Raw genomic sequence first — 71,625 nt, forward strand, 5'->3', positions numbered from 1 at the left:
CACTTCCTACGAACCCCTCAGGTGTCACCTCCTCCAGAAAGCTCTCCCTGAAGTTCTCCCACTCTTCTCACCAGTTGGTTTAGCTGCTCACCCCCCCATGCTCCACGATGACACTCGGTCTGTCCCTAGCTTAGCTAGAGGTAGCAGCCCCATAGGCCCTGCATGGAAACTCTGACTTTATTTGCCTGGACCCCCCATGAGAATGTCCTCCTCCAAGCGAGGAGCCCGCCTTTCATGTAATTCCTCAGTAGCCAACACAGCGCCTGATATGGAAAAGGCTAGTGTTTGTTGAAAGTGGTAGGGGAAAAAGTAGGGCTCCATCGACTTTGTCACACAGCAGATGTGGATTGGCACTCATGGTCCACAGGCCGCTGTGCCGCTCACAAGCGCATGAAGGCCTGGTATCTGCCACTGAGAATTTGAAGTTTAGTCGGACTATTGTGATGTTATTTCAACATGCAGTATATGCTAGCACCTAATTAGACACGAGCACTGAGCTTCAGGAACTGCGGGGAAGAGACGGGAAGGAGATGGAGGAGTGGGGTTTTCCTGGGACCAGGTCATGAAAGTGTAAAGGAGGCTGGGGACCCCGAAGCAGAAGCTCTCGTCGATGTGACGTGGGATCTTCACAAAAACCTAATGACTTGATCATGATATGAACACGCCCTTCATTCAAGCAGGCCCACGGATGTCAATGTTACGATTTTCCAAGGAGGCATCCCATTTCTAAGGTATATGGAGCATGACAGAAAGATAGGGTCCTGTAGGCTAACAGGAGGCAAGAGAAATCATAGCAAACTCTATTAAATGAGTCACAGTGACTAAGGAAGGGTTTTCATCATTAGGCATTCAGTTCCTAATAATTTTATGTAAGTCAAATCCAAAAGCCGGTTGTTATCATGACTAATAATATAAGACACATGCTATTTCTTTTCAAGGTCAACTTTGTTCAGGAAAACAAAATGAGGAATTCTCTTCCTTGACCCTATCTAATAAAGCAGAAGCCAAAGCAGATTTATACGAATGAAAATAAAGGTGAGTCAGAGCACTTTATCTCATAAATGGCAAAAAGGACTTGTCTCCAAGTAATCTATATACATATGGTCACCTAACCCTGATTTCAGCATATAAATACAGGATCAAGAGATTCACTTAAAATTATTCACAGCTGTCTCTTCACTGTTTTAATAGATTTTAAAAGCTGCTTCCTTGCCAGCGATCCCATTGGAAACCTCCCCCCACGAATACTGTGGGCTGCCAGGAGCCATGGTTTATCATTGGATCTCTCAAAGTAGATTTAGTTAGAAGAATTTCACGTGTACCCAAAATTGTGAACATATAATGATTAAAAGATTTTCTTTTAAATTTAAATGTATATAAATATTTGGATGTATTAGTATGAATGCTATGATGATAAATGAAGGTATAGTACAAATTAAAATCTAAAAACTAAACCAAAAGTACCTGTAAACATGAATAATAGATACCAGATAAAATAATAGATAAATGATTAGAGATATTATCCACAAATCAAGAGCTAGAATGAATGAGTTAGATATCCTTCAAATTACATAGAACATTAATTTGGGATGAAAAAATAAGAAAGACGCCTAATTCCAAGTTTTAATTTTTAAATATCTTTAATAAATGCACAAGCCAAGAAATAAAGCTCACCTGAGAAAATATTAAAATGTTTTCTTTTTTATATAACTAGAAAAAAGGCAGCAAAAAGATTGCATACTGTATATCCTGGATTTTTTTTCACATGACCTAACAGTTAAACAATTAGCTTTTAAATAACATTTTTAAGATTGATGGCATGGCCTTCAAGGCCATGTTCCACCACGGAGAGGGCCATCCTTCCTCCAGAGCCTGGATTCATATCCCAGCTTCACCATTTCCCAGCTGTGTGCAGTGCTTTGCCTCTCTGTGCCTGCATAATCCACTGCTTTTTCCTCAAAATGGGGACACTAATAGTGTCATCTTACAAGACTGTGATGGTTAAATGAGATAATCCAGTAAAGTCTTGGCATAGTGATAGGCATCTAGTAAGCACTTAATAAATACCAGTTATTGTTATATTACTAAAATCTGCCACTTTTTAAAATCATGCTGATTGAGACTGGCTTTGCTGCCTTACTAAAAGAATTTTTTAAAATATTAGTACTAGTGTCAGAAGACATGAGTTCTGGTCCTGTCATCACCACTTACCCAATGGGTGGCCATGGACAGAGCTCTCAATTTCATCAACTGTAAAATGAGAATAATAATTTGCGCTCTACCTTGTCTACCACCAGTGCTCGGGCCAGATCACAAGTGGGGCTTTTTCTGTTTACTTTGCTTTTTAGATGTAAAGTGTTATGCACGTGTAAAACCTGACGGTGGTGGTGATAATGATGGCTTTTGGATTCAGAGTACCCATTAAATGTAAAGGAATGCAGAATTCAGGCCTGGCGAGGCCAGCTTGCAGGTCACCACTTCTGACTGTCACATCACCACCTTCAACTTCACAATGACACTGCTCTCCATAACACAAGGAAAGAGAGGCATGGCAGAAAGACAGAAATTAATACACACACCCAATCAGGCTTCCTTAATCCACTATCATTACCATTATATTATTGTTATTATTACTTCACCATTCTTGATCTAAAGGGCCCTTAAAAAATCTTTTCTTAAACAGGAAAATGAAAATCAAGCAGTTGGCTACAACCCAGGTCTGATGGCATACAATAGCGCGTTCCTTCCTCTAACATAGCAAGCTGCATACTCAGATATATTTACTTTACGAAGCAGGGTATGGAATTATATAAGAAGAAAGATCCATCTATATTTAAATTACAGAGAAAAAAACAGAAGAAAATACTTAGTTTCTCTGCATTTTGTAAATTTCCACACTAAGCATATGTTAGTTTTAACCAAAAAATAAGTGAGCAAAAGGATTCTAAATTATATGATGTTTGTGGCAATCTAAGTAAAAAGAGAATGTTCTGACAGCGAGCCCATTTTCAGAGGATTCTGAAGAACACTGCTTTTCCGAATTGCTGAGATCAGAAGAAAGAACCAGTCCTGGGACGCTGAGACTTCATCATTAGGTGGGGCTTTTATTCTGACTTTATGTCCTTGGGTTTAGCTTTCTTCAAAAATGTGGTCCAAAGATACTAGATCATTGATCTGCTCCAGTTTTACAAAGCTCATTTTAATTAAGAGTTTCTAATAAAATCATTGTGTCCCTTGCTAAGCCAGGCCTTGGTCAGCTTGGGGTAAAATATGCTGTAAATATCCTAGGGCTGCACTGGTGCAGTTATGAGCAACGCAGGGTTTTAGGAATCCAGGCATTTATCATCCAGATCTGCCCCTTTACAGATAAAGCCAACGCGTCCCATTAAAATCATGCTGAAAACTAATACAGCAGAACTGTTTTGTTACGCACCTACTGAATTTTATTTATAGAATCACTTTTAGAAAGGCTATCTTAAATACTTTTTTAAAAAACTAAGTGTCCTCTCCCTCTGGCTTTTACAGAACTGATTCGAGGTGGTGGGGTGAAGGCATTACACAGCAAAAAAACCCAAAAAAATCGTCAAGCTATGTTAAAGCTAAAAACTAAAACTTTCCTCCTTAAAACACAAAACTTCCAGATATAGGATTTCAAAGCTGACTAAGCTTATGTTTGGAACAGTATAAAGATATGAAATGTTTTTAATTTTTTAAATACTTCAATTAACTTTTCATAAAAACAGTCACGGACAGCAATAAAGGGCAATATTTAATGAACAAAAATGTTGGCAAGGGAAACAAACACCATTTCATTGGTTAATATTAGAAAAAGAACACTGAGGTTCAGACGGACTTGGTTTAATTAAAGACAAGGACGCGTACATCCCAATTTGCCTGACAAAAACCAGCCTTTCCTCCCTGAGGATATTGCTATTTTGCTTTCAACATCTCAAATCCAAAAGAACAAAAGTCAAAGCTGCTTTCAAAGTTTGACATCCCTCAGCTTAGGTAGAAATAAGTATTTTAGTTTCCATTTCCCTCATGTTCCCACTCCAGGGGGCAAAGTCCCTAGCTCCCTGCATCAACAGCCCCTTAACTAATTAGCAAAGGGCGGTTTCTAAATAATTGTTTATCATGCGTTCTAACTTCAGATCCCAGGCAGAGGGATCAGGTTTAAGACATCAGAGTAAGTTGAGAGAAAGTAATATCATCTACTCTTAGATTCAACCTACCAGAGCTTCTTGCTTGCTGCCTGGTTCCCACATCCCATTTTTGCATTTTTGTGTATCAAACACGCATTCTTTAAAATGTAAGGAAATATTGAAGAAGGAAGAAAATGCCCAACTCTTTATTTTTCTAACCTTACTTTTTGGCCAAATAAACCCCTATAAGATAAATATGAATAAGTCCCTTATACAAAAGATATTATCCTTAGATAAGAGCTGGGAAAAGCTATCTCTTCACTACAAAGTTAACCTTCTCACTTTACTGAAGGAACACATAGTATGCTCTGGGTTTCCCTATAAAGTGATTCAAAACACACTGCAACTTGGGGTACAACAATCGAGAGATAATTTTCATTATAAATGTACAATTCTAAATTGACATCTAAATCGTATGTGTAACTTAGCTATTTAAAATAAATTATAAAAGTATCAGAGTCAAACTCAACAGTGCTGTAAATTCAGATAAATCCTTAGGCTTGTTTCCTTTCCTAATCCTTTCAGAAGATCCCATAGCCTTATTGCCATCAAGGTAAAAAAATGCAAAGCTTTGTATTCCTTTCTATGGAAAATATTAGCATGATAAATGTTCTTCAAAATTATGAGACAAAGAGGGAAAGATGTTATAGATTTTTTTAAAAGTTTTCACACTACATTCACTGATGAGCATAACCTTCAAGTCACCTTCCAAAATCATGATTAAAGTGCAAAGTCTAATACAAAAGAAAACATTTTGATAAATGTGGAACTGGATCAATCATTTTTTAAGCCATGAGAACTTTTGTTTCTTTAATAAGGTGCCTGTCATAACTCTGCATTACCCTGTTGTGGTCAGACTGAACAATACACTGCATGTGACATTGAAGCTACGATTTCAAGCTATAGAGTCTAGACACTCACTGAATTTAGTTTGAGCAATTGGCTGTTATTTTGTTTGTACACAATGCTTTCCTCCTTCTGTAACCAGATGGAAGCTTAACAATTTCTGAGCTAGTTGAGATACAAGGCAAAGCAGGCTCATTGTGAAGTTAGACATGTGTTTCCTTGTAAATGTCTCTCTGCAGAGTCATTTCATTTTCAAAGACCTGAAGAAGACTAACTGCAGCAGCCTGCCTGTTAACCATTTGCTCTTTTTACCGAAAGTACTGTAAGTGTGTATGCAACATGAAATTGCCAAAAGGTTTTTATGTTTTTTAAATAAAAGTAGAAAGTAATAAGTGACTTAAGCATAATTGCTGCATAATTAGCATGTTGGCCTTGTCTGATCACATCTTTCTCAGAGTCCAACCTGGAGACTGGCAGTACTTAACAAAAGGGCAGGGCAATTCCCTCCGCCCCCCCTTTTCTTTTATTTTTCCATCTGAAACCAGAAAATCCTGTTTGCACGATATTCACAGGTCAGTCCCCTCACTCTGTCATCTGTCTCTCCCAACAGCTTGAGACATGGGTTCTCTTTGCTTGAAAGATAACCAACCCGTCACTCAGCAAACTAGAACAGCCTTCCCCCACACAACCTGCAATACTGCAGTTTGACATTAACAAACCAAAAGTAACTCCCTAAATTAACCCCTGCTATTTTAAAATACAAGTGGGCCAAGAGACCTTATAAAAATAAAATCTAAAAATAAAAATCTCTAGAAACCCAGGCTTTTTCTGATCACTTACTGCTTGACATGATCTCATCACTTAATAAAACAGGGACTAGAGAAAGCATGCTGTGAAAAGAAAACATGAAGTCTGGGGTCTCTGCTTCTCAGAAGCAGTGGTTCCTTCTCAGCCACAGTAAGCATTTTGCCATCACCGTGCCTGTGGCCCCAGCAAACATGGTCATGAGTCCTGCATGCTGCTCCTCACTTGGTCTTACAGTATCCTGAACTTTTTTACCCTGAATTCCCCCAAAAGACATTTTAACAGTTAACATTGCACCATATAGCAGGATGTCTGATGTAGATTCCTCGTTTAAATAAACATGCTGAAAGATATGGAAAGTCTATTCCAGATTAGTCATTAAAATCTAAATAGGGAAATATGTTACACTTTAAATGGAGAAAAAATATTTGGTTTTACTCAAGGTTGTGGTGAATCTGTTTGACAACTTTTAAATTAATTTTAAATTAATTCAGATGCTTTTCAATCATTGCAGTCGCCCCCAGGGAGCACTGAACAGAAAGATGACAAGGCAATGGGTTGTGTTCAAACTTATCAACTCTATTTCCCTGGACTTTTCATCTCAGCAGATTTCAAATTCCCCTTCCCAAGGAACATTTGACCTTCAAATGTCAGGCCCTGTATCTCTTGATTCCGTGCATCCGTCATGCTAGAAAACTCAAACTGGGCTACAAGTTGAATGAATTTTAGGTGTTTTCAAAATCTGCAATCTAATCATGGTGCCAGCCCTGCATTGCAGAGAAATCTTAGTGTGCGATTCCAGCTTGACTCCTGCAAACAAAGTCACTACCAATCGGCTTTCGTTGTCTCCGCCCGGGGACGGGAGGAAGGAAGCCCCCAGGGCGGTCCCCGGGCAGCCCGGGGGGGGGGGGGGGGGGGGGGGGGCCGGCGCCCGGGCGCTGTCCGCGGTGCTGCCGGCGCCATAGCGAGCCCGAGCCCGGGCGCCTTACCTTCTGCCCCCGCGGAAGCTGCGGACGTCCCCCGAGCGTTAAGCCACACAGAGCGTCCGACCCCACTTTTCACAGAACCCCCGCCCCGGCCCACCCGTCCTCTTTGTTCCCTGCCCGAAGCCTTCAGGCCGCTCCTTTCTCAGCGTCTTTTTGTCTTTTTCTTCTAGTCCCAACTCGCTCCCGGAGGTCTGCTTTAAGGCGAAGATGGGGGAAGGGAAGGGAGGCGCGGGGAGGGGGGAGGGGAGGCCGTTGGGGGAGGGGAGAAGGGGAGCCCGGCAAGGAAAAGGTCCAGGAGGAAAGGGCTCGGAGGAGGGCAGGGAGAGTGGGGCTAAGGGAGGCTAGAAGTGGGAGGGCGAGGAGATGCCCAGGAGCAGGAAAAGTGATGACGCATGGAAAATGGGTAACGGGAAAAGTAGCGGAGAAAAGGCAACAGAAGAGAAGGCCGTGGGGTTCGGCGCGCAGAGAGCTAGGGGAGAAGCAAGGTGGCCAGGGGGTGGGGAGAAAAGCTGCCCGACCCGCGGGGAACGAAAAGACAAAGGAAGGGCGTGGGCGGATCCTGGCGCCCGGGGTGAGAAATGCAACCCGAAAGTGGAGAGAGACGGAGAGAGGGGCTTGGGGGGGGCAAGTGGTCTAGGAGTAAAGGAGAACCGGGGCAGGGGCCAGGGCCGAGGCTGCAAAGTCGGGGTGCGGGGTGGCGGGGGCCCACGTGGGGCCGGGCGCTGAATCACCGCTGGGCCGGCCGTACCCCCTTCCTCCCCACCCCCCTCGGCCCGGCACCCGCAGTCCCCGCCCCCTCGGCCGCCGCCTCCGCGGGGCGGGGCCCCAGCCCGGGACCCGCCGCCGGGGCTATAAATGGGCTGCGCCGAGGCCGGCAGCCGCTGTGACAGCCACACACCCCGAGGCCTCCGCCATGAGCTACACGCTGGACTCGCTGGGCAACCCGTCCGTCTACCGGCGGGTCACCGAGACCCGCTCGGGCTTCAGCCGCCTGAGCGGCTCCCCGTCGAGCGGCTTCCGCTCGCAGTCGTGGTCGCGGAGCTCGCCCAGCACCGTGTCGTCCTCGTACAAGCGCAGCGCGCTCGGGCCGCGCCTCGCCTACAGCGCCGCCGTGCTCAGCTCGGCCGAGAGCAGCCTCGACTTCAGCCAATCGTCGTCCCTGCTCAACGGCGTCTCGGCGGCGGGCGGCGACTACAAGCTGTCCCGCTCCAACGAGAAGGAGCAGCTGCAGGGCCTCAACGACCGCTTCGCCGGCTACATCGAGAAGGTGCACTACCTGGAGCAGCAGAACAAGGAGATCGAGGCGGAGATCCAGGCGCTGCGGCAGAAGCAAGCCTCGCACGCCCAGCTGGGCGACGCGTACGACCAGGAGATCCGCGAGCTGCGCGCCACCCTCGAGATGGTGAACCACGAGAAGGCTCAGGTACAGCTGGACTCGGACCACCTGGAGGAGGACATCCACCGGCTCAAGGAGCGCTTCGAGGAGGAAGCGCGGCTGCGCGACGACACCGAGGCGGCCATCCGAGCGCTGCGCAAAGACATCGAGGAGGCGTCGCTGGTGAAGGTGGAGCTGGACAAGAAGGTGCAGTCCCTGCAGGACGAGGTGGCCTTCCTACGGAGCAATCACGAGGAAGAGGTGGCCGACCTGCTGGCCCAGATCCAGGCGTCGCACATCACCGTGGAGCGCAAAGACTACCTGAAGACGGACATCTCGTCGGCGCTGAAGGAAATCCGCTCCCAGCTCGAGTGCCACTCCGACCAGAACATGCACCAGGCAGAAGAGTGGTTTAAGTGCCGCTACGCCAAGCTCACCGAGGCGGCCGAGCAGAACAAGGAGGCCATCCGCTCCGCCAAGGAAGAGATTGCCGAGTACCGGCGCCAGCTGCAGTCCAAGAGCATCGAGCTCGAGTCGGTGCGCGGCACCAAGGAGTCCCTGGAGCGGCAGCTCAGCGACATCGAGGAGCGCCACAACCACGACCTCAGCAGCTACCAGGTAGAAACCGAGGCTGCGCCGCCCGCCTGCGCCAGCGCCAGCGCCGCGCGCCCCCGACCCTCAGGCGCGCGCCCCGGCGCCTGCTCCGCAGCGCTCCCTGGTGACTGCGGGCCAGGGCTCGGGAGCGCGACGCACGCCCGAGTTAGACGCGCAAAGCGCCCTCGCCCCTACCCAGCACCCCCACCCTCCTCCCCGGCTCGCCCTCTCCAGCTTCTAAGGGCCCTGACCTTTTTTCCAAACGCGCTTCTTGTCCCCGGGAGTTCTAGTGTTTGCATGCTTGCGCATTTCAAGTAGGAAGTTTGCCTTCGGGTAGACAGAGCAGCAACTTTCAGACGGCTCCTGCGGAAACGCGTGTATTCTCCGCTTTTCCAGCCGCAAGCGGAGGAACTCTCAAAATTAGCTTCAGCCCAAAGGGCTCAGATGGGCAGGGCCAGGTCAGGCGTGCGGTTTCCCCACGCACTTTTGTTTCCTGCCGAGATGCGTTCTAGATCCCCTGGGCTCAGCGAATGGTGTGCTCAGGAAATGCCTTATTGACCCTAGTTTGTATATTTAAGAATCCCTTACATTTTGTTAACAGGGGGAAGGGGGCTGGGTGCAATATTCGAGGGGTAGCGAGTGGTTTGCGAAAGAAATTGCCGTTTGGGCGGGGGAGTCGATGAAGACCCTCTGTCTGTTTCAGGACACCATCCAGCAGTTGGAGAATGAGCTTCGGGGCACCAAGTGGGAGATGGCTCGTCATTTGCGAGAGTACCAGGATCTCCTCAACGTGAAGATGGCCCTGGATATCGAGATCGCCGCGTACAGGTACGGGGCTGCTGCGGACGTGACCGAAATGCCGCACTGCGGAGGCTGTTCCCACAGCGCCTCCTCACTCCCGCGTAGCCAGCAGGTTTCAGAGGCTTCAGTCAGCGCCTGTTTTCCTTTCTCATTAGGAAGAAATTATTCGAAAGAATGGCAAATGTGCTTCTACCGCTTTTTATGCAGCTTTCAAAGAGGAAGCATTAGTTGAAATTGTTATGAATTACGCGAGGGGGTTGGGGAGGAGCTCAGGTAAATTTAAATGCTTAGGCTTAAACTTTTTACTTTCGTGAAAAAGTGTTTTCCGAATGTCTGAAGGAAAAACGGAGTTTGAGGATTTAATATTTCATCTGTGGCTTCGGCTTCTCAATTTGACAATGTCAAGGACAAACACCCAGACATTCAATTTCTCTGTTTCTCTGTTACAGCTTACTATTGCCATCGTCTGGCTGAGAATAGACATAGATTGAGATATTAGAATATATATGTGCATATATAGCTATATAGATAATTTAGATGTATTATGTTTTACCTTAGACTGTATAATATAGATTATATGTCTATATATAGGTCATGTATGATATGTATCCACATATATTTAGATCTAGAGATATAAATCTCTAGATCTAAATCTTAATGTAAGTAGATTTACATCTATAGATGTCGATATACAGCCAGAGAGAGAGAGGAGATTATAGGTCTACTAACTGATGTCACCTTGCTGTTGACTAAGTTCACAGGACAAAATAATTGACTAAACAGTTTTTCTACCACCCATAAGGTCATTATAATTTTATAAGAATAAAGTGAACTCACAGAGTTATCCTACTTTTCACGAAAGCTGAATAATTGAAAAGCCCTTTATGATTAACATTGCAGATCAATTTATAACTTGATACACCCATATTAGCACCTAGCTGTTTATAGGTAGAGATAGAGATAGGTTTGGATATGGGTGTATAAAGAGCCTGAGTTCTGATATATGCTCAATACATTTTTTAACATTTTATTTGCTGAAGGAAATTTAGTGTATATACATCCCGAAAGTTCCAATTCTCAGGAAGATCACTCAGGTTTTTTTGGCCACTACAGAGCTTTTCAATATACTCATGTGGCACCAAAGGGACTGACGCAGCAAGGGGGACTTGCTGACTGGCGCAGCGAGGGGGACTTGCTGGCTGGGCCTGATGAATGGGCCATTGGCAGTGGTTAGTTACTGCAGCAGGGGCTAGGCTAAGTGTCCCCAGAGTTATCTGTCACGGAATATGACACAATATACCAGTGAAATGATAATAAGATATGACGCCACCTTGATGGAATCCTTGATGGGATTCTGCTTATTCAAAGGTACCTACTGCATCCCCCGTTATGTGATGAAGCCCAGGAGGCCCCATGAGGTTTTAACTCCGTCTTGTCTTCCTTGATGATCTCCTTAGGAAACTCCTGGAAGGCGAAGAGACCAGGTTTAGCACCTTTTCAGGAAGCATCGCAGGGCCGCTGTACACACACCGACAGCCCTCGGTCACCATATCCAGTAAGATTCAGAAAACCAAGGTAGAGGCTCCCAAGCTGAAGGTGCAGCACAAATTCGTGGAGGAGATCATAGAGGAGACCAAAGTGGAAGACGAGAAGTCGGAGATGGAAGAGGCCCTGACGGCCATTGCCGAGGAGCTGGCAGTTTCCAGGCAGGCAGGGAAGGAGGAAGAGCCCCGGGAAGCCGAGGCGGCGGCGGCCACCACGAAGTCTCCAGAGAAGGGCACGGCGCCTGCCCTGGAAGGGGAGGAAGGCGGAGAGCAGGAGGAAGAAGAGGAGGAGGAGGAGGAGGAGGGGGCCAAGTCAGACCAAGCCGAGGAAGGGGGATCCGAGAAGGAAGGTTCCAGCGAGAAAGAGGAGGGTGAGCATGAAGGGGAGACTGAGGAGGAAGGCGAAGGAGAGGAAGCTGAGACTAAGGAAGAGAAGCCAAGCGAGGGGAAGAGGGAGGGCGTGGTGGCCAAGGTGGACACGCCCGAGAAGGCCAAGTCCCCCGTGCCAAAGTCGCCAGTGGAAGAGGGGAGGCCAAAGGCATCCCCAGGAGCTGGGAAAGGCGAGCAGATAGAGGAGGCAGGGCAGGTGCAGGGGGCAAAGAAAGCAGCAGCCACGGAGGCCGCCAAGGAGACGAAGGCCGAGAGCAAGGACGGCACGCTGCAGGCCGCGCCGGAGAAGAAGGCGGCGTCCCCAGGCAAGGAAGAGGCCACGCGGGAGGTGGTGACCATCACCAAGGCCGTCAAGGTGAGCGTGGAGACGGGCGCCAAGGAGGAGAGGCCTCAGCAGCCCCAGGAGAGAGCCGAAGAGGAGGGGGGGAGCGAGGAGGAAGGCGGGGACGCAGGGGCACAGGCGTCCAGGAAGGAAGACATAGCCATCAACGGGGAGGTGGCAGGGGAGGCGCCGGGGCAGGAGCCCCAGGAGAAGGGCAGCCAGGGAGAAGACATGGGCGTTGTCACCAACGGGCTAGACCTGAGCCCAGCAGATGAGAAGAAGGCGGGTGACAAGAGTGAGGGGAAAGTGGTGGTGACCAAAAAGATAGAAAAAATCACCGAAGGGGGAGACGGTGCTACCAAATACATCACTAAATCTGTCACTGTCACTCAAAAGGTCGAAGAGCATGAGGAGACCTTTGAGGAGAAGCTAGTGTCTACTAAAAAGGTAGAGAAGGTCACTTCACACGCCATAGTGAAGGAAATGGCCCAGAACGACTGATAACTTGAGGCCGTTCAAAAGGTTAAGCCATATGACAATTTCAAAATGCATGTGATTGACAGCTTCAGCGTAGAACGGGTTCTCCCATGGGGGCTCCAGACATTGTATTTTACCTTGTGCAATATGAGGGAACTGCATGCAAGCTCAGGTCGCTCCCTCCTCCGTCTTTTGGGGGGTTCAAATGCATGATATTGTATGTACCCGGGGAATCGGCCAATTTCCTAAGCTGCCGGAAGGGGGGCACTCAGAGGGGGGATGTCTTGAGATGTATTATGCAAAGAACCAACTGAGCCAAAAATAAATGAAACACAGAACTCTCCTAGCCTTAAGAAAGCTATATATGAATAATTATGTTTACCTCACTGGTGCATTTAAAATGGACTTTCTTTCATGGGAGAACCTCGTTGACATGCACAGTCTGCAACCTCTCGTTGATTGATGTTAAACGTCACAGCAGTACTTGCTCAATAAAGGTCATACTGGAAACATAGTCGATGGCTTGGTGTTAAAGTCATTTCAAAGGGAAATCTTCACTACCTGACCCTTTCTTTCCTAGGAGTACATTATTTGGGAGATTATAGGCAACCTGTATTTCTTTTCAGTATTTCCCTGAGAGTGAATTCTGGGAAAACATAATCACTGAAAGCATTTTCAGGTGTCAGAATCTTTACTTAGCCTAACCTTCGTCCCAAAATTTCAAAATCATGTTTTTTGGAATAAAAAAACACATCAGGTCAAAAGGTAAAGATGGTGGGATAGAAGTCTTCAGTCTCCAGGTGTTTCCATCACAAGCCAAAACACGGAGAACTTCAAGGTAAGAGGGACATATAAAGGAGTCGTTACACAAAGGGCCTTGTGGCATTTATAACAATGTCCAGAAGAAGCAAGATTGAAACCATAATATGAGTACTAACAAAAAATATCCAGGCTCAGATGTTTGGTTCTGATACACACACACACGCACACGCACACGCACACCAGCAGCACTGATTCTTTTTTTTATTTTTATTGATTTTAGAGAAAGAGAGGAATGGGGGAGAGAGAGACATGGATTTGCTGTTCCACTTATTTATGCATTCATTGGTTCATTCTTGTATGTGCCCAGACCCAAGACCAAACCCATAGCTTGGTGTATCGGGATGATGCTATAAACAACTGAGCTACCCAACCAGATTCTTGATATGGTTGATGGAGATTTATACTTTAAGTATTTTATCAATTGGGAAAATAATGTCAAAAATAAATAAAATACCTCACTTAGAAAGAAAAAAATAGATTTTCTGATATTAGCACTCTAAGTGCTTTTAAAAAAAATTTTTTTGAAGCCTGATCTTGACCAAGGAAATAATGCAGATCCCTTTTCAACGTATATCTGTTCTAGACCTTGAAAACTACTAATTTATTAATACATTATTTGTTCCAAGTTCATATTTTTTTCCTTATCAATAGGATTACTCTAGTAATATAATCCTGGATATTCTTCTTAATGGCTTTTTAAAAAAACTTTTGTTTCTAAATATACCCAGGAAGCTCGTTGCTAATGTCAATATTTGTAATATTCTCCCAACCTTCAGCCAGTTGCCCACCCTCATCACTTTTGATATCTGCATATCACTTGTACTTACGTTTTATGTTACAATACTAATTTTTATGAAGCAATAATATCCATGACAACCAAGGTGAAACATGATTTTTAATTATCATCAGCAAAAACTTACTCTAGCTATGTAGAATTAAAAAGTTACAAGGAGAATACGTATTGGAAGAATACAGGATAGCTCTCAGGATGGAGGGGTGACTCAAAGAGGCAGATGTTGGGAAAGACCTACCGGGACAGCCCCAGACACTGGGGTAGCAAGAAGCAGCGTGCGGTCGAGGGGCTCACTGAGCTCAACACTTTGAATCACTTCCTTGGAAGTTCTGAAGCAGAGCATACACTTGCTCGACACCTGGGCCAGCAAAGGAAGAAGCCCTCTGACTGCCAGTCCCGCTCAGACTAACACCAAGGATGCAGCAGTATCTCCCCACAGAAAAAACTGGGAACTGTTATCTGAAGTGGAAGCAGGAGCTGGATCTATATGATAAGTTAGTTGAATTTTTAAATACCTACTAATAATATGTAGCCATTACTATAAAAATACTCATCTGTCTACTACTAAAATCATCTCATTTACCAGTGCCAGCTGCTGAGTTTTCAGAGTTTAGAAACCCCTTCGAGTAGTATATATTATTTAAAAATGACAGGATCAATCAGCAGCAGCCCCCCCCCCCAAGGTCAGCACTAGAGACTTGTTCCTTTAGCTCCTAACTCTGTTTTCAACCATCTCACCTTTTTTCCATGAAAGAAAGAATCTAATAATACTTCTACTGTTTTTACTTCTTGCAATATAATAGAACAACCTATCTTTGATAGGCCATGCAGGCATTTATAAATGCATCAAATCACTTGGTTGATTCATTAACTTAAATATTTATTGTAGGCTTGGGCCTGGGAATACAATGATCTTTTCTTCTGGAATTCATTAATTGTGTTGTCAATGCAAACTGTTATAATACTGTGTAAAGATGGAGCAATTTGAAATTCATATTTCCAAATATATTCAGTGACAGAGAGAAACTATATTTAAAGCTAAGCACAAACCTGCAAGTGTTTAGGAAACTAGAACACCTTTTCTCTGACTACCATCAGCCCCTGGCTATGATGACATTAAGCCTTTGAAAAATACAATCTACATTTCCAGTAGATTGCCTTAGAGATGTTATTTCATTTTAAATATTGTAAGAAGTACCAAAGCTAATTAGTTCTCAGTTTTTAAACATAAGAAAATTGAAGCACAGAACATTTAAAAGAAAATAAAATAATAAAATAAAGTAAAATAAAATAAAATAAATAAAATAAAATAAAAAAATAAAATAAAATAAAATAAAATAAAATAAAATAAAATAAAATAAAATAAAATAAAATAAAATAAAAAACTTTCTCTGGGTCACACAACTAGTAGATAATACAGTCGGGATTTAACCCAGACTTCCCAGCTCTAAAGCATGTACTTTTAACCCCATATAACTACACTGCCCCTCAAACCCATGCACTGTGGCCCTCTCACTTTATAAGGAGGGTCTGCTGTGTTCCCTTCCTCCTCTCCAGGCTACGAGAAGTAAAACAGAGTTATGCCACGAGTCTCTCATTTAATATGCTTACAACTCTCTTCACATGTTAAAAATTATGCAATGGCACTGTCTGAACCATAGAAAGAATAAAATACCCAGACACAAAATAAGTGATTTCTTCTACTACAATAGCTTGCGATGTACAGAAATGCAGCAAACGCTTTTCTCATGGTAACTTTAATAATCAATGGGAAAGAAAAGTTATTTTGGGCACACTGCCTTCTATTGCCAATCAGTGTAGTAAAACATTGGGATATTCGTTTCCACAACAAATAGGTTGGTTGTTCCAGTTTGGCTCAAGTTATTTTTTCCTGGTGGTTTATGTAACTTGCTTGAAGGGAAACAGAAACTATTTCAAGTGAATTATTTTGATTAAATCTATACAAGATTTGCCCACTTCCAGGGCTCCTCGGAAGTGTAGAGCTTTGGCAAAAGCACTGGATTTGAGTCCAAGTTCCAAGTCTCAGGTCTATAGACAGTAAAAGTGTGTGTCTTAGGTCCATTATATTATTCCTCAAAGCTCCTGCTATAGACTGAATGTTTGTCTTCCTCAGATTCATATATTAAATCTTAATGCCAAATGTGATGGTATTTGGACTTTGGGTCTTTAAGAGGTGCTTAGGTTTTGAGGGTGGGGCCCTCATGAATGAGGTTACTGCCCTCAAAAAGGAGACCCCAGAGAGCTCCCTTGCCCCTTCCACCAGGTAAAGACACTGAGAAGATAGCCACCTATGAACCAGAAAGTGGGCTCTCACCAGACACTGAATCGTGGTACCTTGATCTTGGACTTCCACCCTTCAGAACTGTGATAAATAAATGTGTGTTGTTAATAAGCCACCCAGTCTATGGTATTTTGTTACAGCAGCCCAAACTCTCTAAGAAAGCTTCCACTTTCTTATCTGTAAAATAGGAGTGTTAACACACTCTTCAAAGGGCAATTAGACACGTTTGGGCAGTTCTAATAAAGCATGCCTTGAACATAACACGTTAGATGTTTGGAGAAATTTGGATATGTCTCTTCCACATCCCACACACTGTAATCTGTTACTATCATAGCTTGAGGTGCAGTTTCCTTCGCTGGGCGTTATTGTCCAGCTTAATGGCCATGCGCCTGTGAACGCAGTTACCCATGTCTACCCATTGAGTTCGCTCCTGTGGCATTTAGAATGAGCATTATAAATGGAATCAAATCATGTGTCATGACACTTGGAGAGCAGATATCCAGCTCCACTCTTCATCAGCTGCCCATGAAATAGCCACCAATGTTTATAAAGTTTATCACTTTCTCACTGACAATTAGAAGACTGCTTCGCCCTAGATTCTTTGTGAGAAATTGCTTTTCATTCTCAGGAAGACACATGGATCTCAATACCCTCATTAAGGGATGCAAAAAATAAGGCCGAGAAAGAAGCGAAAGAGATCTTCCAAAGTACCTACCTCCTCCTTGAACTGGTGGACAGAAGGGAACTCTTACTGGAGAGAGAAGAAAAACTTGTCAAAGAACAGGAATAGTTAATAATGCTAAAGATTTGTGCCTCACCCACATTGACATTCTCTGAAAACTTGAAATTTCTTTCCATTTCCATCCTTTTGCATGGCACTGGTCAGGCAGAGCCTTGGTTTCATATTATCTACTTGGTTCTTCTACCAGCTCTTCGCAGACAACCACAACAACCTAGGAAGCACAATGTATCTTTTAAGAATGCACATTTTGGTGTGTGATCAGTCTCTGTTTTTAATCTTAGTTCCAAACTTTTTAGCTGAGTTACTAAGTCAGGAGCCAGTCAGGAGAAAGAAAACATAAAAACATTCTAGGGTTTTCAAACAGAATGGAATTTAATGGAGGGAAATGTCATGACAAAGTTAAGGAAAATTGCGAAGCCAAAAGGAAATGCCCAAGAGGCAAATGAGGCATGGCTGAGTGTTTATGCCCCAAAAGCCAGAAAGCCAGGAGATATGTTGAAGAAGAACCATATCAAAGATAGCTAGCTGGTCACATCCATCTTTATGGCAATGACAATAATTAAAACACCTAAAATTTGTATATTTCTTTACAGTTTAGAAAGTAGCTTCAGATACATCATCCTGCTTAAGCGTCACAATATGTAGAAGAGATATTGTGATTTCAATTTGCAGAAATGGAAGTTCAGAGAAACAGTTTATCTACATGAGAGGAAAGTCATGCGTTACTGAAACTTTTTAAAAAGAAAAAATATTCTAATTTTTAAATTCTAAGTGTAACATATAGTCATTGTTGAATATTGTTGGCATTGTAGAATATTCACCCATGTCCCCACTATCTTAGATAATAATTATATTGCAGCATATTTCCAACTTTTTCTATGCATGAATTTGATATGGCTGTGACCATTCTGAAAATATCATTTAGCGACTCACTTTTTTGGTAACAACATATTATAAATGTTTTCCCACTTTATTTCAAGGCCATCACCATGATGAGGTATAACATGGGCGCTATGGACACTTGGCATTTTTTATATTGCATCATCTTTCTGCAAACAGCTCCCCCTTGTCTATGATTACCATAATCCATTTACTCTGCTTGATTCAGTAGCTTCAAAACCAGAAAACTACAGCCCCAAGCCATTGACATTATGAAAATAAATATATTGGGTTGACAATAATAATCTTTATTATTATTATTATTATTACCCTTTGCCCTTTCTTGAAGATCAAACTACCAAAGCATAATCAACAGATGCTGTTGAGCACCCAGTTCATGCAGGAGCCATGTCAGCTATAGGACCCAATGAGTTAATATCTGATTCTTCCCACTTAAATCTGAGTCAGTGGAAGCAATCTGTGGGGAGGTTGCTTTTGGTTTAAAAGTTGGCATTAGGCAAAGGTCATGATGTAGGCGAGATAGGCTTGAGAAAAAAATTCAGAACGGAAAACGGTCCAAGAGACCAAGGAAGGATCAGAAGAGGCAGGAATTGTACCATCACTAAAGAAGGAAGCCTGAAGGGAAAGAACCGGCAATGGAATTTGGTGGGAGAAGCAGGATCTTACTGATAGTCAAAAGTACACTCATCCCTGTGTGGCCTCAGGCATGTCCCTTCACAGATTTTCAGAATCCTGAGGCTGGAAGGGATACTATTCTCATCATAGTTACGTTTGCTGCATATTTATTGTCAAGAACCAGGCTAAATGCATTTCATGGGTTATCTTATTAAATTTCATTGTCATATAAATAGAAGGTGAAAAAATCTCTCCTAACATAAGAAAATGGAGGTAAGGGGAAATTATGTCATTTATCCAATGTCTCAGAACCAGTGTCAGAGACAAAAATCATACCAGTTCTCTCTGACACATGCTCTTGACCCTACACATCTAGTTTAGTCCAACTCCTGTGATCCTTAGGTCCATTTAATAACAATCTGCCAATATTGGAAAACCTCCAGTGATGGGGTCTACTGTCTCCCAAGGCAGACCTTTGAACAGCTCTGAATTCATTAACTCGTTCACCCATCCAGCAAGTATTTTTAAGCGCAAATAATTTATGGGACAGTCCCTGGGAATGCAGCAGTGAACAAACTCAGTTCCCATCTTTATGGAGTTTACATTCCTGTTGGAGAAAGAAAGGAAAAAACAAAAGAGAAAATATAAAGGATTCAGAGAGTGATAACCGCTTTGCAGAAAAATAGAGTAAGGAAGGTAGGAAGCGCTGGGTGGGGAGAAAGGAGTTGTTATTTCCTGTAGGGTACTTAAGGATGGCCTCTGTAATAAATATATGAGGTATTTTATATATACGCAGGTATCTATGAGAGATACACAGATACATGAGAGAGAATCCATTCCAGATGGAAAGAACAGCGAGTACAAAGGCTCTAAGGCAAACCCTTCTTCAACATGTTTGTAGAAACACAAGGCGAGCGTGGTGGGAAGAGAATGGACTAGAGGGAGGTAAGGCTCAGAAAGAGGTGGGATCTGATCAAGGAGGCCCTTATAGGCCACAGGAAGTGGAAAGCTTTGGAGGGTTTTGAGTCAAAGAGTAGCACAGATGTATCTAGAAAAAAATCACTCTCACTACTATGTTGAGCATAGGTTGGACCGGAGGAGTTAAAGACAAGAGGCCCAGTTAGGAAGCTATTGTAATAATCGGGGCATGAGATTTGGGTGCCTAGAACCCAAAAGGCAGCACTGTTGATGGTGAGAAGTGCTAGGCCTCTGGCCATAGTCTGAGAGTAAAATCCCTGAGATTTGCTGATGGAGAACTGTAGAGAGTAGGAGGCAAGAGAAATCAAAGATCACTCCAGAGCGCTTGGTCTGAGAATCAGGAGAGATGGAGTTTCCATCTATTAATCTCTGGGCAAGACCTTAGAAGAGGGCAGGTTCAAGGATGGCGTGGGGAAATGGGACATTGGCTTTGCCATGGGAAATTGCCTGCCCATGAGACATTAAGGTGGAGATGGCATCTCAAGGGAAACCAATTGTCATAAACCCTATGCTCTTATTTTACCTGTAAAATATGTGGCTGCATGTTCTCCTAGCTCTCAGCATTGTGGGAAAAGGTAAAACACACCATTGAATTTTTATAATCGTTGCAATGACAAACTCAACTGCGAAGAATGAAAGGAAGGCACAGATGGGGAATTTGTCCCCATATGGATAGTGGGATGGGGACAGAGGAGAAACAAGCCTGATCACATAGATGAAAAGCGAATGTGTGGACTTGAAGGGCGTAATGTGGCCGCGGAGATGATGACACACTTCAGCTGCTTGCGATCTCCATGGGATTACTCAAGTCTTTCAAAGCAATTTTCTTACTCTGATGTTTCACAATCAAGTACTTCCTGGCTGGAAAGATCTGCTTTTATTCCTTAGGAGTAACGATTGATAATTTGCTTGCTCTAGAGCAGTGATTTTCAACATTTTTAATCTTGTGGCAAACAAAAACTAAAATTCTGCAGCACAATGAAAAATAATTTTTTGCCAATCTGATAAAAAAAAGGTATGATTTTGATTGATTTACAAATAATAATAATAATAATTACCTACTCTTTTTGCTCCAAAGTGACTTTTTTAAAAATCAGGTGCCTATACTTGTACATAAAGATTTCTGGTACCAAGACTTAACCAACCAGATGCAGCCTTATTATGCAACATGGCCAATAAGATGCACCTCCGTTATATGACCTATATATTTATGGTTCAAGACAGGGCATTCACATTGGATGGCTATTGTTGTGTTGGCTGTTGTCATTTTTTATTTGACACCGTAAAGGAAAAGAGATCAGTGCCCCTGAGTAAATAGTCAGGTATTGCATGTTTTAAAATTTTTTGTGGCTCACCGGTTGAAAATTGCTGCTCTAGGTGGAAGCATCTGACTCTTATTTCATGGTCCTCTAGCCTTATGCTTCAAATCGATGTCCTACATGGGTGTCTTGGGAGAAGGGGACTATTACAACAGACAGAGCTCTGGACTCCGTGTTGCTGGAGTGACAGCTCATCCCACCAAGATGACAGCAGTGCATGGCTGTCATCAGATTGCTCTCCACGCTGGAATGGCAGCTTCCCCTCTTCTAGGGGAAAGAGCACAATGTGAATTCTCGAGATATAAAGACAGGTTTACTCCATTAGTTCACCAAAACTGAAAGCTAGGCAGTTAAATTCAGCTGGCTTATTTCAAAGGCAAGTATATTAAGAGGAAGAAAATTTCAAGTGGTTTCTCAAGCTGTGCATTTTTTTTTACATGAACAATTTATTGTTGATCTAAAAAGCAAAAGACGACGGATGAGGTTCACAGTGCTTGGAGCTTCCCTGATGCAGTCACTTCCTTCCAAAGCAATGGGGGACCCCTGATAGAACTATTTTATGTGTTAGCTATTAAATCTTCAGTAATAAAGCTGAAAATCCCAGAAAAGGGGGAAGAAAAGGAGAGACGGAAAAAGAATTCCATGGTGAATGATACTGACCTGTCCACAGTTGGACCACTGCTGCTGTAACTGAACACGGGCCATCGAAATCTGGGCCATCGAAGTAGAACAGAAATAATAATATTATTCCTGAGGAGGCAGTACTATGTAACGCAGGTAAAATACCTGGAGTCTTAGAATTTACTTCCAACTCTGCTACAATCAACTACATCACGTCTGGCAAGTTCCTGTACCCTCTGAATCTCAGGGGCCTTGTATATAAAATAAACGATTTCTTAGCTAGCTTCTGGCTTTGGAATTCCATCACCCTACATTTTGCAGTCACAGAGACCTTTCTTATAAGGGCTTAGAGGATTGCAGCGGAGAACTTCAAGGCACTAGCAAGGTTTGTGTGTCAAGCACTGAACTTCAGACACACACATCTGACCACCGCCTCAAGTAGACGACAAAACCTACCCTTGGTGTTGCCCTGGCTCCAAAGCCTGTTGCATCTTCAATCTCCCCCATTTTACTAAAGGAGAACTTCACTCTCCCCATTTCTCAGATTAAAAACTTTGGAGTCATCCTTGACTCCACCCATTCTCCCACATCCAGGCTTTCAGCAAATTCCATCAGCTCTACCTTCAAAATATATGCAAACTCTACTCCCCCCCCCCCCCCAGCGTAATCAGCCAAGAACAAATCCTGGTCACCACCCACACACCTTATGTCAATAACCTCCACACTTGCCACCTTCAGTTATTCTCAACACAACAGCCAGAGTTATTCTTTACAACCCAAGTCCCACGAGCCCGGGCTCTGCTGGGAGCCCATTAACCACCAGGTAAAACTGAAAAGTCCTCCCAGGTCCGCAGGACCCCGTCCTCAGCCACCCACCGCCTCTCTGACCTCCACTTCGCACCCGGTCCTTTTTGTTCCGGCCAAACCAGCCTCTTCATTCGTATTCCAACCTTCCAAGGGTGCCCCCTCCTCACGGCCCCTGGATTGGACCTTACCCATTCATTGTCTGCATGGTTTCCCCCCTCACTTGTTTCAGGTCTCTGCCCAAATGTTACCTTAACGGAGAAATCTTCGCCTCCCAATTAACATCAAATTGCATACTCCTGACCAAGGCGGCCGGGCTGGGCCCCTTGCTGAGGAATCAACGCGAGGCCAGTGCAGGCCGGCCTGGGGCTGCGCTGCCCCCTCCCCCTCCCCTCCCCCTCCCCTCCCCTCCCCCTCCCTCTCTTCTCTCCAGCTACCACCCCCACCAGGGCATCGCCACAGCCTCAGAGTCCGGCTTCTTCGCTTTAAAACCGAACACAGCGCTGCTTGGTCTCCAGGCCAGGCCTCGGGGGGGGGGGGGGGGGGCACTGCTTAGACTGACTGCGGGTGCCCCCTTCCCTTTTCCAGCCTGGTCTCCAGCGCCCACCCCGGCCCTGGCTGAGACGCCTCTAGGCTTGCAGAAAAGCCCTACAGCGACCTTAGTTTCCTGGAGAGGACCGCCCCCCCCCCCCCCCGCCCAGCGCGCGCCCCCTCTTTCCGCGGCCAGGACAGGAGCCCAGAGCCGCGCGCGCTGCGCCCCCGACGAGGGCTCCGCGCGGCGCCTGCCCGGGGACGGCGAGGGCGCAACGCTGCGCGTTCCGGGGCGCGGCGACCCCGAGAAAGATCCCGCGAAGGGAGGATTCCGGGCGCCTGCCCCTTTTCCTTCTGCGCTCGCTCCCCAAATTACTGGGCTTCCGGGGGAAAGTGTGTGTCACCCCACCTGCTCTAGTATTTTAAGTCTTGGAACTTGGCCCTTTGCGGGGCTGGTGTCTTAATCGCCACGGAATTTGCAATCGCCGCGTTCTGGATTTTGCAAAGACCGCTGGGGGGTGAGGGGGCTGGTGCTGGGGGGGGGGGGGGAGGCGCTGTCCGACGCGGGGGGCCCGAGGGCTGAGCGTGAGCAGGGCTTTCCCTTCCCAGGAAGCACCCTCGGGCTCCGCCTACTCCCCGCCGCCCACCCCGCGCTCTCCGCCGCTCCCGGTCGGACGGAGAGGGAAAGACAAGGGCTCGGAGCTGCGGCGCGGCCGGGGCGGGGCGGCGCCGAGCGCGCGGAAACCCGGGGGCGCCTGTCGGTGGAGTCGCTGCTGTGGGGAAAGAAAAGAAACGTGGCAGCAGCCGTTTCTAGAGCGTTTTTGGTATTTCAAAGACTTTCCTCTCAGCTCATTAGATTCGCACAGGTTTGGGGGGCTTGTTGTTTAAATTACACGAAATTAGGACGATCCCTCTCCCCGGCGTCACCCTCCGCACCGCCCAGCGCGCTCGGCCCTTTGGAAACCCCGCAGAGGCGCGCGCGGGCCTGGATCCCGGGGCAAGAAGCGCGGGCCGGGGGTGGCCGCTCTCAGACCTGGAGACAGACGCCTTCATCTACAAACAGAGCTTCGTCTCCTCAGGAAATGCGCTCTGGGGTGGGTGAAAGGAAACACTTTTCTCTACTCGTTTTGCTTAAATTCTTCCCGAGTTTGAGCCACGCGTTGTTTGGTCAGCGGGCCGGGGGCGGGCGCAGGGCTGCCCCTCTCCACCAGCACGGGGCCCGTCCCGCCCCCTCTCCGAGCTACCAAGCTGGGGACAGGGTGTCCAGCGCCCCCCAAGCACGCCCAGGGTGACTGCTCTGCCTGAGGAGCGGCCATGTGTTTGAGGGCGCTGGGTCACCCCAGGAAAAGCGCCCGGGCGCTGCAGAAGCTGGAAGCAGCCTCCGCGCCCTGGTGCCTGGGGGCTGACTGCCGCGCTGGGCCGGGGGGCGGGAAAAAGCGTTTCCAGAAGCGCTGCTTGTTTTCTAACGTCCACTGTTCCGGCGGGGCTGGGAGGAGGCCCGAGCTTGAACAGAGGGCAAATCGGGCACGCTGGGTCCCGGGTCGTTTCTCCATCTCAGGTGCTCCTGGCAAGTCACGAAAGTGTCCCTCCGGAGGCTTGGCTCTCGCCCTCGGGTGGCTCCCCCCTGACACTTTCTTCTCCCACTAAGTGCGTGGGGAAGGGGGCGCTTTCATTCCCACTGAGCCGCCCTCCCATCTCACACTTCTGACACCAGAATTTCCGTTTGAAACTGTGTGAATCATTGGTGGCTTACAGGTGAGGTTTTCTGCCACACATCCTCGTGTGTGTGTGTGTGTGTGTGTGTGTGTGTGTGTGTGTGTGTGTGTGTGTGTGTACCTCTGCAGTAAAAAGCCAGGGTTCTCCTGTAAATAAACTGTTAGAAACAACCAACAGAGTCAGAACGAGCAGGTCGTTCCTTCCTCTCAGAGATGACTAAGTAAAACACACCCAGGTTTTTAACACAAGGTTTCTGTTTTTAACAGTGGGCTAGATACAGAGTCAAAGGGGCGATTAGTTTTGCCGCATCCAAGCAGCCCTGCCAGTTTTTCTTTTAATGGTTACATCAGGAAATGGCCTATACTACACATGAAATTATGAGGACGTGGGGTGGTTATAGATTGAAAGAATGGTATTTATCTACTAACAAAGGGACCGATGGCCACCAATACACAAATGAAAATGTCTTTAATAGCTACAAGAAACTCGATCCTCATGTACAGCCTCTCAGGTATGTTTATAAAGGTGCTACTTGGAATCAGCATAGCTTTTGTTTATGAGAAGTTTCCCACTTAAATTCACGTGTGCACTCTATCAGAACCTAAGGTATTAAAAAAATCTAAGGTGTCAACTGTGATGGGACTGACCACATCACAAAGCAGTAAACACTTTTATTTTTCTCTCACAACTTACTGTAAGTGATATACTAGCTGCTACAATATTTATCCCAATTAATAAAATAATTCATCTTGAATTAATGCAGGAAAACTAAGGTCTTGAAGTATAGCTGTCAAGCTTTATAGGAAAAAAATGGGGATTTATATCAGGAGATATTAAAATGTACATAATACCCTTTGAACATGTAATTCTATTAGAGGAGTTACTAAAGACATACTTCCATAGAAGGACAAACACGAAGCTATCCATGGATAAAGATATTCATTGCCAAACTGTTTATAATTGTCATGAACATTTTAAAACTTACATTGGGACACCTAAAAGCAAGCGTGAGTACACTGGTTAGAACAAGGAATATATTTGAAGCTGGAATTGTTTCAGAATCTCTTCAACAGATAATTGTTGTTCATAAGAAAATAAAATAAAAAAGAATCACATGCTCACTATCTTCTGGTAGTCACCAGTGATCTTCGCCTTTTGATATGTATGTCCTTTTGTAGTTTCCTCTCACACTGAATCAGCCAGGCTGGTCTCTGTGACCAAGAGAATACAGTGGTGATGATGCTGTGTGACTTTCAAGGCTAGGTCATAAATGACATTGCAACTTCTGCTTTGGTTTTTTGGAGGCCTTGCTCTGGGGAAGGCCAGCCGCCATGTTGTAAGGATCCTCAAGCAGCTCCGTGGAAAGGCCCATATGGTGAATAAACTGCCATCCAAGGAGGTGAGCCACCTTGAAAGTAGATTCTGCAGGGCTAGTCAAGCCTTTAGATAACAGTAACTTCAGCCAACATCTGACTGCAACCTCATCACAGACCCAGAGCCAGACCATTCCAACTGAGCCACTCACAAATTTCTGATCTGCAGAAACTAAGAAACAATGAGTGATTGGGTCGTTTTATGTCACTAAGCTTTGGAGTGATTTGTTATGTAACAATCAAAGACTAATACATACTGCATATTAATTTGTTGAAATATTATGTAGTTATCAAAAATAAGATACTGTTTACAACTTTCCCTCTTCACGAATTTACTCTGTTAGTAAAAAAAAAATGACCTCAAAGTCCTGGCCGGTGTGTCTTAGTGTTTAGAGCATCCGCCTATGCACAGAAGGGTCTCAGGTTCGATTCCCAGTCAAGGGCATGTACCTGGGTTGCAGATTCCATCCCTGGTCCCAGTTGGGGTGCATGTGGGAGGCAGCCAATCAATGTGTCTCTCTCACATGGATGTTTCTCTCTCTCCTTCTCCTCCCTCCCTCCCACTCTCCCTAAAAATTGTAACCAGATAGAAGAATAAAACCATGGGAACCAACATCCTGAAACTGGATAATCCTTGAATAGAAACTTTAAATTCAGCTCTGTTTATAAAACTGGCTCCTGCCTTCCAACAGCTTAAAATGAAACAAAGGGATTAAGATATAGACATAAATAATCAAAAGGCTTAAAGAAAAGCTGGGGCATCCCAAGTAACTACAAAGGAACATCGTGAATGTAAATATACCCCTTGAATGATACAAGGACTGTTGTAAAAATTCCAATTGTGTGAAAACTCCCAGGCCAATATCGCAACACATACCTGTGAAAATAAGCTTTGATTTCATGAAGACACCACCCAAGGTGGACTGCAAAGGAGACAGTGGGCTGTTCCAGTGAAGGGCATGGACTGCAACAAACTATCTGTGTGACCTTGGTCAAGTTACCTAGCCTTAATTCCTCATCTATAAAATGGAGGTGATAGTCATACTGGACCGATAGCAGTGTTATAAGAGAGGAATTGATGCGTTAATACACTTAGATCAGTACCTGGGACATAGCAACTATTCTGACAGCACTAGAATTTTCGTGTGGGGGAAAAATGAACCAAGTTAGTTGCTTATCAATGTTCTGCTAGGAATGAAACTTGACACTAAGTTTAATAATTCCCTTTAAGTGATGGATTTTCGTGTGAACGTAATAGTTATATGCGTGTTTCCCATTCAACCATTTACTCTCAGCTTGTAAAAGATTTTTAGATTTTGAATCGTGAATCTAGAAAGGATCTGAGACATCAACTGCTGAACCCTTTATGTAGCCAAGACGGTCAAAGTCAGAGTGGGCGTCCAGGCCAAAGTGGTAGGGGTGGGAGCGGGAATGGCTGTGCTCCATAACACACAATGCTAGAACCCAGGAGAGACACTTGAATCTTTGCTCTCTGCTCCTTCCACAAGGTATTGACTGGACTGCAACTGATTATTGACTACTCTTGGCTTTCTAGTCATCTCAAAGGCATTTTCATCTACCAAGAATTTTTAATTCAATCAATACTTATTGTGCTCTCCTATGGTAGGAACTGTGCTAGACGCTAGCTAGGGGTTAGATTGTGAGCATGAGTCAGACTGCCATACTTCTGAAGATCACACGATAGCAGGGGACGCAGACATTTATCAGCCGATCATAAAAATAGACGCTGATTGCAGGTGTGTAAAAATCTACAAAGTCTACACGATCTTGGGGACATATTTAATAGAAGAATTTGGCCCAGTCAGGAAAGGCTTCCCCAAGAGAATGACAATTAAGCCTAAATATGGGCAAGGTTGAGGGAAGGAAAGAATAACCGAGTGCTCCTGACAGATAAATCAGCACAAACCCTGTGGTTGGTGAGAGAGCAGAGGGCCAGGGTGCAGGAGCTGCGGAGGTGAGGGGAACAAATGCACGTAGGAGGGGGTCAGAGAAGTAGTTCAGGGTCAGGGTATGGCAGGCCTTGAATATCACCTTAAAGAATTTAGTTTTTTATTAAAATAAATGGGAAACTATTGGTGGGGATGGCATGGTCAAAATTTTCTTTTCAAAAGATTATCTTACTGTAGAGTGCTGATTGAAAGAGGCCAAGCCGAGGGAGAAATTTAGATGGATTCAGGATATGTAGGCAGTAGAGTCAATAGAACCCTGCTACACAAAGGAACTGGAGGACAGAGGTCATGATGTCACGCCCAGCCTCTGGTTTGCAGAATTGGATGACTGGGGACTAGTGTCATCAACTGGAAATACTGAAAGAGAACTGGAGCTTAGGAGGGAGCAGAAGGAAGAGGGGTAGTAACCAAGGTACCAAATTTGAGGGGAAAAAATTAAAGACTTCACAGCCATTTAGTTTAGGTTTTTTTTCAGTATTTTATTATGGCACACAGGATAGATTATGGTAGTGTTCTCACTTCACGTAACTCTCAAACCAACCAGCTGTTTCCATTTGGCTCAAGTTACTTTTTTACATGTAATTTGCATATCTCCAAGATTTACCATGTGCAGCATCTCATGTTTAATGAACATAAATGTGAAAAGCTTGGTTTCTGAGGTGACTCCTAGTCTTTACAGAAGCCAATGTACTGAGCATTCTCATAGGTTCAAATCCATAGCATCATGGTAGATAAAGCAATATTTTATTTATTTACGTGGTGAGAGGTATGTAACTAGAAATAGGTAATGTGAAGGGATCAGATAACTTTAAATGGAGGCTTTACTTCCAGGTTAAATTCATTACTTTTAAAAGTTGTCTAAGGAACAAATATTAAACAAAATCAGCTGACAAAGCAATTGTGTAAGAACAGAAGCAGAACAGCAGGTAGTCAATCATTTCATCAACATTCCACATCAAGTACAAGTGCAAGAGCTCTCATGACTGTAAGGTGGACAGAGGGGACCAGTGGGGGTGTATCTGATGCAATACCCAACCAGTTAGAGCTATCGCTGAAATAGTGACTCATAACAATTTCATTATCTGTATCTGTAGTTTCTTAAAGTTTTAAAACGGGTGGCATTCGATGCTATTTACTTGAGGCAACAGAGTTAAGCTAGCAACACACTGAATCATGAGCTCAGGATTGCAGGCAACATGTTTGCAATGACAATATCGAAATAACTTTTGATATCCCTATTCTCTCTGTCCAAAATTATACATTGATAAAAAAAATTATCTTTTTTTTTATTATATCATTTGCTTGGTTTTCAACTTCTGCCCATGATATTTAGACAATATAGTTTAATGTGGCTATAATGCTGGACAGGCAGGACTCATATCTAAATTGCATTTTTTTATTATATAGTATTAAGTCACCTGTTTACCATAGAGTATACTTATCACATAATTTCAGAATTGCCTCCAAGAAAGTCATTCCCAACATTATATAGTACATTTTATGTGGGCAAAGTAGTTATTTATAAAAGAAAAAGAATCCTAGAGATTCCCATTTTACTCAACTTTATTATCAGTAAAATTTTTGAGGGGAGAGATTTCATGAATGATCATGACCTAACTGTATCCCTCAGAATTACCAATTAAGGGGCAAGAAATACATTGTCATTGTTAAATTTTTGACTTAAAAAATTGGACGTCAATAGTCCACTTGTATATGACTTATACTGATGCCTTCTTTAAGGTAGTTTAATTAAGTCAACAACCACAGCAAAAAAAAAAAAGTCATTCGGTATAACTTTATTTACTATTTATTGCACATAACTCGAGGTCTTCCATTTCTAACCACCAAAGGTTCAGAGGACTATTTTTTCCCCATGAAGTTTAACATTAACATCAGTGAATTCCTTTATTCATGTGTTTTTATTGTAAACATCTGAACAATTCACATTGCCACAGATCCTGAACTCATAAGCATGGACCATGCACAGGCCGGCAGCAAGCCAGGAAGCCTCTCTGCAAGCAAACAGGTACTCGGCATAAGGAGCTAAGTCACAGCACAACATTGAATGTCCAACCTGAGTCATCTCAGAATTTTACATATATTGACTTCTTAATTCCTATAGTATCGGGAACTCAACTGCTTGGTTGGTGATGGGGTTGACCTGGTTTCGGGAGGGTTCTTCCTGAAATAATTAAGGAAAGGGGGGGCTCAATCTTTCTTCTTGGTGGCCTGCTCCTCCCCGGCACCTTCATCTTTTTTCTCAGCCTCTGCTTCTTTGGCATCTTCTTCACCTTCACCTTCACCTTCACCTTCTTCACCTTCACCTTCACCCTCCTTTGCGTCCTCATATTCTTCCTTGGCACCTTTAACACAAAAAGCAAGCACAAACTCCAAATCCAGGGTCGGTTCCGTCCCAATACACCCGCTTAGGCTTTGGGGGGAGATCGATCACCAACAGAAGGCTCCCCAATAACCTCTCGGCTCTCCTCTCCCCAAACACGTGCAGCTGAGGGCGCCTCGGCCATTGCTTCTCGGTGCTGGAAGCCCCCTCCAGGACCTCGGGATTTCTTTTTTATTATATGCTTGGTATTTATTTTTGCTCTTTAGGGCACCAGGCCCCTGTGGTCAGTGAATACGTTTCCACACATTTAGTAGGAGTGAGGAGAGTGGAAGGAGGGTGTTTCTAAATGCACGTCTCAAAAAGCCACCAATTGGGGAGAAAAAGGGACACCTGTAATATTTTAAACAAAAATAAAATTCAAAAAAAAAAAGCCACCAAGCTAAGCAGAGATGTGTCCTTCCGGGTGGACAGCCAGTTTGAGAAATTACTAAAGGACACACGGGTCATTTAACATCCTGGACTCACATCTGAATGGAGCTGCCTTGGTGCAAGCAAGGCCTCAGCCACCAAGCGCCCAGGCAGAGCGCAGGCGAGGCTGCGGGCCTCTGCTTTTCCTCCTACCTTCTTCCTCTTCCGTCCCCTCCTCTTCCTCAGCCTCCTCCTTCTCCTTCTCCTCCTCTTCAGCGTCCCCTTCAGAGGGGGGCTCGTCCTTCGCTTCCTCGGCTTTGGAGGCCTCGAGGGTCTCCTCCACCTCGATCTGCTCCTCCTGCACGTGGCTGGTGTAGTAGGAGGGGAAGGAGCGCGCCGACATCAGGTAGGAGCTGCTCTGCAGCCCCCCGTAGGCGGAGCGGCCAAAGACCTGGGAGCTCTGCGAGTAGCCGCTGGCTATGCTCCCCACGCTGGTGAAGCTGAGGCGGGTCTCCTCGCCTTCCAGGAGCTTCCTAGGGAGCCAGGGGCAGGGGGCGGTTAACAAGCACGAGCCCGGGAAGTGTGCTGAGTGACCGGCTCTGAGCCCGCCACTCACCCCCTTCCCCTAATGCCACCCTCAAAGGCGAGCACAAGCAAGAGCAGGGGTGCGGGGTTATCAAAACCTAATGACCGGAGATGTGGCAGAGACCAGAACAAAAACAGCACCACCAATAAATAGTCCTATTAAATTTAAAACGTAATGGGAGGCTGGAAAACAGGACTCATTCTTACAGGGATGCATTCTTATATACTTGTCTAAGCACGTTCTTGGCAAAAGCGAAAAAGCAAATAGGTACCTCAAAGGGCTATTCTTGAAGGTTTCTAATTCAACAGAAGTGGAATCTGATCTTCCTGAGCCGGAATGACCGCGGCCTTTGTCCCTCAGTATTCACCTACCTGTAAGCTGCAATCTCAATGTCCAAGGCCATCTTCACGTTGAGGAGGTCTTGGTACTCTTTCAAATACCGTGCCATTTCGCTCTTTGTAGTCCTCAGTTCATTTTCTAATTTGTTGATTGTGTCCTGTTGGAAGACAGAAAAGAAATCCAAGCATATGCTCCTACTGCTATCATTTTACTTGTAGTATAGCTGCAAAGGCCTGAGCTTAATTAAACTCAGAGTGCACACCCTAAGAAAAATCTCCCCCAAATTAACTGCCTTTTCTCTTTTTTAACCTTTCCTTCCTTGCTTAAAAAAAATAAAAAATAAAAATATATCAGCTTCATGAAACATGAGATGACAAAAAAAATTTTTTAATGATGCAAAAATTATATGAAAAAAATATTTTTGTTTCATTTAATTAAGTCTAATGACCATCATAAAATGCCTTGAAGGAACTAAACTGATTTTTTAAAAAACTCTGTCTCACATTCATTGGTTAACTTTATCCAGGTCACATGCAACAAATGCATTTCTCTATAGGAGAAGGAAGTAGGTTGACAAAAAATATATATATTTTCTTTAAAATATTTTCTATGTAGCTACATAATTTTTTTCTTCCTTCCCAGAAGATGGAGATCCTCAAAAAAATAAAAGTCTTACTGTGACTACCATTACCTACTACGGTTCTGAGTATTCCTGTCTACCTGCTAAGGTAAAGGAGTGGTTGGTAAAACTAATCAGAAAGCACGCTGGTTGGTCACAGGTAGCCGGCAAAACTAATGAGAGCTCTTCGCTGTGTTCATCCATCAAATGGTTCAATCCACGCTGCAGAGCAACTGGTGGCTAACGCAGGACAATAGAGAGCCAGGCCAGAGGCAACGCCCAGCTGCCACCCCACGCCTTCCCCACCCCACCCAACATCCTGCAGGGCTGGGCAGCTCTAATGCGGAACATGGATTTCATTGCACCAAGCACAACTTCCCAGGCTGCAGGCGCGCCTCCAACCCCCCCCCCGCCCCCCCCAAGTGCCCCACCCCTCCCAGGCAGCCCAAGAAACCAAGTCCTACCCCTCTACCAGCTGGGTGCAGAGGCCTCAGCTCTGGTCTCCACTTTCCGGGCGCCCCCTCCCCCGCCCCCCCCCCCGGGCTTTGCCTAGGGCCGCACCTGCATAGCACTAATGTCGGCGTTCTGCTTATCTTCCAGCTCCTGCAGCTGCTTCTCCAGCGCTTCGTTCATGCCCCGGCACGCTTCGATCTCCAGGGTCTTGGCCTTGAGCAGGCGGCGGCTCTCGGACACCTCGTCCTTGGCGGCGCGCACCGCGTCGGTGTTCTTGGCCGCGCTCTCGGTGAGCACGGTGAAGCGGCTCTTGAACCACTCCTCGGCATTCTGCATGTTCTTGGCAGCCAGTTTCTCATACTGGGCGCGGATGTCCTTGAGCGCGGCGGAGAGGTCGGGCTTGGAGGACACGTCCATCTCCACGGAGATCTGCGCGTACTGGATCTGCGCCTGCAGCTCGGCGATCTCCTCTTCGTGCACCTTCTTCAGAAAGGCGATTTCGTCCATCAGGCTGTCGATGCGCTTCTCGAGCTCGGCGCGGGCGAGAGCCGCCTCGTCGGCGCCTTTGCGCGCTTCCATCAGCCGGCCCTCGGCGTCCTCGCGGTTCAGCACCTCTTCCTCGTAGCGCGCCTGCAGGTTGCGCAGAGTCTCCTCCAGCCCCTCTCGCTCGCCCTGCAGCGCCTGCTTCTCGTTGGTGGCGTCTTCCGCCGCCAGGCGCAGGTCGCGGATCTCCTGCTCGTACAGCGCCCGGAAGCGCGACGGCTCCGAGTGCTTCTGCCGCAGCACCAGCAGCTCGGCCTCCAGGACCTTGTTCTGCTGCTCCAGCTCGTGCACGCGCTCGATGAAGCTGGCGAAGCGGTCGTTGAGGTCCTGCAGCTGCGCCTTCTCCTGGGTGCGGATCGACTTGAGGTCGTTGCTGATCGCGGCTACCTGGCTCAGGTCGAGGTTCTCGAGACTGGGCATCAAGGAGCTGGAGCTGGACGAGTAGCTGCGGCGCACGGACAGCGAGGAGGAGACCGGCGCCGAGTAGCTGGAGTACGCGGAGCGCGCGGTGCTGTAGCCGCTGCGCACGCTGGAGATGTGCACCCGGGGCGTCTCCACGTAGCGCCGCTTGTAGGAGGTCGAGTAGTACGGCTCGTAGCTGAAGGAGCTCATGATGGCGGTCGGTGCCCCTCCGGCTGGCAGCAGAGACGGGGGCCTACGGAGAAAGAAGAACGGGGGGTGGAAGGGAGAAGGGAGAATGGATGGCTGTGTGCGGCTCGGCGCGCTCCTGCCGCCCCTATTTATACGCGCGGAGAGTTCTGACGCAGCCGGCGATCGATCACGGCGCGCCGGCCAGTGGGGGCAGCGCTGCTGCAGCCGCGGCGGATTCTGCGCAAAAGGAAGGCGGGGCGAGCGACCGCCGCCGGGGTGCGGCTGCTCTCGGCCACTTTTCTCTGAGAGAGACCCCGCACCCCCTCACTCATTTCCTTTCCCTTCCCCCACCCCAGCCTCCTTGCTCCCTTGACCTCGTATCACCTAGATTCTCATGTGTCCCCAATAACAAGTTCTCACTTCCTGCTGACATTTTAGTTTTCCAGATCCCGGGGCCGGGGAGACATCCTCTCCCCCGTAACGCGCCCCTTCCCCACCGGGGGCCTCTGTCATCACCCCCCTCCCCCCGCCGTGCTTATGGTGACAGTGCAGTGCCTCTCTCGGGCCCTGGAGATACAGATGACCGTCTAAGGCGGCAGGTCTGCGGCAAGTATGGAGGAAAGTTTTCTATGTCTTTGTAGCTGTTTCTGGCACTTTCTTTAATACTCTCCCTTTCTCCCGGTTATTATTATTATTTTTTTACTTTAACGCGCTGCTTACACACACACGAAACTGCGGCACTGCAATTGTTGACCTGAGCATTTCTAAACCTTTAGAGCAGTTAGCAGCCGCCTTTCGGTGCTCCGAGATTTTTCTCATTTATGAAGCCTCCAGTGCGCGCAGCGTGGTGAAGCGAGTAGGCAAAAGGAGAGCCGGCCGAGAATGAGTTGGAAACCTACCCGGGAGGAAACTGACTGCGGAGGCAGCGGGGAGCTCCCCAGCAGGGACTTCGCACTGGAAACACAGCCTGCCTCGGCATGGAGCTGAATCCCTGCCTCACACTCCCAGCCCCGGCGCATGCAAAGCCCCTGTCCTCCTTCTTACACCTGTGCAGCACCCAACCTGATGATTTCACCCAGCCGGGCAGGTGGCTGGCTGCGAGGCGAGCGGCTGCTGCCAGCCGGGGCCCGGGGGACAACTCAGAGCCGAGATATCTCGTTCTGGGGCGGACAGAAAACAGCTGCGTGATTCTTTCCCCGGGTTAGCTCCTATACACAGGGAACAGGTACAGTCAGGAATCCATGGAATTTCTTTAAGAAACACCCAGAGACCTGAAGCGCTGCGCAGGGCGGCAGGCACCATGACACTGCCCTGCAGCTTGCAGAGCACGTTACGCGTTAGGTTAGGGAGTCCCTCGGCCTTCATGAGCTGATCGAAGACGTTTGCACAGGCTACCTAACAATTTTCTAAGCAAGCGGTTAGTGTTTGTTTTATTTGTATAAGAGTGGCATTTGACATGTAACTTACTGTTGTTGTTTTTTAAGAGGCAAGCTAAGGAGAAACATGGTAACAGCTTTCAAATAGAGAAGCCGGAGTTGCTTTCGTGGTGATGCTGGGAAGATGAAGTGCTTGCAGCAGCCAGCACCACAGTTGCACCGGAGGTACTGCACTGCTCCCCGGACAGGACAGGACAGGACAGGACAGGACAGGACAGGAGGGGGGGGGACTTCACCTCTGGGCTTCTCTGCAACTCTAAAAAAACCTGTGATTCGTATACCACACCCTCTTCATGGTAGAGGGAAAGACTGCAGCCCAGAACTTTCGGGAGGTGGGGGTTCTGAACCATCTCTACTGTCTGAATAATGCAACTTTAGAAACAATAACTTGGCTAGCTTATATCTATCAAGAGGTCCATCCACAGTCACTCTGGGGTGTCACGCCTAAGCCATCAGGCGGTCCTGAATTTTGCTCAGCCCTAGCAGATGAGATAGGGCACTTATCCTGATGACTTTTCATAGCCCAGATGTCCTTGGTCTCCCCACTCATCAGTGATTAAACAGTGGGGAAGGCTTCTCTGGAGAGGCTAAGGGAGGTGGGAGAGAACCTAGATAAGCCATATTTTTGTGTCTCCCAATTACTTACATGTGGATGAAAAGTGGCAGAATGTATTTTTTTTTTAACCTGCTCTATGTGAACCACATAGTTTCACACTCACTGCATGTGAGTCTGTCTACACCACACTCTCAGGTATTCATGAATTCCTTTCCTTTGTGCCAGCTCCCTTCCTTCAGAGTTTCAGGTCACCCTCAGGGATCTTAAGTCCATCAGCGATTTTTTTTTTTGGCCAGGGCTCCTGGTTAAAGTCTTTGACTGCAGAGAAGGCTGCCCAGGAAGAGGGAGGGGCTGATGGATGCTGCAGGGGCGGTGAAATGCTGCAGAGGAAGAAACCTGTAGGGCACCTGCTGCCGTCCTTGGGTAGCTGACAAGGGAGGCACACAGGAGTGAGGAAGGGTGGGAATGGGGCTCCGAGCCCTTGGATTTTGGGAACCTGATGAACAGGGAGCAGAGAGAGGGGCAGATGACCCGTATTTAGGAAAGTAGATCTCTGGCTGGCTTTGGCATGGCCACCTCAGCCTAGCTTTCAAAGGGCCCCTGAACCCCTCCCGTGCCTGAGTTTTGGTGACTGTCTTCAGCCTTCTTCTGCTAGGTGTCTGCCTCTTTTAAAAAAATACTCTGTCTATCATTCTCCCTTTTAAATCCTCTTTGCAGAACTTTGCCCTGAATGCCCACGTGGCATTTACTCTGTGTCAAAGCAAAGTTAAAATGAGCAGCTTTTAAAAAATCTTGACTTTTCCTTCCGCCGAACCATCAGTGTTTTTGCATTCGTGTTATCTGCAGTGGCGTCGCTCTTTCTTTGGAAGGGTGTTGGTACACACTTGTGCGTTTATCCTGTTGTGAGCATCCTCTTTACTAACACGAAATAGCTTGAGGGCTGCCAACAAAACATACTCCTAGGAGACAAAGATTATTTAGAACACAAATATGGAAGTATATTGATGAAATTTATTAATAAAATTTCTCCCAACCTGGTTATCCCTGATATCTCTATAATCCCCTGCGGGACTGTGTGAGATAGTTTTGTTTAAAAGTTACATATTACCCCAAAGCTCATGAAATGTAACTCTTAAAACCACTGAAAAAGTTTTCCATCTTCTCCAGTGCCAAGAGTCAGAAAGCTTCATTCAGAGGGATGGGGCCCGGTGACTTCTCATTATTCTAAAATGCTCTGGCACCGCAGGGAGCTCTGCATTGGCATTTGCTGTCGAAAGCTCAACTTCAGGGTGAAATTCTTACGAGGCAGGCCTCATGGAAAGCACTTGTCCAAAGAACAGGAGAGCAAAGTCCCCCTCAACCAGTGAGCTGTGGGAACAGTCCTGGTCCAGAACAGCAGGTGGGTCTCCATTCAACTCACCATCAGGATACATCAGCGTGAGCAAGGCTGCCATCAGTGTGTGGATGCAAGGAGGGATGAAGGGTATAAATACATGCAGGACACCTACCCTGTGATGGGTGTTTATATTTATTATTTAATAATTACAAAATCCCCATGATGATTGTTATTCAGAGCAAATAGCTGAGGCCCAGAGAGGTCAAGTAACTTGCCAACTCACACAGGTCCTTCAAACCTAAGCTGTATCTGCTTCCAGTCTGGGTAGTGCCCCCTGATTACACATATGGCAGCCACTTGCGTTTGCCGCTTCTGTAGGCCTCTGTGGAATTTGATAACTGCGCGCCACAGTCTGCAGAGTCTGGTGTGTGAGTGGTAATCCTCTCACATTTGGGGGACACTGATATGAACCGATTTATGCCGCGAGAAAATTATTGGTGACCATGTTCAATTTGCACAGCCAGTGGTGGCAATAAACTGTATATTTGTAGGTGTCTGAAATGTCCCAAAGTAAAATTAAAAGGAGCCTACCAGTGGACGTGTCATGTTTTCAACATTGCTCTAAACATTGGTTTGCAAAACACCTTTTCTAGAATTAGTGACCTAAAGTGCAACTTAGCTGATCTAAACTCTTTCAAATAACTGTATCATGACGTCCACCTTTTTTTCCTAAGTAAAATACCTTCATTTACCACTCTTATAAATAGACTTTTTTTTGAAAAAAGTGACCTATAAATTGCCATAAAGAATAAAAGATAAAATGCTGGCACTCACCATCTCGTTATTAGAGTTTATCATGCTTTGTACAAATCTTTAACTTTTTAAAAAGAAACATGAGTAACAGCAACAGAAAATGTATAGTATATGGAAGCCGGAAATATACTTCCTCTCTGTTTCATGTAACCGGTTTATTATTTCTTTGTGTATTATCTTCACCATAGGAATCCTCATCAGGCATGAATCTCCCATCCCTTGGTGATATGTCTGAAAGAAAACTTTCCCCATCGTAATGTAAAATATGGCCGATCTTACAGGTTCACGTTGTGAAATAATGCACCACAAAGTATGCTGTGCGGCTATATGAAATTTAGATTGCAGCAGGAAGGAGGATGTCATCTGAATAGATTAAAATTGAAAAGCATATTTATATTCAGAGCACGTGTACAGTATTAGAAATGACGGAGACCTGCTGCTGTCCAAGCAGAATGATGTTGGCAGGTTCCGACCCCTAAATGCCTGCTCCACGGCACTAGCCAAGGTGATGCATTTCCCCCAGAGGCCTGCTCCACAGTGCCTTGCCCTTAATCACAGCCATGAGTCGCAGAGGTAAGAGATGCTGGGGATATTAAAGGGCCCAGTTCGAAGTCATTTCAGGCAGGTCACCGCCAACCAGTCAGAACCAACAGTACTAATCCTGTTTACTGAACTGTGCTTTCCTGACTGCAAGGCGACACAGGCTGCTTCTGCAATTTGGGGACTAACTGGCCTCAAAAGCATCCCACGCGGCACCTGGGTTTCTCTGCTGACCTTTACAGTGGTTTAATACATCAGTCGGAGGAATGCGAGGTTGACCGTTTGCGAAAAGAGAGGAAAAGCATTTCCGTCTGCAAGAGACAGTCTCGCAGCCTTGGGGAGCCCTCCGGGCCGCAGTGCGCTGTCTCGCCAGTGCTTCGCTGCTGCACGCATGCAGCAGACGCCGCTGCAGAATTGCAAATGGGCGGATCCCTGGATTCCGGCAGTAAACCAGGCAGGCTTCTGGCAACAGCGTATAGAACACTGGCTTTGGTAAGTTGAACACGTAAGAGACTGCGGGGATTAGAAAAGTGAAACCTGATTGTGTGTGTCTAAACGGCTCGTTGATTGATTAAATAACTCATACGTTCATTCATCCGTGGAGTCACCACCTGCCAGCGGAACCCTTCTGATGTGTGCAATTGCTGTGCAAGCGCCATGGGGTGGGGGTGGGGCGGGGAGGGTGCAGTGCAGGGAGCCCTAGCACAGTCCTTGTCTCCAGAGGGCTTGCAAAATACCTGAGCACTATAGAAAGACCAGCTACTGATGCACACAGCAACATGGACGACTCTCAGCAACAGCATGCTGATAGTGAAAGACGTATTAGGTAAAGGTTTCCTACTGTATAATTCCATTTATATGAAATTCTAGAACAAGTGGACTAATCTGTGATGGAAAAAAATCAGAACAGTGGTTGCTTCAGGAAGTGTGAGGTGGGGGAGGACTGGGAGGAGGCACAAGACAAGGGAACTTAGTGTGGCGAGGGTGTTGCTCTAGCTCTCGAGAAGCTGGGATTGGGTCGGTGTATGCATCTGTCAAAGTCAAACGTAACAGGAGCTGTGCGTTTCATTGCATGTAAATTTCACATCAACAGAAAAAACTGTAAACCACACACACACACTTATAAAAATAAATTAACAACATAAAAAATAATAAATTGCACAAGTTTAAAATGTATAATAAAATGATTACAGGGGTACAGAGGACTTTGTAAATGTCCATTCCTTCTAGCTGTCACTGTCATCTTCACGATGATCATCGCAATGATCACCACCATGATACGCAGTGGTCGAGTTTAAATTTTTTGTTTTTAAAAATAGGTAAGCAGACAAATATACAGGCGGTATTTCAAAGAATTATGCAAAAGTTAACTACTAAAAGGCACGATCCTGAGAGCTGTCTCAAAGAAGAGAAAGATGATAAAAGCAGTAATTGCTGAGATGCGAGAAAATGAAGAGGTGAAGCGAATTAAATGAATCAGCATTCCCGAGGCCGGCTACTATGCCACACGCCCTGCGCGGGCATTGTGTTTAATCCTAACAGCGGCTCTGTGAAGTGGATGTCCTCCTTGTTCTGAAGATGAGGAGCTGTTGCCTTCCTCTTAGTCTATTCCAATTTTGCACTAAGGGTAGTTTTTAGCAATTTTACATTGTTGCCTCATATTGAATTTGTATCAACTTAACAAAAAACTTTGAAAGTTAAAGGCTATTAATTTATACTGTGGCTTAAAAACAAACAAAACACACATAGAAATACAACTTTCTTTTATTCCCATTAAATCTAATCTTTAATATAGATACTTTTGGTCCATTGTTCAAATCTGTTGTAATAGTTTTAAAACCTTGCAACCTTATGTCAAATTAAATAATGAATGAATGTCCCAATTTAAAAAAAAAATAACACCATTAGAAATGTGCTTTATATGCTATGCTTCCTAGACTCTTGGGATTGGAAAGTAGTATACATGTTTTCTACCCACGTCCACAGGCTTTTTCATCTTTAACAGCTCTTGATCTTAGCTTTGGTTACCCCCTTTTGTGGAGTGGATTCTCCCTTGCTCTCTCTCCACACTGCAGCCACTGGGCATAACTGCCAACCAGAGCAGGAATTCCTAGGGAGGCAGAGGCATTTGTGCCCCAAAATGAGCTTTGGTTTGTCAATTTCTGAATCTCACTACTCTCAGATTGCTTGTCCACGTGATCCTTATGGCATTGTCACATAACAGAGATGATAGTGGTGACATTTACAAGGAGAGCTAAAGATTCCTACATGTTTCTGCATTATATGGCTCGCTCCCCGCAGCAGTCCTGTGTTACAGACCTCGCTTTCTAGATAAAGATGCTGAAAGGTCTGCAGAAGTAAAGGGATTGGTTCCCAACCACGTCTCCTGTAACAGTGGGGCCAAGGCTCTCAGCCAGGTTTCCTGCCATCAAAGTCACTGGGCATCTTCCCTCTAAATCAGACAGCGTCGCATGTACAGCTCTATCCGTTTTCAGATACTTTCATGTGCCCTTCCTCGGATTAGGAGAGCCCCAGTTGCTTCCACTTTCAGATTGTTTACTTGATGCATTACTACTCAAAGAGCCTCATCTCTTAGCTTTGACTACTGTTAAAATGCCAAGGAAAGAGGTAAGGGTTAAAGCTGGTATCAGTCCTTCATACCTAAGATTAAATATGATGTTGATAATAGCTTTTGAAATAATAATATTAATAATAATAAAAACAGAGAGAGAAAGCTTGAGGACCTTGAGCAGTGAGCATGGGGTAGAAAGGGAGAAAGGACAGAAACGCTACTGGAATGAGGTGGATGGTTAGAGAATAAACCAGAATGGTGGCAGGGCTGGGAGCAAAATACTCCTCGTAGACTTCCAGTTCACCATGCCTTTAAAAGTAAAGGCCTCTATTTCCTTCCACACATCACGGTATAATTTGGCTGGGATATCATCCATAGTAGTTACAACCAATTAATCGGAGGATCGCCAAGACGTATTTAAACCAGGAGAAAGGCCCAAAGCTTTATTTTGGGGTGTCTTCTTTCAACTGGACTTTGACCGAAGAAATCCTGTGCGTTGACAGGCATTCATCTGAGCGTCTCGGCTCTCACATACTCCAGGAAGGTGCCAACCAACCAGGGAAAGGACAAACGAAATAGCGCAGAGAGGTAACCAAACACCAGGTAACCAAACCTGAAAATGACTGATGGGAAATGAGATCGCAACCCTATCACTTAAGAGGGAAAGGAAAATTTGCATTTACTAAGCATAATTGTGTGCAATAATATTAATGATAGCTTTGTGTTAGGGACGGTGCTGTGTCATTTACTGGGAGAATTTAATTCTCAAGAAATCCTGATGAGTTGGCTGTTAAAATCATCCTCATTTTAAAGATGTGGAAACTGAGGTTTAGTTAGACTGTAGCCTCAACCATATACCTAAAGAACTCAGCTGTATTATACCAGTGAATCCTCACAGAACTCCAATAAGGTATTATTTGCGTGCTATGAGGAGGAAATGAGGTTCTGGGAAAGAATATTGGTCAAAGTCATACAGCGGGGTCAAGGTCTGTCTGAATTCTCACACTTCACATGATGACCAAAGTGAAAGAATGTTTTTGAGAGATGCTGTGCAAATAAGAGCTCTCACTCCTTTTGTTTTTCTCTGCAAAGTTTAAATTACTATAGTAGTGCAAGAAAATGCTACAATAATCAGCGTTGGGGATGCTCAAATCACATACAAGTAAAGTAATCCATATTAAGCAGAGTACTACAGACACAAACCAACTCAACACTCTGCTTTATTAGCAGCCTCCAAAAGCAGACATCCATCACTGCAAAATGTTGTAAGAACCAAATTGCATTTGGGCGTCTCTCTACAGATACAGGCTGGATGTCGTACTGCTAACTAGCAATTCCTTCTATTATTATATTATCTGGAGAGGGAAAAAAAGCACACTGAAAAAGATTCCCGCCTCTTTCAATGTCACTCTGTCTTACAGATTCAATAAACTATGCTGCCAAATCACATTAGAGTAACAGCTGTGCTTTAGAGTAGGCCTGAGATATTTCAATTGGCAAAGTGTTGTCTCTTTCTTATGCCAAGAAAGCCTTTGCCCATTACCCTGATTAATACTTACTTTAGAAGTTATCCAAACGAAAATTTCCTTCCAGATTCGTTTCCAAATTTAGAAAGATTAATTAAGTAAAGAACACAGCTCTGTCCTAATGTACAGATGAGCGGGAGGCTTGGCTCCCTATAAAATTCAGAGCTGTCCAAAGGTGAGAGAGATGGCTCTCGGCACAAAGCAGTAGTAGTTCAGAAGGAAATCACTCCACTTCTAAGCTGGCCTTCACCTTGCATGGCCTGTTAGGTCCTCTGCTAACCGGGTATTTTCTGATTCAAAAGTATTGAAAGGGTGAGAAGCACCAGCTGAGCTCTGACGGGGGAGCACTCGCACTCGGACCTTAACGGTGATCAGCGGTCCTGGAAGAGAGCTCCAGGGCGCAGCAATACTCCCCAAACCCGGACTTGCTCGTACCTCAGTTCAGGCATGAACCAAAGACAGAATATAAGCAAAAGCCAGCACGGGGATTTTTTGAGGGAAGAAAGGAAGAGTTACTAACTGAAGTTTGCGGGGGAATACGTATCCGCTTATTTGCATTAAACGCACTTTTCTTACAGAATAGAGGTAATAGTCACAGCTGAACAGCTCAGTGTTTTTTTTCAATGGAATTAGTTCCCACTCACCTCACACGACAGAATCCCTTTTCTCTCTTCTGACTTTTTCTTTTCATAGGTTGATTGTGAAAGAAGGGAGAAAAAAGGCAGATACTTCTCTTATTCTGGCTCCAGAATTAGGTGTTGAAACAGGGCAAGTATTAGGTCTATTTACATTTCACTTCTAGGACCCAAACCCCAGCCTGAAGGATAGAGTCAGTCCCTCGCCGCCCCCACCCCTCTCTTGTCTTTGGTTCCTTATGTCCTTTTAAAATTTGTGTACTGCTGGTTTCCGTTTGAAGAGCCTAAAATTTTGAATTCAGTGGCCAAGGAAGAGTAGCTGGGGTTTAGGGGTAGAGAGAGGGCATGCAAACAATCTCAGGGTATCACTCTGGCCACCATCCCGGAGGGGTGCGTGGGGCCAGCTGTTACTTCCAAAAAAGGGGGGTGGGGGGAGGGAGAGTCATCTCAGTCAGCAAAATGTAGCAAGTATCATTTTTTTCCATAAAACTAAATTTTCTGGATGTGATGTTGTTCTGTGGATAACTTTGAAAGTCCACAGAGCTTTGGGAAACAACACAGAAAGGTGGGGAAAGCGCTGGATTGAGGTTGAGGTGTCCGATCCTAGATCTAGCTCTGCCACTCACCGAGTGCCACTGCCAGCAAACTGGGCCACGTGTTCCCCTGGGGGGCTGGAGGAGTTTCCAAGGGGCTCACAGGCAGTGCTGAGGGACTCGGTTTCACATCCCGACGGCCATAGGTAGTCTTTGGTGAAATCTAGCTGCTTGAGAACTTGTGCAAATTCTCCTGTCCCACCTTCACCATAAAGGGAATGAGTTAAATCTGCAGCAAGAGGGTTTTGACAAAAATGCATTTAAATCACACAGGAAGATAATTTTACTGTTAACATTGTGTGGATACGGATGCATTGAAATGAAAAATATTCCTATTCCAGCCCTTTCTAAGTATAATGAGGTATATATCAAGGCGCCCTAAGTGAAAAATAAAAGAGGTATAATTTATAGTCATTTGATAAGACTTGGTGAAGCCCTTTTGGTATACTTCCAGGAATGGAGGGAATAAATTGCTTTAATCACCCAGAGGTACACCCTTATGCAAGCTAGGTGCTTTCCAAGACTTTGCTTTTAACGAAATTAAAGGAGTACTTAATAGATTAACTGATTGATCATTAAAATATTTTTTTACAATAGGTCAATAGGTGCTTTCTGGGTTAAAATTTGGAAAGATTTCAGTTATTGAGTGACTTTGCTAAAACAACATAAAAACTTCTATTCCTGTATACTTATATTCTTATATTTATACACACACACAATTGTATACATTTATTCTTATTTAGGTAAACAAGATTTCTCAGCAATTTTTTATTTTTTTAATGTTTTAATTTAACTTTATTGTTGAAAGTATTACAAATGGCCCCTTTTCCCCCCATTGATCCCTTTTACCCTGCACCCCCCATCCAGGCCTTTACTACACTATTATCTGTGTCCATGGGTGATGCATATATGCATCTAAATTCTTAGGTTAATCTCTCCCCTCCCACCCACCCCTGCCTTCCCTCCGAGACCCCTCAGTCTGTTGCATGCTTTTATGTCTCTGGGTCTATTTTGTTCATCGGTTTCTTTTGTTCATTAGATTCCACATATGAGTGAGATCATGTGATACTTGTCTTTCTCTGACTGGCTTATTTCACTCAGCATAACACTCTCCAGGTCCCACCATGCTGTCTCAAAAAGTGAGGGATCCTTTGTTTTTACAGCTGCATAGTATTCCATGGTGTAAATGTCCTAGGAGACGTTTGCTATGATTTCAGTCTTTTTGAACTTGTAGAGACTTGTTTTGTGTGCTAACATGTGGTCCATCTTTGAGAATGTCCCAAGTGCACTTGAGGAGAATGTATATTCTGCAGATTTGGGGTGAAACGTTCTGTAACTGTCATTAAATCCATCTAATCTAGTGTGTCATTTAGAGTTGCTCTTTCCTTGTTGTTTTTTTTGTCTGGAAGACCTATCCAGTAAAGTCAGTGGGGTGTTAAATTCCCCTACGATGACTGCATTGCTGTCGATCTCTCCTTTTAAGTCCTCCAGAAGTTTGTTGTTTTTTTAGCCTGTGTGAGTCTTGGCTGCCTGTTTGAGTTTGTTTCTATGTATTAGGTAGATCTGCTAGGACCCCCAGCCTTTTGGATGGCCTGGTGCAGGCCAACGTCAGACGCTCTTGGTGACTGGCCTTGAGTACCCTATTTGAAGGTTTCCACACTCCACTGCTTGGGGTTCCCTCTGCTGGAGCTTGGTGCATTTGGAAAGGACCAAGATGCACACCACTTTCTGCTTTTCCAAGCCCTGGGTCCAGAATCAAATCAAGCACCCAGAGGCTGTTATTCAGACTCTTGATGAGCCTCAGGCTGTAGAGACTCCACAGGGTGGGGCAGCTGATTATTATCGAGTCTCTTAATGAGCCTCAGGCTGTAGAAACTCCACAGGATACACCAAGAGGTTTTCCAACGGGGTGAGGCAATTGCTTCCCTCCGCCACAGAAAGCTGCTTGGACAGTAAATGTCCGCTTGAGAAAGAGGTCCTCTGCTGTATGAAGGAATGACTCAGCACAGGAATCCAGAAGGCTGTCCTCTGAGCACTGTCCCCCGAGCCAGCACCCCTGTCTACTGTCACGAAGCTCCAGCCCACACTGCCCTCCCTCCGCCGGAGCCCAAGGCGAGCGGCTGCACAGGAAACCTTGGCCTGTAAGAGGGTGCGGGCATTTCCAGTGTCTCCCCCTGGCAGCCAGAAACCCGGCTGCTTTTCACAGCCAGGTGTATGTGGGCACCTTGCTCAGTCCTGGCTCTCTGGGCTGGGGTGTAGGCCCAGAGTCCTCATGGGAACCCCAGCTGAGCTCTCCCTCCGGCCCTTCAGCTCCTGCCTGTGGGAGCCCCGCCTGGGGTGTAGGCCCAGAGTCCTCATGGGAACCCCGGCTGAGCTCTCCCTCCGGCCCTTCAGCTCCTGCCCGTGGGAGCCCGGCCAGCCCTCTCAGGCCTCCGCACTTCCTCCCAGTCTCTGTGTGGTCTCCGCTTTATGTCCCTGGTTATGAGGGTGCCTCCAGCTCGGCTTCAGCTGGTTTTCAGGATGGTTTTTCTATATTTTAGTTGTAATCCCAGTTTGGTCCCGGGAGAGTGTCAGTGTAGCTTCCACTCAGTCTGCTGCTGTCTTGTAATCTCTCAATTTTTTTATTTTATATGTGTGTGCCTGTGTGTGTATTTTTTTGAGAAGAAGGAATAGAATTATTTCATTATTCATTCTAGCAATCAGTACCGTTCATTCATGGGTGGATGGGTTAATTAAGAGGCGCATTGCAAATAGAAGTTCATTCTTTGTTTTACTGATTACTTATTAAAACTTATAAGAGAAGCCCGTTTTGAGTAATGGGGCACTAATATTACTTGTAATCATAATTCGACCCAGAAAACTTTGTAATGCTTAGATGCTTACGATTACATGAAATGATATTTAATTTAAAATTCTCATGCCTGTTTTTGTGTGGAGAAGAATGGTAGAATTATAGTACACGCTTTACAAGCATTAAGTATACTATGTTAGGGATACACTAATGTGGAAAAGAGTAGTGGAAATGCGAGTTCAAGGAGAAGAAAGGAACCATAAAATTGGTGAAGGGTGGTCCTGGCCAGTGTGGTGTGGCTGGCTGGAGCATCATCGTGTGCACCAGGAGGTCTCGGGTTCGGGTTCAGATTCCGGTCAGGGCACACACCTAGGTCGCTGGTTGGATTCCCTGGTTGGGGTGCGCACAGGAGGCAACCGACCGATGTCTCTCTCTCTCTCTCTCTCTCTTTCTCTCCTCCCCCCCTTACTCCCTTCCCCTGTCTCTAAATTGGTCAAAGGTAAAGAAGAGCTTGATGATGCCTTTTTTAAATGCATGGTAATGGCCTGGCTGGGTGTGGCTCAGCGGTTGTGCATCCACCTAGGATCCAGGAGATCGAGGTTTGATTCCCAGTCAGGGCACATGCCCGGGCTGCGGGCTCGACCCCCAGTGACTCTCTTGTCATTGATGTTTCTGTCTGTCTCTCTCTCCCTCTCCTTTCTCTCTCTGAAATCAATAAAGATATATTTAAAAAAATAAAAATAAAAAATAAATGAATGGTAATGGGTAACATGCTGGTTTTGTGTTTAGATTCCATTGGATATATTTAAGAGTGTAACTTATTAAGCTGTATCATTCAAGGTGAGTTCTGTGGAATTTCAGCCCAAATGCGTTCTAAGTGCGTCATTCAGCTCACGTGCGTCCTAAGTGCCAATGAGATTCTTATTCCTTGACCAAAAGACGCGGTAGGACTGTATCTTTAAATCAATGGGCATATGGATTTTTTCATTTACCTTTTGGCCAGTGATTTCTAACTTACCCATTGGACAGGGTATGTGGTTCTGTGTGATGTTTTGGGCAGTTATATCATTTGTTAACAACTGATTTATGACACAGCGTTTGGTCAATGTTATAAATGTTGCATTGACCCTTGAAAAGTGTGAATATCCTCTGTTTGGTGGGTATAGCATTGTGCATTTATCCATTCGACCCAGGCTGGCAATTGGATTTTCAAATCAAACCAATAACAACAGCAAAAAAAAATAAGTGTTAAAAATTTGGGCTGTCGGGTTCTTTTTATATACTTCCAATGTTTGCCTGTGCTAATAAGTGCATACAGGTGTAGAGCTGTTACATCTTTCTGGAAAACAGCTGCTTTTTTTCATTGTGTATTTATGGTCTTGACTCCTTACTAATCTCTCATAACCAGCAGACAGCCTGATTGTGTTCTTTTTATTCCCTCTGACAATCTTTGTCTTGTAGTTGGTAGGTAAATTAAGTCTATTCACGTTTATTATCATTGCTGATATACTTGATTTGTTCTTACATCTTATTTCATGCCTCCTGTTTACCCTGCTTCGTCTGTGCTCTTTTTGTCCTGCCTGCATTTGGAGTGGGTCAAGTTTTCTTTATTTTCTTTTCCTCTCTTTTCCGTTTTGAAAATCTGAAACCCTGCATCTTTCTCATCGGGTGGCTGAGGTCTCCCAGCAGTAGAGCTCCTGCGGTCTAAGCTTAGTGGGTGCGAGGTACCTGCGCTGCCCACTGATGCCCACTTTCCAGCACCCCTGCGCTGCCCACTGATGCCCACTTTCCAGCATCCCTGCGCTGCCCACTGATGCCCACTTTCCAGCACCCCTGCGCTGCCCACTGATGCCCACTTTCCAGCACCCCTGCGCTGCCCACTGATGCCCACTTTCCAGCATCCCTGCGCTGCCCACTGATGCCCACTTTCCAGCACCCCTGCGCTGCCCACTGATGCCCACTTTCCAGCACCCCTGCGCTGCCCACTGATGCCCACTTTCCAGCACCCCTGCGCTGCCCACTGATGCCCACTTTCCAGCATCCCTGCGCTGCCCACTGATGCCCACTTTCCAGCACCCCTGCGCTGCCCACTGATGCCCACTTTCCAGCACCCCTGCGCTGCCCACTGATGCCCACTTTCCAGCACCCCTGCGCTGCCCACTGATGCCCACTTTCCAGCATCCCTGCGCTGCCCACTGATGCCCACTTTCCAGCACCCCTGCGCTGCCCACTGATGCCCACTTTCCAGCATCCCTGCGCTGCCCACTGATGCCCACTTTCCAGCATCCCTGCGCTGCCCACTGATGCCCACTTTCCAGCATCCCTGCGCTGCCCACTGATGCCCACTTTCCAGCATCCCTCGCGGACGGCTGCAGATGGCTTTCTGTTCCCAGCTGCATCGTTTCCGCCGTGAAAATGCCCGTGCAGTGCGGGGAAGGGACCCTGGATTTCAAGTGCAAAGCCTTGTGTTCACACCCCAGTGCCACAGGTTACTAAGTGGGGGGTCTTGAACAAATAGCCTTCCTGAGTTTTTAACTTTCTTATCTGTACACAGGGTCACGTACCCATATAGATGTGTTGAGAGGGTCAAATAGGATCCTGTATATAAACGATCTGTTCCATTGCTTGGGTAATAATAGTCAGATAAATCATATTTGACAGTTTTCCTGTTGGTTTGTTTTATTTTCAAAGTCTTAATCTTGAGTCCCAAAAGGTCCATTAAGAATCAGTGACTTTATATCCTGATTCTTTTGTAGGGAAGGGTATATTGTTGCTTATTTTGTGTACTACCTATCATTTCATTTTGGTTTTAAGAAACTAGTTTCCAAGCTACAAACTTGTCTATCATCTGCTACAGGGACTGACGTGTATGCTTAATTGATGCTTCCTTCTTCCAGACCAGACTGCGAACATTTCCCCAGCTATTTATTAAGAACTCGTTCAGACCAGTGGGATCTTTTTAAGACGTTTGCTATATCTCAAAAAGTACCTTAAACATTCTTTCTGATGGGCACAACTTCTCAAAATGATTAAAACAACAAGACCAACATCTAGTGGTGAAATAAGTACACTGCAGGGTGAATTCCTGCCTATAAATGTTAGCAATCGTCCCAAACCTTCCGGAGGGAGGTATTTGCTTACAAAGTCCAGGATTCCTAGAGTCACCCCAAAGCGTTAGATTGTTAATGATAGAATTTCAGGTTTTTTACTATTAAATAGAGGACACTTGGAGGGGGTGGAGGGAATAAGGGTGCTTTTTAGTGCTACTTAATATATATGATAAAACACGTGATTATCCAGCTTATTTTTAGGAGGTCTCCAGAGTGAGAGCTGCTATATCAAATTTTAGGGGGATTTTATATCCAGTGTAGAAGATGCGGTTTGAATATCATTTATAACTTTACTGATGCTCCCAGCATGCAGCAGAATCGTTACTGCTGCAAATAAATTTCCAATGTAAAAGTGAGCTTCTAATCAGGTAGTTAATGGCTTCATATATTATTTTTACAAGGCTGCCTCAGCAAATAAATCTGTTTCTTCTGAATCTATAAAACTCATTAGGAGCACTTAGTGGCACATTCTTTATCATTTACATCTCAGGATGCATGCATTGCTCCACAGAAGCCATGGAAGGTTAAGCGTAAGACAGTAACTCTGAGACCATCTGAGGGGCCCCGGTCACGCCAGCATGTCCTCAGTGACCCTCGCCTATCTTCTCTCTCACCCTGGATTTTCAGAATCCTTCTCAGATACGGTTTGAGGATCACTGTGCGGGAGTATTGGGAGCAGAGGGGGAGTGGAGATGAAGCGGATGCCGGGCTGTGAAAGCCCTCATATATTCCTCTTTAAATCTCTGAACCCTGACCTTTCTGAAGGCCCATGTACAGTGTCCCAGGTTCTCAAGGAGAAATGAGATGAATTAGATGACTCTAGTCCTTTGATAGATAAGTCAACAGACTTGCTCACAAAAAGGTGGCAGGATCCCTGAACAGAAAAGAATTAGCAGGCCTCCTGGCGTATTTTTCTCCTCCTGTGCCTGAAAACATTAAAGCAGCCACTTGAACTAATTATGGTGTGATTTGAAGCCAAACACACAATTTGTGAAATTGCAGGCATGGTAATAAAATGAAGTATTGGGTTACTGAAGCATTGGATTACTGGAGCATTAATTTTGGGAACAGAACTTTTGACAGGTTTCTCTGTTAATGCATTTTTTCAATCTCCAGTCAAGCTGCGAGACACCAGTGTCCCCACCCTCAGTCTAGGGCTTTGGGTGACTGGGAGTGTAGCTAATGAAAAAGAAGCCTGAGCTTCAGAGCCAGCCAGGCTGGCTCACAGCCAGTCTCTCCTGCTGTCCTCCCTGTGACCCGAACCGGGGCACTTAACCACCCTAAGCCTTTGTTTCAAGCTGACTATAGCACCTCCTTCAGACGGGGATCGGGAGAGCCAGCCCTGCATAGAATGCCCAGCACAGTACCTAAGCCTATTGAAGGCCTCAATAAATGACAAACATGATGATAAAACCATGAGGCTTCAGTTACAGTCTGGATTCCCAACCCCCACCGAACACACCATGACCATGAAATATCAGCTCCATAAAGGAGGAGTCCAAAATAGGGTGCCATTCCCAAACCTACAATTTGTAGGCACAAGGCACTTCTGTGGAGGACAGGGACAGCATTATTGTCACTCCCCAACCCCACCCCCCAGCTATAATCAGTCTGTTACATGCTGAGTTCAGTGACTCAAGGATGTGCTGTGATCTGCACTGCAGCTTCTTTCCGTTGCACCAATAGTTCTGTTTTTGACAGTCCTGGCCATAGTTCCTCCGCCGTATCTCAAGTTGGGCTCTCACTGTTACCCTTTCAAGTCAACAGTGGTGGTCGCTGAGGGTGGGTCTAAGGTAGGAGTCATTCCTCAAAGGTATAGGAAAATGCTGACAGAGTGAAATGACGAAGCATTCTGCTCTTCGAAAAAAGTATGTACTTGCAGCCAAGGATTTAAATTGAGCATATACTCTACGAGCCTCTAGAAATGAGACATTAGATCTTGGCACATTTCTGTTCAATATTCACTCAACATCCATCAGCATCTACCATGTGCCTGGCTCTCTGAAAAATACAGATTTTTTTTTTATTGATCTTAGAGAGAGGAGTGGAGGGAAGGAGGGAGGGAGGGAGAGAAACATTGATGTGAGAGAGAAACATCTATTGGTTGCTTCCCACACTCGCCCCAAGATACAGACTTAGTTTGGACTGCTATTATAGAATACCATAAACTGAGTGGCTTAAGCAATAAACATGTATTTCACAATTCATTTTACAGTTCTGGAGGCTGGGAAATGCAAGATCAAGGTACCAGCAGACTTGGTGTCTGGCCAAACTTACTTGTTGGTTTGCAGATGACTCTTATTGCTGTGCCCTGTGACAGAGATGGAGAGACTGAGAGATTGAGAGATGATTGAGAGAGAGAGAGAGAGAGGGAGGGAGGGAGGGAGGGAGGGAGGGAGAGAGAGAATCCTCTCATGTCTCTTCTTTTTTTAATTCTTTGAGCATAATTTTTTATTGAATTTATTGGGGTAACAATGATTAATGAAATTATATAGGTTTCAGGTGTACAATTCTATAATGCATCATCTGTATATTGTATTGTGTGTTCACCATCCAACTTGAGTCTCCTTCCGACACTATTTGTCTCCTCTTTACCGTCTTATACCTGCCCCCACCATCCTTTCCCTCTGGCAATCCCCGTAATGTTATCTGTGTCTCATAGATGAGGTGTGTTTTTTCCCCTTAGTCCCTTCACCTATTTTACCCCCCCCCCGCCCCGACAGCTGTCAGTTCTCTGTATCTGTGAGCCTGTTTCCATTTTGTTAGTTTATTTTGTTCATTAGATTCCTCATGTAGGGGAAATCATATGCTATGTGTGTTTCTCTGACTGGCTTATTTCACTCAGCATAATGCCCTCTAGGTCCATCCAGGCTGTCTTACATTTAAGTCTTTCATCCATTTTGAGTTTATTCTTGAGTATGGTATAAGGACGTGATCTAGTTTCATTTCTTGGCATGTGTTTGTCCAATTTTCCCAACACTGCTTATTGAAGAGACTGTCTTGACTCATGTCCCGCCTGGCCAACCCCATATCCAGGCACTGCCGACTTAGCTTTCTGCTCTGCTCTGCGTCTGTGAGGAGTAAAAGAAAAGAAACAGAGAGTAAGAAATTGTAATCCTCAGGTAGCTGCGCGTGGTGAGGTAGGAGGAGGATTTGGAGACCAAGAGAAAGAGATAGGTAGGGCCCTGGATGGTTTGGCTCCGTGGTTAGAGCGTCGGCCCGAGGACTGAAGGGTCCCGGGTTCAATTCCGGCCAAGGGCATGTACCTTGGTTGCAGGCTCCATCCCGGGCCTCAGTCGAAGTGTGTGCGGGAGGCAGCCAGTTGATGTGTGTCTCTCACATCGACGTTTCTCTCTCTCCCTCTCTCCCTTCCACTCTTTCTGAAAAGCAAGGGAAAAATATCCTCAGATGAGGGTTTAAAATAAAGAAGGTAGGAAAATAATAGGCTCCTAGGAACTTGTGGGTACTAGAGAAATGCAGTGGGTAAGGTCTGTCGATATTTATTTTATAAGAATTGTGCACACTGAAACCTCTCCTGTTTGTAAGACACAAAATAAATATGACTGTTCTTGTTTGGACCGTTTTCATGCTATTTATTAATTTAATCATCACCGGAGGATATTTTTTCCATTGCTTTTCAGAGAGAGTGGAAGGGAGGGAGGGAGGGGGAGAGAGAGGAGAGAGAGAGAAACATCGATGTGAGAGAGACACATGGACTGGTTGCCTCCAGCATGCACCCCAACTGGGGCGGGGGATTGACCCTGCAACCAAGGGACGTGCCCTTGACAGAGAATCGAACCCAAGACCCTCTGTGCTGAGCCACACCAGCCAGGGCTATTTTCATGCTCTTTAAAAAAAATCTCCAACCCAAACCTGAGGAACCACACAGATGGTTCAATCTCCAGAAATAGTTTACTTAGAATTGTTCATTTTGTTGGTGATTTGAGCAGCTCGACCATGTCGTAAAGATGCTAAATTGCTCCATGTCTCTGCCCTGCCATCCTCAGTGCTGAATTCACCCTTCACTGGCAGCCTTACAGCAGAAACAATAACCACCCAAGAAAATAAGACCGTCTCTGCCTGCGGCTCCCTTGTAGAGAAGAGCAAATTGTCCCAGTTGTCCCCCAACAGACTTCTCTTCATATTTCACTTGCCAAAACTGGATGACCTGCCTGGGAGAGCATGGGGGGTAAGAGCATAATGCCTTGGTTCAAATGCTAGTTCTACCACTCGAGATCTTGACAAATCACCTAACAAAGCTGAGTCTCAGTTTCTCCATCTGTAAAATGGGGGTAGGAATAGTACCCACGTCATAAGGTTGGTGGTGGCATGTACCCAGCTAAAAATGATGTTACAAGGCCTTCTTTGTAAATAGGGATACTCATGGGACAAAGTCAAATGAAAGAGGTATACTTGGAATTTGTAGGCTTAAGTGAGGCTTTTGGGACAGTTCCTTAGAGACGGGGAGGAAGCTCAGGGAGCATATGCTCCCTCCTCTCGCAGCTTGAAATACGGACACAGTGCTGACGATGAAGCAGCCCCTTGTGACCACGAGGGTAAGGCCGAGGTAACGGCAGAAAACTCAGATCTGACATCTTCAGCTGCTGAAAGTGTCAGCAACCACCACCCATCAGACTTTTCATTACAAGGGACAATTAAACCCTTACCTTGTTTGTCATTGTTATTTGGATTTCTGCTACATGCAGCAGAATTTAATCCCTAACTAATGCAATGTCCTGTGTTATTTTCTATTTTTTGTTTTATCTTATTGATGTGTTAAAGTTCTTCATGAATTTTGTTTTAAAAAATATGCAGAGTAACTTTTTGTCCATAATACGTGTTGCAAATCTTTGTTCAGTTTGTTCTTGTTTTTTGATGGAATTCTTTTATTTATTATTTTCCCAGTTTTATTGAGATATAATTGACATATAAAATTGTATAAGTTTAAGATATACAACACAGTGATTTGTTGTATATGTATATATTGTGAGATAATTACCATAATATATTTAGCTAACATCCATCACTTTCTGTAGTTACAGTTTTTCTTGTGATAAGAACTTTTAATGATCTCATTTATATGTGGAATCCAATGAACAAAATAAACTGAACAAAATAGAGACAGGGGCATGGATACGTGGCGCAGACTGACAGCTGTCAGAGGGGAGGGAAAGTCGAGGACTGGATGGAAGGAGGTGAAGGGATTAGCCAAAGAACACACACGCGTAAGCCAGAGACAGGCCACAGTGGTGATGGCCCGAGGGGGGGGGGAGGGCTGCTTGGAGGGGGAATGGGGACATCTGTAATAGTGTCAACAATCAAAATAAAGTTTAAAAAACTTTTAAGATCGACTCTCTTAGCAACTTCTAAATATACAATGTGGTATCGTTAACTACAGTCACCATGCTGTACATTGCATCCCCAGAACTAACTTATAACTGAAAGTTTGTACTTTTGACCACCTTTACCCATTTCTCCCACCCCTCACCTCCTGCCTCTGGCAACTATCAATCTGGTTGTTGTATCTATAAGTTTGGTTTTCTTAGATTTCACATAAAAGTGAGCTGCTATAGTATTTGTCTTTCTCTGACTTATTTCACTTAGTGTAATGCCCTCGAGGGCCATCACGTTGTCACAAATGGCAAGATTTCCTTCTTTTTATGGCTGAGTAACATTCCATTGTGTATTTGTACCACTTTTTATCCATTTATCCATCAATGAACACTTAGGTTGTTTCCGAGTCTTGGCTATTGTAAATAATGCTTCAGTGAACATTGGAGTGCAGATATTTTTTGGAGGTAGTGATTTTATTTCCTTTAGATAGATATATACCCAGCAATGGAATTGCTGGATCATCTGGTCGTTCTATTTTTAATTTTTTTAGGAACCTCTGTACTGTTTTCCATAATGGTTACACCAACTAAAATTTCCACTAATAGTGCACAAGGGTTCCCTTTTCTCCACAACCTCAAAGGCATTTGTAACTTTTGTCTGTTTGATGAGAGCTATCCTAACTGGTGTAAGGTGATAGCTCACTGGTTTGATTTGCTTCCCCTGGTGATTAACGATGTTGAGCACCTTTTCATGTACCTAAAGGTCCCAAGGGATTTGCTCCTGGTCCTATGGCTCTCATGTCCAAGAATGCTCACACCATGAGTGCCCAGGAGCCATCCGAGCTAAGAGACTGGTGACATTTTATCTAAACCAGGTTACTGCTCTGTGGGTGCAACCACATTCGAGGGTGGTAGAGTCCACTTCTAGGGCTCCTGCTTTCAAATTGATGGGCAGCATGGAAACAGAACCTTGGTATTTCTCAGCAGAAGGGTTTACTGTCTCCAGAGTAAATACTGAAGATGCTTCTGAGAAAAACTGAAAGCTTTGGTGTTATTTATTTAGACTCAAGTGAATTGTGCATCTTCTGGCTGGGTTGATGTTATGTACGCTCTTGCTCACAGTGTAATGAGCCTTACAGAGCACCTGGGATCAGAATATTGGGTGCCCTCTAATTACCTAAGGATCAGTTTTCCTGCTGTGAACCGCAGATGCTAGGATAGCGGTAATAAAGCTCCAAGGATTGCATTTTCAGTCAATTATTTTTGATGATATGCTAGGAGCTAGGTCATCAAACTGAAATCCCCCTGGACGCAGTGGAAATTTCTCATAATGCATTCTGTGAGATCAGGGCAAAGGCCTCAAAAGGATATGCTGTTTTTTGTATCCAACTCTTTTTTTCTGGTTATAAAAATTATGCATGCCTATTGTAGACATTATGGAAATGTATATAGAAGAGAATATTATGGTTAATAGATCTTCACTCAAATAATCACAGTTAATTTCAGTAGGTTTTCTTTAAATGCATATATGTTATAATCAACTGGGGATATAACAGCGAATTCTATACTAACTATAAATCTATGTGGTACTTTCACTTAATTTCATATCAAAAGTGTTAAAAGCAGTTTATTTAGAATTTGAACTTGACAAAGAGCAGATAGCATTGAAATGAATTACACAGACTCTACTATGGATACTTGGACAATATGATATTAAACTAATTTTACCACTACTATCATTGGAAAGTAATAAACCCAGATATGTCACTGACATACTAAGAAAGTGGTCTCAGAAAGAGTGATAGATTGGGACTGTCTCGGTACATCTGGAAGTATCTTCTGAGCCTAAAAATAATGGGCCACATTAGCGAATGCAGAACAGTTATTTGGCTAAATTAAACTTCAGCTACTATCAAGAGACTCATTCCAAAATGGGAATTTTTAAAGTAATAATAATAGTACCTTATTAATTATTTATAAAGTAATTATATTTGAGCCCCTGCTGTTTCCATCCATCCAAGTGATACCGATACTGAGGGTGAGGGAAGGAGAAAGTCGCTATTATAATCTCACTTTTCCATCAAAGATAGTGTTTTTCTAGGCTGAGAGTTGTTCTCAGCAAAAGGTATAGCCCAAGATTTTTGTATCTCTTATGTAGATGTGCTTTGTATAGACTGTGTTTCATCACATGTACTTTGCCAGTTTCTGACATTCTACTACGATGTTGCAAGCCTTTCTTTAAATCCACAGCCAAAGCATACACAGAGCAGATGGGGCTGAAGGAAGCAAGAAAACCACACACGTCTAATCAAGGATGACATTAGTGAAGACCAGTGGCAGCAGGCATTAGGTGTGAGTGCTGTGGATGAAATTACCATTTACTTTCTGTCAGCTGAGACTCTGGGCAGAGGAAATACACAACCCCCAGACAAGCCGAGTAAATGAAGACTCCAGTAGGCCTCTTGCCTAGAAAGCCCAATATGAATAATCCGGAGTACATAAGTGCCCACTGAGGCACCAAACCACCACCACCACCAAAAACAGGCAGCCAGCTCTCTGATACAGAAAAAAGGCCCAGGAGTCAGAAGCTGATTTTGGTGTCACACGCATGCACATACTTGATAAATTCTAAGTAAATGATCATAATGATCCTTCCAGACTCTCTTAAATTTACAATGAGTGGGAGGGGAGTGAGGAGGGGATGGGGCTAAATGGTCATATACACCTAGTTCAGAAATTTCAAAACATATACAAGTAAAAAATCTTACTGCCTAAAGGAAATCAATGTTAATAGCTCAGCATAATCCCTTCCAGATTTTTTAATCATACATAAATGTTTAAATGAAATTTCACCCACATTCGGATTATGCTTTCTATAATTTCATATCCTGTGCACTTTAAAATTTCATATTATATATATTGAAAAGTATATCTCCAAGTAATTAAATATTCCATGACTCATTTGAAACACTTCTTAATATTCTTCCACATGTATGAATTATAATGTGTTTAATGTATCTCATCTTGTTGGACATGCAGATAGATTCCAGGTTTCTTATTAGTATTAACAATGTGGCAATAAATATCCCTAGACATTGTCAAAGGTTCAGAAATAGCTAAAGTAAAACCAATGAATCACTGAAGTGGTAATTGGTAAAAATTTATTGTGCACACACCAAAAAGACAGTTTGCAACTGGGAGTATTCAGCCAAAACACGGAATGAGGCTCAGGGGTATACCTCACAGAGCAGTTTATATAATAGTCGTGAGGAAGCAGTTCCTTCCCCATGATTGGTAATTAAGCTAAATTAATGACTAAACTGGTTTTGTCTGTTCTGGGAAACTTCAAGGCTAGTCTCCATTTGCTTTTAACAACATCAGTGTTTGTACTGTCCTTAGGATATGTCCCTAGACCTTTTTGTTCAGTGTATATGAATAATTTTTAAGTTCACGTTCCCTCCAGCAGATTATAAAAACACCCAGTTCTCCAAATTTGCACTAATATTGCACATAATAATTATTTAAATCTTTATTTGATTGGCAGTGTACATAGTATCGCTGCTTTACCTTGTAGTTGTCTGAATATAGGGTGTTAAACCGTTGTTTTTTGCTTTCATTCGTTGGTCATTGTACCCTTTTTTTCCTGGAAATAGTGCATGTATGCCCTTCCCTTCTCTTTTGGGTCGTTAGTTTACATCTTACCAATTTCTAATCAAATCTGTCTCTTCTATGTGTGGCAAATAACCTATAAATGGACAAGGGTTTCCCCTTTGTAATTCACTTTATCGCTTTTGCATGCAGGAGGTAAGATAGATCTCATCTTTTACTAGGTGGTTACCTATTAAAATAAATATACACTCACACACACAGGCACACAGCGCCCGAATTCAAGGAACCCTGCCCTTTCGTGTCAGCTCCTGCTTGGCTCTGTCGCATCTGCACCCAGAGCAAGCCCTGGTCAAGTCCTTTCCCTAAAGCCTGAGCCTGAGGCCTGAGGCCTGCGCCCCGCACCTCGGCCCCTCCCCGCTGCTAACCGTGCGCGGGCTTCAGGCAGGTTCACGCTATTAAACCATCTGGGGCTAAACTAATCTGCCGCCGCATTCTGCCAGCGATGCTCTCCTCTGCCTGCTTGAGATATAATAGGAGGAGAGCTCCTGTTTTATTCTCTTGAAAATTTAGACAGTAAGAAACACTCGTTCTAAACTCTGGCCTTCCAAGGGAAGCCTAAAAATAAACACCCAGATTTCAATCTCAATAAAACTATCCCTAAGTCATGTTTTAAGCAAATACAACTGTGTGGTTTAAGATAAGGTCTTCGCCTCTTTAAGCTTTATTTTCCTCGTTTTTATAGTGCAGACAATAAACGCTGCTTTCCACGACAGTGGTGACGGTTAAAGGGCCTCAGTAAGTAAGTAGGTGCTGAATTTGAATTTAAGGGAGGCTGAGGAAAAGCAATGGCAGCTACGACGCTTTAAATTCTAGCCTGGCAAGACTGAGGCCCTTTGTTCTTTCCCGAGTCTCAAGGCCCTTCCCCGGAGTGTAAAGCACTGGGACACGAACCGAGGACACTGGAATGATGTGTTTGCCAAATGACTTGAAAACTTCCAAAGAAGAAAATTCTTAGAGAAATAAACAAACAGGCAAAATCAGTATATAAACAGGAAGTCTGGTCTCCTAACTCCTAAATCTGCATTCACTTGTCACAGAAAATAATAGTAGTTAAGATTTATCCAGGACTACAGAGAAGATTTTTATGGTTGCCAGATGGGAGGGGGGTGGGGAGGTGAAAATGGGAAGGGATTAAAATGTACAAATTTCCATTTATAAAAACAGTTACAGAGAAGTACAGCATAGGGAATATAGTTAATAATATTGTAATAACTATTTATGGTGTCAGATGGGTACTGGACTTATGGGGACATCACTGTGTAAGTTATATAAACGTCTAATCGCTATGTTGTACACCTGCAACTAATATAATATTGTATGCCAACTGTAACTGAAATCTTAAAAATATATATTTTTAAAAGATTTATCGAGGGCTGACCCTGTACTGGACACTGTGCTAAGCATGCAGGATACGCTCTCATCCTCCCACCAGCCTGCATGGGGTCAGTCTGGTTATGAACACTATATTACAGGTGAGAAGGCAAAGACTTGCCCAAATGCAAATAACCAGCAGGTGATGGAAGGGACTCGATGCAGGCCTGACACCAGTATCCAATCTCCTAACAGCTACACAGGCACAGCTGTGCGTCCTGAAGGCGTATGGGAGCCATAACAGCTGTCATCAGACAAGACCACACCTCCCTAACTTGCCCAGCCATCCATGAGCCGAGCCTCAGCAGGATTATTTACAAGATGTTCCAGCAGGAATTTCTGCCTCCCAAATACCTTCTCCATTTCATCTTAATGATTCAGAATATTTCATATTCTGGGATCCAAACCTTTTTAGTTCAAACTCAGATATATCTTAAAATATTACTGGCCCTGTTAGAGTTTCTATTTTGATGTAGGTTCCCATGAAGGGGTAAGGGACTGGTATCAGATTTTTTTCTTGAGGAAGAGTCTGACTGTGTGATGGGAAGAGTCTCTGAGGGAATAAAGGGCAGATTAGAGGAGCCAGGGATCTCCAAACATAAAGATAAAAATAATTGAAAGATACCACAAGCTTGCTTTGAACTGTCCTGAATAGGACATACCATTTTGTAAAATTATTAGAACCAATTGGCAATTTTCTGTATAAGAATTAATAGAGAAGAGAAACGTATTTCTACCTTACTTGAATGGCTTTCATTTTTCCTCTTAATATGGGATATCCAAACTCCTTAATTAAACTTCTTCATTAAAATCTTTGGTTGAACCCTGGCCGCTTTTGCTCAGTGGTTAGAGCATCAGACTGTGGACTGAGGGTCTCAGGTTTGATTCCAGTCAAGGGCCCATACCTTGGTTGCAGGCTCAATCCCCAGGGGGAAAAATCTTTAGCTGATTTGTGGTGTTTTTACTAAAATGGAAATATATAGGAAAAGGAATTTTTTGACTACTCCCTCCTTGTGTTGCTACTGATCCCAGATAATCTTTATTTCTTAATACCCTTTCTGGAAAGTGTCACAACTGAGTATATTAAGACCTTGTTCTATGTTTGAAAACACAAAATCATCAAAAGGCCTTTATATTTAACCTCATCTCTAGCGCAAACCAAATCTGAACAACCTCAATGGCCATATTATGCATTAAACTCGGTTTATCTGTTTGCCCCCCCTCCCATACTAGCACCCATATATTACAGAGCACAGAATTACAGTAAAATTTAAGACATTGCTCAGGGCCAAATGCATTATTTTAGCCAGAAGGTCGACATTACAAGACCTAAAGGGACTGCAGGAGTGATGACTATGGGAAAAATATCTTTCAATTATTGGTGTACTGTCTTTATGCTTATTACCAAAAAATAAAGGAAAAGTAGGCCATGGTCAGGGTTCCCATATTTCTTAAAGTATGTACATGCTTCTCCTAATCTCTGTTTGATTCCATAAAGCCATGTGGCTGACAGAAGCACAGCATCATTGCCTCTAAAACTCTGACTCATCAAAACAATATAAAAATACAGAAAGGAGTAGGTCAATCGACGAGCAAAAAGTCAGTATGAAAACTTAGAACTTGAAGCCCAAATGCCACGTCCCTCATCAGCCCACTACAGCCGAACAGCACAGCTCCCACTTTCCAAACCTGGACGCCACTGCATTTACTCTGGCAGCGCCTCTCAGCTGAGCTCACCCTCTTATCGCTGACAAGCGACCGCCTGCAGCCGGCTCATTTAAGAAGAAAGCTTTTAGATGGATTAAAATGTCAGACACCCGGACAGTTTAAATTGAGAGCCAGGGATGTTTTTCTAAGTGGGCAGCTCCCTGCCGCATAATGACGCCCCCCGCCCCCACTCCACTCCCTCCTCAGTGGCAAGAAGAGAGACGAAGTGGCTGAAGGATCATAAACAATACATCTCAGCCTGTCAAAAGCAATTGTCTGAGCGGCACCCAGGCTCGCAGCAGGAGCAGTGCGTCTGTCTTCATCCAGACTGCACATTAGGCAGGATGCTCTTTTCCAGCTGCTCTTGCCTTCCTGCCCCCCAGCCTACCTGTGGGCCCCCATGGCCCCCATGTGCCAGCTGGATACCCGAGACACTCTGCTTCAGCAGTTTCACCGCCCACCTCCCTGTGCCACTCCTTTCTTCCTCCCAGACACCTCCCCATGACGCGGTGTGCAGCACAGGGAAAACAGTCAATAATACTGTAATAACTTAGCACGGTGACAAATGGTTATTTATCATGGTGATCACATTATAAGGCATCTAAATGTCAAAACACTATGTTGTACATCTGAAGCAATTATAATATTTCATGCCAACTATACTTTAAAAAAATAAATTTTAAGTGCACTAACCCCCCCCAAAGACATTTCCTCTTGATTAACTTACCTGTAATACTAAAAGTATTCACATTCTGTTACTATTAAAAGCTAGTATTGCAAAATATTAGTGCATCCTTCCTCCCAAAGGGATGTGTGTGTATGTGATAAAAGAATATCCCAGGCCATAATTAGAAAAGAAAAAAACTGAATAGAAGAAAAGACACAGCATGGGGAATCCAGAGTCTTGTGTGCTCAAGTTAGCTAACCCCTTAACTTGGCACAAATGTCAAATCATAATGTTGTATACCTCAAACTAATAAAATGTTATAATGTCAATTAGATCTCAATGAAAATTTAATTAATAAATTTAGCAAGCCCCCTAACTTCTCTGGGCCTCAGTTTCCTATTCAGGAAAGGAGGCGATTGGATCAGTCTCCAAGGTCTTCAGGCGTATTTCAGGCTAAGGGAGGAGTATCAGAAGCACAGTGTCCTATCTGCAGTTCCTTTGTCTTTACCGTGTAACAGTGGCAAATGACTTCCATGCCTGCCCATAACACAGGGGACTGGTCTCTTTTGAAATGTACATACTCAGGTGGGTCCAATTTGCAACCTGACTATGCTCTCCTCCGGTGACACACCTTTTGATTAGAAATGTGGCAGAGGAAAGCAGACATCAGCTTGCCTCCAAGTTGTGCCAGGGAGAGCCCACAAAGAGATCTGAGATTGGGCAGGCCATTAACAGGCTACAGCCCAAGTTCATCTTTTCCTCCAGAGACATTATCTCATTGGCAGGTCTCGCCAGAGGCTGAAGTTATGTCTCATTAAGAGTCTCCCTGGCACTGAGATTCTGCTTTGTCACTGACACCCATTTAGTTTATAGTTCTGCTATGTCATTGGGCAACCTTTTCGCAGGGACACAGAAAAGGGGAGGCTGCGATGAACAATTCAAGGCAGAAAGGAATGAAAAGAATCGTGGGGCCTCAGAATGTCCAAGTTAGTGACAGAAAATAAAAAATCCAAACTTTTGTATTTAAAAAGAGGTGTGAGGGTCTGGGGCTGCAAAGGCAGGGCCTGGGGCCTGTAACAATGAGGGAGTGAGTCACCCTTTCTGGGCAGGGCATAGGAGGAAAGAGGTGATACAAAGCATTAAAAGACAAGTGGGGGAGGTTGGGCAGGGATGTCACAAAGCCGGGAACCCCACCCTTATGGAAATAAAGAACAGCCAAAGGAATCCTTTGGTGGTGACATACATCTGGATAGGAAAGGAGGTAATCGATTTTTTCTCCCCCCTACAAATTCTTGGCACCAAAAGCAGGCCCTGGGGATAAATGTTTCAGCAGGCTGGGCTAGACAGTGGCATAACTTAGAACTGGCCCTTTCTTATATATAACCTTTTCTATTCACTGGATTGACAATGAGACCCGCAGCCTGACAACCAGTGGCAGACAAACGGAAAGTTAGCTACGTGTCTCCACAGCCTTTCTTTTGGAAAAGTTTCTCGGGTTCTGTCTTCCCTGAACGCGTGAAGCTGTGTTAAGAGCGTTCTGCAAAGGCCGGGCGCCTCCCGCCTGGATGCGGGCGCGGGCTCGGCCCGGCCGCTCGCGCTCCGACGGCGCCTCTGCCGGTGGGACGGCGCAGGGCGCGGAGCCGCGAGAGCAGGTGCCGGCAGGGGCCGCCCTAGGGCGTCGCCTGCCGTTTACCGGAGTTGGAGTCACCCGAATGGCGCTGTTTGATGCAAAATACATGCGGGAAGCCTTTGTTTCACATTCTTTCTCCCCTCCCCGCGGTGCGGGGGCCTGCGCCGGCCCCCAAGCTTCCTCCCCCTGCGCGGGCTCGGGGGCGCTGCGGACAGAAGGTCAATACGGCTGTGACTTTCCCCGAAGGGGTGCGGGGGCGGAGAACTGAGCCCAGGCGGGAGGGGGGAGGGAGACCGAGCCAGGGGCGTGGCGGAGGGTGAAGGGCAGTCCCGCGGGCCGGAGGGGCAGCTCTCTTTGCAGCCTTCTCATGACCCGGGGGATGGGCTGCGGCCAGGCGGGACGCGCCAACTGCGGGCGGAAGGGTGCCCTGACCTACACGCGCCCCGGGGCGCAGCGGGGATGGCCGGGCAGCTGCGCCCGGAGCCCGCGGCGCGCTGGGCCAAAGAGAGAAGGGGTGTTCCTTGGTCCCAGGAGGCGTCAGCGCGCGAGTGACACGTCTAACTCCGGGGAGCCGGGGCGCCGCGCCCTGCCGTTCCCCTACCCCCGTTCCCTGCCGCGGAGAGATGCTAAGTCATCCTGCCCCCTCCGCAGCGCCGGCACCCCGCTGCTCTGGGGACGTGAGGAAGGAGAGGGAAGGCGCCCCAGCACTCGGAGGCCCCGACTGCACCTGAAGTCATTCGCGCGCCTGGGCAGGGCTTAGAGTTACCCCTGGGGAACAATCTCGTCGTTTGACTGTCGGGAAACGGTGCGCAGAGGGGAAGGGCTCCCCGAAGGGCCGGCCCCCTTACCCTAGCTAACTTTGCTGCGCTCAGTTTGCATTTCAACCTCGAGGTAGTCCCTGGGCTTCTGCCCCTCTCCCCATCCATGGTTTAGCCCAAAGCATCTTTTCTGACCATCCTTTATTATTATTTTTTATCTTCACCCCAGGGTATTTTTTCCATCGCTTTTCAGAGAGAGTGGAGAGACATCCCGGTGCCCTTAGCCGGATGGAACCAGGGACCCTTCTGTCCAGGGGCTGACGCTCTAACCATTGAGTCAAACCGGCTAGGGCTCCCTGACTACTTTAGAAGTCGTTCCGCGGTTTCCCTGGGTTGAATTCCTCTGCCTCTTCTCAGTTCTCCCCTATTCTCTCCTTCCGGTCACCCCACCCTTCACCATGCGGGGTCAGGCCCTTGGTTACTGGTGCAGGCTCCGGCAACACCCTGGAAAATGTGTGCTCTTTTGTGCAAAAGGCTGCAGGAAGGGCCTGCATTCTGCATTCACTTCCCAGCACACACACACACACACACACACACACACACACACACCCCACCCCCACCCCCCACCCCCCTTCTTAAACCTCGCAGTGCTTTGGCTTTGAGGGGCGTTGTGGAGTGTCTACTCTTCCGGTTGGCAGCTCCCCAAGGCAGGCCGGCGAGGTGACCGATGCCGGCTTGGGGCGGGAGGAAGGAGCCGTCGGGCCTGCGCTCCAGCCCCTCCTCGCCGGGACCCGGCCTGGGCGCCTCTCTGCGCGCCGGGTCACCCTGGCCTTTCCGAGCGGGGCGTGGGTCAAGGCTCTCCTGCGGTATCCACGGGCGACCTAGGCCCTTCTCACCGCATCCTGAACTGTCCAGACCCCCCCCCCCCCCATTATCCTGACCCTTTTAAACCAAGGAAGAGTGGGAAGAGCGCGAGCCGCTGGCGCAGGAGTGGCCGCTGGGGTGGGAATGGGGGGGGGGGTGTAGGCTGGAGCAGGCAGCCCCCGCGTTTCCAGCCCCCCCCGGCCCCTTCCTCTGCTTTCTCACTTCCACTGAGTTGGCGGGTCCTTTCAGGCTCCCGAGCCTTCGCATCAGCTTTTGCGGGCGGATCGAACAGAGTTTGAGATGCTCGGCTGGTCCTCACAGCTCTGCGGAGAACAGTCCACACGCTGGCTGCTTAAAGCTCTTCTGTCTGCCCCAGGATTCAGAGCACTCTTCTGCTTTTCTTACACATTTTCACAAATGACTTTACATTTTTCCCCTGGATTGTTAGGGATTATTTATAATTCCAGGAATTCTAAGACTGCGGAATCAATTTTATTTATTTTTTTAGAAAGTCTGTTCCTTAGAAATGAGTACAGCGTAGTGGTTGGAAGCACAGACTAAAACCCCATGGTCTGGACAGGCTCTGACTGCAGATTACCATCTACTGGAAACTACTTACCCTCCTAGACTTTATTTATTGTTTTAGTCAGAAGGTGAGACCTAACAATAGTACGCACCTCACATTCCACTGAGGGGTTGAACTAGATGTGTTCAAAATGCTTAGCACAGGGGCAGACAGAAGGTGCTTAATCAACGTTAGCTCTTATAAATATTAAGATTAAAGCCCTGGCCGGGTGGCTCAGTTGGTCGGAGTGTCATCCGGTGCACCAAAAGGTTGCGGGTTCGATTCTCCAACAGGGCACATACCTAGGCTGCAGGTTTGATCCCCAGTTGGTTGCCTAGGGGAAGCAACTGATCAATGTGAGATCGGTGTTTCTCTGTCTCCCTTCCACTCTCTTTAAAAATCAATAAAAAAAAAAAAAAAACATATCCTCAGTGAGGATTAAAAAAAAAGGAAGGGTGAGTGAAAATTTGACTTCCTGAACTAACACCACCATTTCATTCTTAGCTTCTCCTCGTGGATGCTAATTTCAGTCTAGGGAAAATCGTACCGTGTACTGTTTCTCCCACTGGGGCCTGTGGGAAGAGGGGGAGAAGAGAGATGACCCTGAAATTGCCCCCGTTAGAAGAGTCCACAGGGGCTCAACCTAGGAGAGTTTCGTTGGCTGAACCTTTGGTCACTTGTGATGCCAGCTCTTTGAATCATGACTTGAGCCCTCAGGATGGCACTGCAGTTAGCAACACACACTTCCCAGGTTGCACCTCGTACTGATTGTTCGGCTGGAAAGGGTCAGCTTCCACTGGCTGAGTGTCCTCCAGCGCGCTTCACGCTCCTCTTGGTTAAGAATTCTCAGTCCAAACATTGGCAAAAAATGTGTCAGTTGTTGCTGTCTAATGTGGGGAAATGTGTGTGTTAGACAAGGGGCATAGCAGAGCCCCTCCATCCTACCCAGTGCCCTGGAGATACAAAATTGAAGAACACAACATACCTGCTCTCGAGGAGCATATAATCATTCAGGAAGGCCAGGCATGTGCGAGTGAAAAGAAAATACGCCTTCGAGGACAACATAAGAGAGCGGTGCAGGTGGTAAGAGCTCTAGGTGTTTAGATGGGAGGAGCTACGGAAGATTTCATGGAGAAGGCGAGATTAAGCAGAGGGATGGGTAAGCTTGACAGGTGGACTTCGGGAGATCTGTGGAACACCTGACTTGCGAACAAACTTCCGTGTATTTGCGTATTTTTCTGGAAAGAGGGACCACAGATTGCACAAGGTTTTTCAAAGGGGCCTTTAACAACCTCAAAGTCAGAACCAGTACTGTAAGGGCTAGAGAATCATCAGCTTTATGATCAATCTTATAGCAAGACACCAGCTGTCTTGAGTTCTTTTTTTATTAATTATGTATAAATAATTCAAATGCAGTTAATTTCAACACTCTGGGGAGAGTGCCACTGTCAGCGGTGGGGCAGACACTGGGGACAGAAAGGTCTTTGGGCACTTCTGACACTTGGGGCAGGTGGCTGCCTCATTCTGAGCCAGATATGCTCATGAATCCAGGAACCTGGGGACTCCACTAGGGAGCCATGTCTCTTAATTTGGGAAATGGTTGTGGTAGTTCCCTGGTAGATATATGTGAATAATAGTCGACCTATGTGTGGAAATTGAGAGGTTTTCACCTTGCTCTCTTCCTTGCACTCAGGGCACTTTCTGGGGGACTGCAGTGATCCGTAGCTCCTGAACCTTCTAAAATACTTATTTAATATCATTGCCTTCCCTTCCCCTGCGCACAGCACTCCCATCTCCCAATTTCAAACTTCTGTTCCTAGGAGCATCCTGGGATGCTGCAGTTACTCTCCAGCTTTCCAGGATAGTGTCTATTACCTGAAACCCGAGAAAGCCTTTTCTTTAAATCCAGATCAAAGCAGAGAGAAACTGATTTGTAAATTCTTTACCGAACTTGATATGTTATTTTGAGCTGGGAACGGATGGATGGGAATTGACTTTTGTAGTGAAAATGAGACTGGAGTACTTAATATTGTTCCAATTTTCTGGTTACACTCAAGAATGAATCCTGACACTCTTCAATGACTCATCACCTCAGAGAGAAAGAATAAATTTCAATTCCAGGAAAGTTTTGCTTCACTAGGAATTTTATAGAAAAGTTCTGTTTGTTCCCGTTTAAACACTGACGCAGGCAACCTGGGTTTGCACAGGTGCCCATTTTTATTAAATTAAAATCACATGAAGCAAGTCTACTTTGATTTCCAGGGTTGGACTTTTTCTTCTCTCCTCTGCCTCCTTCCGAGAGAAAGTATCTTCCGACAGGAAGCCTTGAGCTGCTTATAAATTCTCACTACCACACAGGAACACATTTCACTACCGAACAGCAGGGAGAGTAGCGAGAGCCTCTCGGTTGAAGGGCAAAGCAGAGACATCTCAAATGGTTTAGGAATTTAATCTTCTGCCCTGATACAATCCCAAGAATACTGTACTCCTGAGGTTTTCTTTATAGCCAGCTACTGCTTACTGCTGGAACAAAAAGAATGATGCCAAGGCAAGCAAGAGCAGCACGGTCTGTTCCTAGTGTCTTTAAGTTTCTTTCTGTTTTGCTTTGTTTTTTTATTTTTTATTTTATTTTTTATGTTTATTGTTGAAAGTATTACAGGTGTCCTCTTTTTTTCCCATTGACCCCTTCTACCCCGCACCCACCCCCACCACACTATTGTCTGTGTCCATGGGTTATGCATATATGCATATAAATTCTTTGGTTAATCTCTCCCCACCCACCCCTCCGCCCCCACCTTCCCTCTGAGATCCCTCAGTCTGTTCCATGCTTCTATGTCATCAAATCTATTCTATCCATCAGTTTATTATGTTCATTAGATTCTATATGTAAGTGAGATCATGTGATACTTGTCTTTTTCTGCCTGGCTTATTTCACTTAGCATAATTTCCTCCAGGTCCCTCCATGCTGTCCCAAAGGGTCCGAGATCCTTCTTTTTGACAGCTGCATAGTATTCCATGGTGTAAATGTCCCACTGTCCCACCGCTTTTTTATCCACTGGTCAACTGATGGGTTGCTTTGGTTTTTAAATGGAAGAATGTATCTGGTGCATAATGGAAGCTATTTACTTAGCAGGCCCTGCAGTATTGAAGGTGGCCTGGGCTGAAGGAGCTCTCTGCTTCTTAGGTAATTAACAAAACCATAAAGGGGCCCTGCCTGGGACATTGGGTTAGTTTGCCCTCAGGAATGGAACATACATTATTCTTAATTGCTGAGCTATGGTTCTGTTAGAACTAAAGTTTGTCACTAGGGGGGAAAAATGACGCTGAGGGAATAAGAAATGGACAACCTGCCTAAAAGGGACTGTGTCTGGGTCTGAACTTGAGCCCAACTGTGAAGCAGCAAAATGTTAGCTTTCTACCTCCAGCCAGTGTTTCTTCTTCCATCCTTGCTATTGGGAAATCTTACCCGCTCCACTCTTGACACAAGCTTGCTCCTTTCTCTAAACTTTCCTGTGTCTATGTCACGTTCTGTCAGTGGAGCGAGAGACAGAGTCTCTTTCCTTTTGGGTGGAACCTGAACTCTGACAGGGGTAGAAAATTCCTAAAACATATTGATAGCAAATTGGCTTAATTTTCAACCCACTGTGACCTCAAAAGGAAAAATAAAATTAAAGGGGAGTTATGTGGTCATTTAAGGTTAGTAGAAAGGCCAATGAAGGAATTTGTTTGGGTGAGCTAGAAAAAACTTTTAGGGCCCCTTGGCATCAAATGACCCAGCTAGTTGACTGCATTTCTGAATAAAGTATGTGTGTCTGTGTCCAAAAATATACCCATAACAGCCGTTTAGCATGTAGGTTACACACAGGGACTTTGAAGCCAAATAGCCGAGGGGTCCAATCTGCCCCCATCACTTGAGCAGATGATATAGGACAAATCACTGAATCTCTCTGAGCCTTACTGTCCTCTTCTATAAAATAAGACAAAATGAGAGAAAATTTGTGCCAAAAAATTTAAAAGGCACTTCATAGTGCTTTTAACTTGTAGATGTTCAATAATTGGTAGCTATTATTATTATATTCAACACAAACTATCAGACAACTGGTCCATGCTCTGGTTGTCCCATCTGCCTCACCTCATTTCACATGCCCATCCCACTGCGGTCTTCATTCTGTCCACACCGGCACCTTGCTGCTCCTCAGACTCGTTCCCACCTCAAAGCCTTTGCCTTTGCTATTCCTTCTGCCTGAAATGTTCTTCTCTTGAATATCTATGTGATTGGCTCTCCCACTGCCTTTGGGTTGGATCAGTGATTTTCTCCCTGACCATCCTTTGAAAACAACATGTCTCCCTAGCCTCTATGCTCCCCAAACACCTTCCCCTGCTTTATTTTTCTCCTTAGTACTTATCACAATCTATACTGTTATAAGTTGAATTATGACCTCCCTAAACTACCTCAAAATGTGACCTTATTTGAAAATAGTTTCATTAAAGATGTAATTAGTTAAGATAATGACATATTTAAATAGGGTGGGCCTCTAATCCAATATGATTGTCATCCTTATAAAAAGGGAAACTTGGATGCAGAGACATGCACACAAGGAAAATGCACATAAAGATTGGGGTGATGCTCCTATAGGCCAAGAAACACCAAAGATTGACAGCAAAGCACCGGAGGCTGAGGGAGATAAGTATGGAACAGATAGATCCTTCTCTCATAGCTCTCAGAAAGACCTAACCCTTCCACACCTTCATCTCAGGCTTCTAGCCTCCAGAACTATGAGACAATAAATCTCTGTTGTTTAAACTATCCAGTCTGTGGTACTTTGGTATAGCAGCCTGAGCAAACTAATGCATATACTATTTTCTCCTTTGTTGTGTTTCTCCCCTGATTAGATTGTAAGACCCCTGAGGCCAGGATCTCCGAGGAAGTAAGAATATAAGAGAGATGAGGTTCGAGAGTTGGTATCACACACCTGTAAGGTGACACCTACTTAGACTGAAGAAATAGCTTAGAAGAAAAGATAGCAAGCAGAATTTCATTAGAAGGTGGAGTCAAGATTAGTGACTGAAAAATAAATAAGCTTTAGGCTAATATAACAAGTTGGAAAAATATGGTTCATTGGGCAAGGTTAGAAGTGTTTGGGTCTTTCTCAGACCAGAGTCATGGAAAGGCTGATCCCCCAGGAGGAAATAAAGGACTTGACTGTACTTCCAATTCACAAAGCCAAGCTGGGGGAAGAGAAGCTCTACACTGAGAAAGAAGACTAAGGAGCTGGTTCTGGTTGGCACTGAGGGTCTTAATGTACCTCTGATAGTGCTGGCATGCATCAGCACTCTTCAACCTCAATGCCACTGGTATTTTAGGCAAGACAAATTGGTTAACATCCCCGCCTCTTATCATCTAAACACTAGCAGTGCCCTTCAGTCATTGTGACAATCAAAAATA

At 45.3% G+C, this 71,625-nt stretch overlaps 2 protein-coding genes across 2 annotated transcripts; one reads left to right on the forward strand and one right to left on the reverse strand.

Annotated features, from left to right (window-relative positions):
* The first annotated feature begins 7,751 nt into the window (after positions 1 to 7,751).
* NEFM (neurofilament medium chain) lies at positions 7,752 to 12,855 on the forward strand. Its single transcript, XM_016214182.2, has 3 exons — positions 7,752 to 8,831; positions 9,511 to 9,635; positions 11,066 to 12,855. Exons 1-3 carry the CDS (start codon positions 7,752 to 7,754, stop codon positions 12,363 to 12,365), a joined length of 2,505 nt encoding a protein of 834 aa, XP_016069668.2. The 3' UTR covers positions 12,366 to 12,855.
* A 17,124-nt stretch (positions 12,856 to 29,979) lies between these two features.
* On the reverse strand, positions 29,980 to 33,790 carry NEFL (neurofilament light chain). Its single transcript, XM_016214184.2, has 4 exons — positions 32,682 to 33,790; positions 31,534 to 31,658; positions 30,790 to 31,109; positions 29,980 to 30,190 (listed from the first exon to the last, which is right to left on the reverse strand). Exons 1-4 carry the CDS (start codon positions 33,726 to 33,728, stop codon positions 30,036 to 30,038), a joined length of 1,647 nt encoding a protein of 548 aa, XP_016069670.1. The 5' UTR covers positions 33,729 to 33,790; the 3' UTR covers positions 29,980 to 30,035.
* Between the last annotated feature and the right edge of the window lie 37,835 nt (positions 33,791 to 71,625).

This window comes from Miniopterus natalensis, chromosome 4 (assembly GCF_054644295.1).
Source record: "Miniopterus natalensis isolate mMinNat1 chromosome 4, mMinNat1.hap1, whole genome shotgun sequence".
NCBI classification, from domain to species: Eukaryota; Metazoa; Chordata; class Mammalia; order Chiroptera; family Miniopteridae; genus Miniopterus; species Miniopterus natalensis.

Excerpts from the sequence above, each read along its gene's own strand:
- NEFM (XM_016214182.2), top strand. The coding sequence starts at position 7,752 with ATGAGCTACACGCTGGACTCGCTGGGCAACCCGTCCGTCTACCGGCGG. Across the intron at positions 8,832-9,510 it reads ACGACCTCAGCAGCTACCAG|GACACCATCCAGCAGTTGGA; the intron begins GTAGAAACCGAG and ends TGTCTGTTTCAG. Across the intron at positions 9,636-11,065 it reads ATCGAGATCGCCGCGTACAG|GAAACTCCTGGAAGGCGAAG; the intron begins GTACGGGGCTGC and ends TGATCTCCTTAG.
- NEFL (XM_016214184.2), bottom strand. The coding sequence starts at position 33,728 with ATGAGCTCCTTCAGCTACGAGCCGTACTACTCGACCTCCTACAAGCGG. Across the intron at positions 31,659-32,681 it reads CCGACATTAGTGCTATGCAG|GACACAATCAACAAATTAGA; the intron begins GTGCGGCCCTAG and ends GTCTTCCAACAG. Across the intron at positions 31,110-31,533 it reads ATTGAGATTGCAGCTTACAG|GAAGCTCCTGGAAGGCGAGG; the intron begins GTAGGTGAATAC and ends CTGGCTCCCTAG.